A 72,089-nucleotide genomic window follows, 5' to 3' on the forward strand; every position below is an offset into this window, starting at 1 on the left:
TGAGCAGTGATTATGTGGCTAGAGGTACATTATGCGGTCAATGCATAAAAATTTTACTGTAGCCCACTAGAGCACAGGCCCCAAACCATAGGCATTCACAGTACAGAAAAGATCAAGTGATTATGTGGCTGAAGGTATATTAGACGGTCATTGGATATCAATTTCACTGCAGGCCAGTGGAGTACAGGCCCCAAACATTAGGCATTCACCTTACAGAAAATAACAAGTGATTATATTGCTGGAGGTACATTAGGCGGCCACCGTATAACAATTTTACTGCAGGTCAGTGGAGTACAGGCCCCAAACATTAGGCATTTACCGGACAGAAAAGATCAAGTGATTATGTGGCTGGAGGAATATTAGATGGTCATTGGATAACGATTTTACTGTAGTCCAGTACTACTAAAAATATAAAATTGGATTAAAAACAAGGCTAACAAAATTCCCCCTCTTGAATAAACCCCAAATGATAATAGGTGAAATTCGATAACACGTGTTCATCACAGGTGTTGAATTCCTCAGAGGCCCCAATAATTAGGCATTCATCGTACAGAAAAGATCAAGTGATTATGTGGCTGGAGGTATATTAGACGGTCATTGGATAATAATTTTACTGTAGGCCAGTGGAGTACAGGCCCAAAACATTAGGCATTCACCAGGCAGAAAAGGCCTTTTATGCCTCTGTAGTTACATAAGACAAGGACCATTCTTTGTTCTGGCTGGTGGCAGATATGGGTGGGCTGGCATGAGGAAATTCATTTAAACGTGGTAGTCACAGGTGTTGAATTCCTCCGAGATCCATGCCTCATTCATTTTTAGAAATGTGAGGTAGCCCACACTGTCGTGAGCTAGGCGAGTGCACATATCGGTCATGATCCCCCCTACTGCGCTGAACGTCACTCGACGAGGGGCAAGCCAAGAGTTCCATGGCAAATTGTGCCAGCTCTGGCCACAGGTAAAGCCTGCACACCCAGTAGTTTAGGGGTTCCTCGCTTCTCAGAGCGTCCACATCGGCCATTAACCCAATGTAGTTGGACACCTGTCAGTCTAGGCATTCCCTGAGGCTGGATCCAGAGGGCGGCTCTCGATGGGTTGGCTGCAAGAATGATCTTATATCCAAAGTGACCAACACCTCTTCAAACCGCCCTCTTCTTGCAGGCGCGGTAGGATTGGTACCCGCACCTGTTTCGCTGTGGGTGGAAATTCTTCTGCCAGTGCCGCAACAGCAGAATGCAGCATCTTGCAACAAGGCCTGAAAATGCTGCATTCTGACAGCCCTCTGTGATGCTGGTAACATGTCTGCCATTTTGTGTTTGTACCGGAGGTCTAAGTATGTTACCACCCAGTACTGGTACTTGCCCTTTATGCTTTTTATACGGGGGTCCCTCTTCAAACACTGGAACATGAAGGCCCCCATTTGCAGTAAATTGGAAGCAGTGGAGCGCCCTGGCTCCTGCTTATCGCCCAGGAGAATATCGGTCTCCTCCCCCCAGCAACGGACAACACCAGGGATCCCCAAAAAGTTTAGAGTCCTCCTCAAAGCCTTCTCTTCTTGCTCCTCCTCCTCCTCCTCCCCCCAGCCACCATCCTCCTCTGACTCCTCTTCAGACTCCTGCTGACTTGTCTCAGATTAAGTAGCCCCCCCCCCCCCTGTGAATTCATTCAGCATTGCGACTTCCTCAACTTCCAGCTCCTGCTCCTCGACGGCTTGATCAATGACGCAATGCAATGCACGCTCCAGAAAGAAGGCGTAAGGTACGATGTCACTGATGGTGCTCTGGCTGCGACTGACCAGTTTGGTTATCTCATCAAATGCCCGCAGAAGTCTGCATGCGTCGCGCATGAGCAGCCACTGGCGCGGTGAACAGAAACCAAGCTCGCCAGAACCTGTCCTGCTGCAGAGTTCGTACATGTAGTTGTTAACGGCAACTTGCTGCTGGAGCAGCCTATCAAGCATATACAAGGTGGAGTTCCAGTGCGTCGGGCTGTTACAAATCAGACTTCTGACGGGCAGGTGGTGTCGCCGCTGAACATCAGCAAGGCGAGCCATGGTGTGTAAGATCTTCTAAAATGGCCAGAGATTTTCCTGGCCTGCCACAAGATGTCCTGGCCCCCTGGGTATTTGGCAACAAATCGCTGCATGATTAAGTTCAGGAGGTGCGCCATGGACGGCACGTGTGTCATTTTACCCTGTTTCAGCGTGCTCAGCAGATTGGCACCGTTGTCGCACACCACTTTACCAACTGTCAAATTTAGCGGGGTTAGCCACTGATCAGCCTGTGACCGCAGAGCTGAAAGCAGTGCAGGACCGGTGTGGCTCTTGGCTTCCAGGCACAGCAGTACAACATGGCAATGTCTCATCTGGCACGTCAAATAGGTTCTGGGGAGACAAAGGAGCGAGTAGGAGGAGGAGAAGAAGAGGCAGGCCTGCATGCAATTCGTGGTGGTAACACCAAATCTACACAGGTGCCACGGGTTGCATGCTTGACAGCCGTCAGAAGGTTCAGAAGGTATCTTGGCAACGACACTGTGTGCCAGAGATACATTCATTTGCCACTGAACATGGCCATATAGCTTTGGGATGTTCTTCTGAGTGAAATATTTCCTTCCGGGGACCTTCCATTGCGGTGTGCCAATGGACACAAATTTTCTAAAGGCCTCTGAGTCCACCAGTTTATATGGCAGTAGTTGGCGGGCTAGCAGTTTCGACAAGCCAGCGGTCAGCCATTGGGAAAGAGGGTTATCCAGCGTCATCAACTTTTTACGCTTAAACATTTGGGCTACGGAAGCCTGCCTTCTGCCAGATGAACGCGACGACAGCACGGTGGAAGGTGGAGTGGAGGACAAATTTGGAGGAGAGAGGAGAAGAAGAGGCAGGACGTGGAGCACCGGGAGTGTGGCTTTGTGGGTTCTGACGCTGTTGCTCCCACTGGGAGGCCAGGTGCCCTCTTAAGGTGATGAGTTGCTCCCTAGATGAGTGTTGGGCTTACAGCGTTGACAGCACAGACTACAGATGGCAACAATATTGTCAGCAGCTGGCATGTTAAAAAAAGCCCACACTGCGGAGCCATGTGCCGGCGTCCTGGGAGCACCAGAAGTGACTATGCATGGTGGATAGCTCGCTCCAGATACATTTACAGTCTGTTTTTTGCCTCCCTGTGCCTTGTGAGCTCTGCCTGCTTCTCCTCCTTGTCCTCCCTCACTGCTGCTCCCTCCGAACTTCGCTCCTCTTCCTCTCTTGTGGGCACCCGAGTGACGTCCATCGACACGTTATCATCGTCACCTTCACCACCACTGACATTTGAGATCTTGGCAGCAACAGCGGGGATCTCCCACCCCCTTGGGCTGATCTGGGTACTGTTGTCAGACCGCTGTGTGGCGGCCGTTGCTACCTCCTCTTCCTCATCCGATGTCAAGAATGGCTGAGCATCGGTAAGGTCTGGGAATGGATGGGAAAATAATTCTTCTTGAGTGGAGGCGCTATGGTGGTGGTGGTGTCTTTGGGGGGTGCACACAGCAGAGAGTGAGGAGGGTGCAGATACAGAGCATGAGGAGGGTGCACAAGCTGAAGGCTGAATGAGCCACTCAACCAACTCTGGTGCATTCTTTGAAGTAATCACACGCACTTTCTCCAACTTCCCACTTAGTCTCTGGCCTGGTGCACCTGCCCGACCCCTACCACCCCTGCGGAACGGCCTGCCTCTTCCCCGCCTGTCATTTTCAAAATGACCGTGTGCCTAAGTCCCTAGAGAAGAGCAGTATTTGTGGAAGCCGGTATATAGTATATATATATTTAGTGGACATAGGTATATCAAACCCCTTAATCAGTATTTTGTGGAAGATGGTATATAGTAGCTCTCAATCAATATTTAGTGGAAGCAGGTGTATCAAACCCCTTAATCAGTATTTTGTGGAAGCAGTTATATCGCAGGCCTCAATCAATATTTAGTGGACATAGGTATATCGAACCCCTTAATCAGTATTTTGTGGAAGCAGGTATATCGCAGGCCTCAATCAGTATTTTGTTGAAGCAGGTATATCAAACCCCTTAATCAGTATTTTGTGGAAGCAGTTATATAAAACCCCTTAATCAGTATTTTGTGGAAGCAGGTATATCACACCCCTCAATTATTTTTTTTCTCACAACAGTTATATCATACCACTCTGTTTATTTGGGGCAACAGGTATATCGCAGCCATCAATCAGTCTTTTGTGGAAGCAGGTATATCACACCACTCAATCAGTTTTTTTGGGGACAACAGGTATATCACTCCCGTTGCAAATAGTTGTTCCAATAGCGCTTGTCCCTCTATATAGCTGCCGTATCGCAGCAGAACCGCACATAACTGCTGCACAATGCAAATGTACTATAATATACTTTCTATGTTATAAAGTATATTATATGTATAAAATAGAAAAGGAAGGGTCCCGGAGACAAATAATATCCTCTTTCAGCTCTTCTTTATTAGTTATGGACATCAACAGACATGACCATCAGTTGCACGGCACAATTGACGCGTTTCGGTTGAGTACCCTTAATCGTAACAGTTACGACTAAGGGTACTCACCCGAAACGCGTCAATTCTGCCGTGCAACTGATGGTCATGTCTGTTGATGTCCATAACTAATAAAGAAGAGCTGAAAGAGGATATTACTTGTCTCCGGGACCCTTCCTTTTCTATTTTTTGCCTGCCACGGGAACACTTCCCTAGGGCTTCTGGAGCCGGGATTACATGCAGACCAGTTAGGTGAGCTGGAATATTTTTTCCTATATTATATGTATATCACACCCCTCAGCATGTCACACCTATCGATAGCACACCTATGCCAGTCCTTAAAAGGGCTTTTGTGCCCCTATTACCTAGCGTTTGGTGTCCCTAACAGCCTGTCCCTGTCCACAAAGCGACCTCTCCCTACCCTGGCAAAACATAGAATGTAAAATGACTACCAGATCGGGTTCTGTTATTGGGTGGGGGGGGGGGGGTCCATGTGCTGAAATGTCTCAATTGGCTGTCCTGTCCCACCTGATGGATGTGTCATGGGTCAAAGTTTGGCGCAATAAAAAAGAATATGGCGCCGGCGGACATCGCCATATGTTTGCATGTTTGGCGAATAAGGAACGCGCAAAGTTTGCCGCGAAATGACCGCAGGGCGAACCGCAAGGCCATCTCTAACCCCATGTACAACTGAAGTCAGAACAAACATTTGAATATATAAATTAATAGTTTTACTGAATCTTTATTCCCCTAAACTATATATCAATCTGCTCAGCTCCTTCTGCTCTATAACATGCTGCCTGAAAATTGCACTGCATTTTATGGTGACAGTGACAGGTTCTCTTTAACGGTTAAACATTAGATCAAGTACTCAATTTAAAGTAATGAGACTAACTGTGCTTTCTATTTTATCGTTTTGTTGGGTACATTTATTTACCTTTGTTTGACAACTTTTCATTCTATTCTACAATCCTAGCTGTCAATCTTAATGCTTGTGAGTAGACTATTCCACAGGCAACAGAATGCTCAGCCAAGCCTCCAATGACAGATAATTAGCAAAACCATTACAAAGCAGTAATTAGCATAACTGGCACATTTCATTAAATCTCCTGTGATATTTAATAATTAACATTCTTTTAACAAACCAATTGTTTCCTAATAGCTTTTCAGTTTATACATGAGGCTGCCAAATTGTTTCCATGGAAATACGTAGCACTGAATATGTTTTTCTTATTAGTAATTTCATTTCTTTCATGTACATTTTCACTTCTAAAAAGACTGTTCACAGTTCTGGGATATCAGGTTTGTGTTTATCTGGGCTCATTAAGACAGTGTCAATTAAAGAAGAAAAAAATCAAGAAATGCTGTTGAAATTACATTCTTAAACAATGTTAAATTACAAGTTATTAGTTGTAATTAAAAGTTCCATTTTGGAGATAAATCTATTGTAAACATTTTCCTTTGTGGCCTTTAGAATTAACTCATTGCCTGATGTATTGTGTACAAATGTAGCAGCCATTAACTTGACAGAAGGCATACTAAGCTATTAACATAGCATGCCAGGCACACTACGCTATTAAAGCAGAGCAATGGTTCAATATGCTATCATAGTGTCCTGTTATAATGAACTTACTATTAAAACACCACCACGTTCATAGTGTAGAGAGCCTTGGTGTGGTACCTTAGGTTTCTTTCACACTTGTGGCAGGGTGATCCGGCGCCGAATCAGCCTGCCGGATCCGGCAAAACGTATACCAACTGATCTAAGGATCCTGATTAGTCTTAAAAATGCCTGATCAGTCAGAAAAATGCATTGAAATGCCAGATCCGTCTTTCCGGTGTCATCAGGCAAAACGGTTCCTGCATTTATCTTTTTCACCTTTTTTTTTCGGTCTGCGCATGCGCAGACTGGAAGGACGAATCCGGCATTCTGGTATTTTGAATGCCGGATCCGGCACTAATACATTCCTATGGAAAAAAATGCCGGGGACGGCATTCAGGCAAGTCTTCAGTTTTTTGGGCCAGAGATAAAACCGTAGCATGCTGCGGTTTTATCTTTTACCTGATCAGTAGAGTTGAGCAGACACCTGGATGTTCGGGTTCGGCCAAACTTCGGAAAAAAGTTCGAGTTCGGGACCCGAACTTGACCCCAAACCCGAACACCATTGAAGTCAATGGGGACCCGAACCTTTGAGCACTAAAATGGCTGTAAAAATGTCATGGAAAGGGCTAGAGGACTGCAAATGGAGTCAAAATGTGGTTAAGAGCATGGCAAGTGCTCTGCAAACAAATGTGGATAGGGAAATGACTTTAAATAACATAAAATATGCAAAAATAAAAAATAATAATCTTGATCTAGGAGGACCAGGTCCATATGGAGTAGGAGGTTGAGGAGGCGGTGGATGTGGCAGTGTAGGTGGAAGCGGCGGTGGAGGAGGAGGAGGTAGCCTACACTGGTTTTTGGTTTTAAATTTTATTTTTAAAATTAGGGTACACCCCAAAACATTGGGAAATATAACCTGTAGAACCCCCTTCATTCATGCTAAACACACGTTCAGACAATACACTGGCTGCAAAGCAGGCCAGCACCCCCAAGGGGTAAAGGGCAAGCTCAGGCCATGTGCCCAATTTGGTGACCCAGAAGTTGCAGGGGCAGACTTACTGCCCCACCATGTCACACGTCCCCGTGATGTTCACGATGCAATTTGATATCTGCTCTATCAACTTTCGATGTTCTTTTATGCGCCTACCATGGTGATTACGGCTGGCGGGGAATCAGGGTTCCAGGCCGGAGAGGGAGCGTGAGAAAAAGAGACCAAATTTAAGGGAGGATCCATTTTTTCAAATTTAAAATTAGAGTTGAAATATGGGAGAAATTATTAAAGCATAAAAGTGTGACAACTTTTCAAAGTTTAAGCATTGAATGTAAGGATGTGGTGCGCAACTGAGTAATTTATAAAATTTTATTCCCTGTCACCTATGCATAGCAGGTGTTTATACACGTCTAAAATTGTATAATGTCAACCCAAGAATGTAACAGAAAAATTATTGAAATTTATTAACCGCCTCCGGACCACCTAACGCAGGATTGCATTCCGGAGGCGGTTGATTCATTCCTTCTAGATGCATATACGCGTCATCTCGCGAGACGCGAGATTTCCTGTAAACGCGCGCACACAGGAGCATGCGTTCACAGGAACTGCAGGTAAACGAGCTGATCTACAGCCTGCCAGCGGCGATCATTCGCTGGCAGGCTGTAGATCCGATTTTTTTTTTAACCCCTGAAAGGTATATTAGACGCTGTTTTGATAACAGCGTCTAATATACCTGCTACCTGGTCCTCTGGTGGTCCCTTTTGCTTGGATCGACCACCAGAGGACACAGGCAGCTCTGTAAAGTAGCACCAAACACCACTACACTACCCCCCTGTCACTTATTAACCCCTGATCACCCCATATAGACCCCCTGATCACCCCCCCTGTCATTGATCACCCCCCCTGTAAGGCTCCATTCAGACACCCGTATGTGTTTTGCGGATCCGCAAAACACGGACACTGCGGATCCGCAAAACACGGACACCGGCAATGTGCTTTCCGCATTTTGCAGATCCGCACATTGCCAGAACTATATAGAAAATGCCTTTTCTTGTCCGCAATTGCGGACAAGAATAGGACATGTTCTATATGCTCTACAAAAAACGCAGTGTTCGCCCGATCAGGCCTGATCTTGTGCGCACACTTGCGTTCAGTCCGCCCCACCGCAGTGACAGAATTTTTTTTTTCTTATCACTGCAAAAACACCGTAAAATCGCTGCGGTGCTATAAAAAAGATCACTTTTGAGGGGCATGGCGAGTTCATAGAAGATTTTTTCTTTATTTTTTTGTCACAAGTTAGGAGAAATTGATTTTTTTTTAATTGTTTTTTTGTTTTTTCCTACAAACTCTCATATTCCACTAACTTGTGACAAAAAATAAAATCTCACATAAACTCCCCTCACGGAAACCAAATGCGTAAAATTTTTTAGACATTTATATTCCAGACTTCTTCTCACGCTTTAGGGCTCCTAAAATGCCAGGGCAGTATTAATACCCCACATGTGACCCCATTTTGGAAAGAAGACACCCCAAGGTATTTCGTAAGGAGCACGGCGAGTTCATTTAAAATTTTATTTTTTGTCACAACTTAGTGGAATATGAGACTTTGTAAGAGAAAAAATAAATAAATAAATAAAATAAAATCATTTTCCGCTAACTTGTGCCAAAAAAAAAATATTCTAGGAACTCGCCATGCCCCTCACGGAATACCTTGGGGTGTCTTCTTTCCAAAATGGGGTCACTTGTGGGGTATTTATACTGCCCTAGCACTTTAGGGGACCTAAAGCGTGAGAAGTAGTTTGGAATCCATATGCGTAAAAAATGCCCTGTGAAATCGTAAAGATTCTCATTGGAATTTGGGCCCCTTTGTGCACCTAGGCTGCAAAAAAGTGTCACACGTGGTATCGCCGTACTCAGGAGAAGTAGGGCAATGTGTTTTGGGGTGTATTTTTACATATACCCATGCTGGGTGAGAGAAATATCTCTGGAAATGACAACTTTTAAAAAATAAATTATACAAAGTTGTCAATTTACAGAGATATTCCTCTCACCCAGCATGGGTATATGTAAAAATATACCACAAAACACATTGCCCTACTTCTCCTGAGTACGGCGATACCACATGTGTGACACTTTTTTGCAGCCTAGGTGCGTAAAGGAGCCGAAAGTCCAACAAGTACCTTTAGACTTTACAGGGTTGCTCACAATTTTGCACCACCCAAAATGCCAGAACAGTAAACACACCCCACAAATGACGCTATTTTGGAAAGTAGACACCCCAAGGTATTCGCTGAGGGGCATATTGAGTCCATGAAAGATTGAACTTTTTGTCACAAGTTAGCGGAAAGGGAGACTTTGTGAGAAAAAAACAAAAAAATCAATTTGCGCTAACTTGTGCAAAAAAAAAAAAAACTTCTATGAACTCGCCATGCCCCTCACGGAATACCTTGGGGTGTCTTCTTTCCAAAATGGGTCACTTGTGGGGTATTTATACTGCCCTGGCATTTTAGGGGCCCTAAAGCGTGAGAAGAAGTCTGGAATCCAAATGCCTAAAAATGCCCTCCTAAAAGGTACTCATTGGAATTTGGGCCCCTTTGCGCACCTAGGCTGCAAAAAAGTGTCACACATGTGGTATCGCCGTACTCAGGAAAAGTTGGGCAATGTGTTTTGGGGTGTCTTTTTACATATACCCATGCTGGGTGAGAGAAATATCTCTGGAAATTGACAACTTTGTATATGAAAATGGGAAAAGTTTACTTTTACAGAGATATTTCTCTCACCCAGCATGGGTATATGTAAAAATACACCCCAAAGCACATTGCCCTACTTCTCCTGAGTACGGCGATACCACATATGTGACACTTTTCTGCAGCCTAGGTGCGCAAAGGGGCCTAAATTCCAAAGAGTATCTTTACGATTTCACAAAGCATTTTTTAGGCATTTGGATTCCAGACTTCTTCTCACGCTTTAGGTCCCCTAAAATGCCAGGGCAGTATAAATACCCCACAAGTGACCCCATTTTGGAAAGAAGACATGGTGAATTGGTGAGTTCATGTAAAAAAAAAAATTTTGTCACAAGTTAGTGGAAAATGAGACTTTGTAAGAAAAAAAAAAAAAAAGAAAAAAAATCTGCATTTTCCGCTAACTTGTGACAAAAAATAAAAACTTCTATGAACTCACTATGCCCATCATCGAATACCTTAGGGTGTCTACTTTTCGAAATGGGGTCATTTGTGGGGTGTTTTTACTGTCTGGGCATTGTAGAACCTCAGGAAACATGACAGGTGCTCAGAAAGTCAGAGCTGCTTCAAAATTTTGTACCATAGTTTGTAAACGCTATAACTTTTGCGCAAACCAATAAATATACACTTATTGCATTTTTTGTTATCAAAGACATGTAGTTTTTTAAAAAAAATATTACAACTGAAAGTGAAAAATTGCATTTTTTGCAAAAAATTCGGTCAATTTCGATTAATAACAAAAAAAAGAAAAATGTCAGCAGCAATGAAATACCACCAAATGAAAGCTCTATTAGTGAGAAGAAAAGGAGGTAAAATTCATTTGGGTGGTAAGTTGTATGACCGAGCAATAAACCGTGAAAGTAGTGTAGTGCAGAATTGTAAAAAGTGGTCTGGTCATTAAGGGGGTTTAAGCAAGGGGAGCTGAGGTGGTTTAGCTGTCAACTAGGTAAAGGAGGGTATATTACACCCAAAAATTGGTGAATTTAACCAAAAAATTTAACTGACAATTATTATATTTTTTTTTCGGTCTACTAGGTATAGGAGTGGTACATCACACCCTAAAATTGGTGAATTTCACCAGAATATATAACTGACAATTATTTTTTTTTAACCTGTCTACTAGGTATAGCAGTGGTACTATACACCCAAAAATTTGTTTATTTCGCCAGAAAATGTAACTGACTATTTATTTATTAACCGGCCTACTAGGTATAGCAGTAGTACTATACACCCAAAAATTTGTTAATTTCACCCTAAAATGTAAATGACAAAGTAGTGAAATGATATAAAATAATAACACGTACAAAAAAAATAATAAATGGATTCATGAGGTAGAGTTCCATATGGAGTAGGAGTTTGAGGAGGCGGTGGACGCAGCGGAGTAGGTGGAAGCGGCGGTGGAGGAGGACGACGAGATAGCCAACACAGGCTTTTGGTTTTAATTTAATTTAGTAAAATTAAGGTACACTCCAAAAGAGTGTGAAATATCCAAAATACAAACATGAGCAATTGTGCTGCAGTATAACAATGGCTGCTTAGTGTCGGTATACATGTCTATTTTGCACAAGGTAAGGACAAGTCCTGAGGGATCCATGCCTGGTTCATTTTAATGAACGTGAGCTTGTCCACAGGGAAGGTCAGCACCTCCGAGGCGTAAAGGGCAAGCTCAGGCCATGTGCCCAATTTGGAGACCCAGAAGTTGAAGGGGGCAGAGCCGTCATTCAGTACGTGTAGGCGTGTGCACACATACTGCTCCACCATGTTGGTGAAATGCTGCCTCCTGCTAAGACGTTCCATATCAGCTGGTGGTGCTAGTTGTTGTGGCATGCTGACAAAGCTTTTCCACATTTCGGCCATGCTAACCCTGCCTTCTGAGGTGCTGGCGGTGCCCCAGCTGCGTTGGCGACCTCTTCCTTGTCCTTTGCCTTCGCCTTGTGCTTCAACTGTGCCCCCGCTGTCAGGTGGGAATGCCACCAGCAGCACGTCTACCAGCGTGCGCTTGTACTCGCGCATCTTACGATCACGCTCCAGTGACGGAATTAAGGACGGTACGTTGTCCTTGTAACGGGGATCCAGCAGCGTGGCCACCCAGTAATCAGCACAAGTTAGAATGTGGGCAACTCAGTGGTCGTTGCGGAGACACTGCAGCATGTAATCGCTCATGTGTGCCAGGCTGCCCAGAGGCAACAAAAAGCTGTCCTCTGTGGGAGGTGTATCGTCTGTGTCCTCTGTATCCCCTCATCCACGCACCAGTGATGGCCATAAGCTGGTCTGGGTGCCACCCTGCAGTGAACATGGTTCCTCCTCCTCCATCTCCTCCTCCTTATCCTCCATCTCGTCATCCTCCAGCACTGTGCCCTGGCTGGACAATTGTGTATCTTGGGTTTGTGGGTGCAGGAACTTATCCTCAGAGCTACTTGGGAATGACTGGCTGGAAACCCTACGAAATGATCCCTCTTCCTCCTCCTCCTCCTCCTGTGCCACATCCTCTTCCATCATCGCCAGGAGTGTTTTTTCAAGGAGGCATAGAAGTGGTATAGTAACGCTAAGAACGGCGTTATCGGCACTGGCCATGTTGGTGGAGTACTCGAAACAGCACAACAAGGAACACAGATCTCGCATGGAGGCCCAGTCATTGGTGGTGATCACCCGTGATTTCGGCAGCTGAAACTCCTCTATGGCCTGCTGCTTCTCGCACAGTCTGGCCAGCATGTGCAAGGTGCAGTTCCACCTTGTGGGCACGTCGCATATGAGGCGGTGAGCGGGAAGGCCGAAGTTACGCCGCAGCGCTGACAGGCTAGCAGCTGCAGGGTGAGAACGCCGAAAGCGCGCACAGACGGCCCGCACTTTATGCAGCAGCTCTGACATGTCGGGGAAAGTTTTAAGAAATCTCTGCACCACCAAATTCAGCACATGCGCCAGGCAATGGATGTGCATCAAACCGGCTAGTCCCAGAGCTGCTATGATATTTTGCCCATGATCGCACACCACCAGGCCGGGCTTGAGGCTGACTGGCACAAACCACTCATCGGTCTGTTGTTCAAGGCCCGTCCACAGCTCCTGCGCAGTGTGGGGTTTGTCCCCCAAACAGATATGTTTTAAAACTGCCTGCTGTCATTTACCCCTGGCTGTGCTGAAGTTGGTGGTGAAGGTGTTACGCTGACCGGATAAGGAGCTGGTAGAGGATGAGGAAGCAGAGTAGGAGGAGGAAGCAACAGGAGGCAAACTGAAGCGTCCTGCAATCCTCTGTGGTGGAAGGACATGCCCCAAACTGCTATCCGCCTCAGGCCCAGCAGCCACTGCATTTACCCAGTGTGCTGTTATGGAGATATAACATCCCTGACCGTGCTTACTGGTCCACGTATCCGTAGTCAGGTACACCTTGCCACAGATGGTGTTGCGCAGTGCACACCTGATTTTGTCCCCTACTTGGTTGTGAAGGGAAGGGATGGCTCGCCTTGAAAAGTAGGTGTGGCTGGGCACGACGTACTGTGGGACAGCCACCGCCATAAGGCCTTTAAAACCATCCGTCTCCACCAGATGGAATGACATAATTTTAAAGGCAAGAAATTTAGAAATGCTGGCATTCAGGGCTAGTGATCGCGGGTGGGTAGGGGGGTACTTCCTCTTCCTCTCCAGCGTTTGGGATATGGAGAGGTGAACGCTTCCGTGGGACATTGCTTGGTGACCCAGGTGTTGGTGTTGCTGGCAGATCCTTCTGTTTGTGGGGTGCCAGGTGGCACTGTCACTCCAGAGGTGGATGAAGAGGCCGCGACTGCAGCAGAAGAGGAAGCAGGAGGAGCCAGAAACCTTTCTTGGTTTTTGAGGTGTCTACTCCACTGCACCTCATGCTTTGCACTTAAATGCCTGGTCATGCAGGTTGTGCTCAGGTTGAGAACATTTATACCTCGCTTCACGCTCTGATTGCACAGCGTGTAAACCACTTGTGTCTTATCGTCAGCACATTGTCTGAAGAACTTCCACGCCAGGGAACTCCTTGGAGCTTGCTTTGTTCTGCTCAGTCCCTTGCTGCGGGGGGCAGTAGGAGGCGTACTGTCTAAAGGACGGCCGCTCCGCTTTTGCACCCTGCTTCCTCTTCTGCTGTGCTGGTGGCTCTGTGAGACCACCGCCTCTTCCTCCGAACTACATAGGTCACTCGCATGACCTTGATTCCATGTGGGGTCGAGAATCTCATCGTCATCCACATCCTCTTCCACCCAGTCTTCACCCCTGCCTTCCGTGTCGGTCTGCACACTTTAGAAAGCCCCTTCAGTTGGCACCTGTGTTTCGTCATCGTCCGAGACGTGCTGTGATGGTCCTCCCATGTACTCATCTTGAAAAATAAGTGGTTGGGCATTGGTGAACTCAATCTCTTCCACTTCTGGGGCTGGGCTAGGTGGATGGCCCTGGGAAACCCTGCTAACAGAGTCATCAAAAAGCAGAAGAGACGGGGGGCGGAGCTAGCGCCGGACTGAGATGGACGCTTAGTTCACTGCTCCGTTAAGACGACCGTCCCTAACACCAGCTATAATCAGCCCCAACGAGTGAGGATGGTGAAAATCGGGAACCCCAAGCTCGGAGATCACCCCGCGACCCCAAAGGCCAGATCCCAGGCGGCGATATGGATAAATTCCTTAAAACAACGGCCGCAACGATCGCGCCACGAGAGACTAAGATGGCGCCGGCCCTGCAGCCTAAGGCCTTGAAGCGCATCCCTGCACACTCTGAGGGCGACAGTGAATCTGAAGAACGCCTACCTAACTCTGATTTAGCGCTCACCAGAAGATACCTGGATCGGGCGCTCAGTAGAGTTATGGAGCCCATTCTCACTGAACTTTCTGCCTTTAGACAAGAGGTGAGACACATTGGGGAACGGGTGGAAACACTTGAAACTCACCAGGCCCTATCCCTGAACCACCAGACGGCTGTCTCTGCCTCACTCCGTCGTTGCACGGCGCACCTTAATGAGCTTTACAACGCCCTGGAGGGCCAGGAGAACAGAGGGCGCCGCAACAACCTAAGATTTAGAGGGATCCCCGAATCGGTACCGCCGGGAGAGATTACTACCACCATTATCTCCATCTGCGGCTCTCTATTAGGCCAAGATTATTCGCAAGAAATTACCGTTGAACGCGCACATAGGGCGCTTCGCCCTAAGCCTAAACCGACTGAGCCACCGCGTGACATCATTTGTAAGTTCCTAAATTTTCCAGTTAAGACGGCCATCCTGGAAGCTGCATGCAACCATGCTGACCTCTCCTACGAAGATGCCAGGCTGGAAATATATCAGGATCTAGCCCCCTCTACTCTCAAGAAGCGGAGAGCCCTAAAGCCTCTGACCGACTGGCTTCGGTCCAACAAAGTCCTATACCGCTGGTCCTACCCATTTGGACTCTCATTCTCCATAGCAGGCAAGCGGTCCAACATTTCATCCTTTGCTGACATTGCACCTATTCTTGAAGACCTGGACATATCCACTTAACAGAAAATTGGGAACTATACCGTGACCTTGGAGACCTGCCAGATCTCCCCAAAGTGTCGCCGTTTGAGGTTCAGCGAACCCCCAAATCGTCTAGATCCAAGAAAAGAGGTCACCAGCTTACACCCAGGAGCCTCTCTCAGGAACCTTAAAAAGTCTCAAGCTTCAATTCACCTGTTCCGCTCACCATCTCCTGGAAGAGCTCCAACACAGCTATCCGCTGTCACTACCGGATCCAAAATGCTTTAAGTATTATCCTGTTTCCCTCTCCCCTTTCTATAGATCGTGAATTGCTAGACCCAGCCTCACCCGCTACCTTATGGCCCCAACTAAGGTGTTATACGGTCTGTTATCTGGTCACCTGACCTACTATCCCCCCATGCCCAAAGTATACTCTTGTATGCTCGACACATATTGTTATGTTGTTTTGACCTGTTTTGTATTTGTTATCCTTTTTTTCCTGCCCCCAAGGTACTTTTCAATCCCACCAACACGTCGTGAGATCCTCATCACTCCTTCCTGCAGCCTGAACCAGATGATGCCACCCCTTTACGTCACCGCACTCTCCTGGAGGACACACCATTCGCTACAAGGTACCACACCACACATAGCTCGCAATGGCTGACCTCCATGTAGCCTCTTACAATGTAAAAGGCTTCCAATCCCCCTCAAAGCGAAGTCAAATTTTTACTATTCTCAGGAAAGCCGGAGCTGATGTTGTGTTCCTCCAGGAGACGCACTTCCATTTTAACCATTATCCAAACATGCAATTTTCCCACTACTCCCAATGGTTTCACTGCGGGGGAGGTACCTCAGCTTCAAGTGGAGTTAGCATTGGATTCCAGAGGAAAATCCCCTTTACATATATTAGCCACACACAAGACCCTGATGGGAGATATATACTAGTAAAGGGCTCCAAACCGCTAACATACACCTTTGTAAATCTTTATGCTCCCAACTCTAACCAATCTTGATGGTTTTCAAATATCTGCCCACTCATTGATTCTTTTAAAGAGGGGATAGTAGTCTTACATCCTCCAAAAAGTCACACCACTCCCTTAAATCCCTTAAAAGTTGTCGAGATAATCTTTGGAATCTCCAGCTGATTGATGTTTGGCGATCCCACCACCCTAACACATTAGACTACACATTCTTCTCCCCAATGCATGGTACCTATCATCGCCTAGATTACCTTTTGATTTCCAAAGAACACCTACATCTTTGTAAAGAGGCCTCAATAGGTTCCATGCACCTCTCCAACCATTCCCCAATCTTCCTCTCTGTAAGCGCACCAAATATTATCCCCACGTGCTATAACTGGAGACTAAACAAATCTTTATTGGGACACCAACCCACGATTGATTCAATCTCCAAATACATCAAAGAATACTTCTCATTAAATGAGTGCCCTGACCTCTCAGCTAACACCCTATGGGATGCACACAAACCCTTTATTAGGGGCCAATTTATCAATATTGGTTCCTACCAGAAAAAATTGAGGGAAAAAGCAATAGACGAAGCCCTCAAAAACATCCAAAGGCTTGAATCCCACCATAAAAAAAGTCTTACTGATCTCCACCTACAGGAACTATCAAATCTCAGGGCAGAACTTAAAGTCCTCCTTCAAGCTAAAACGGCCAAATATTATATGAACTTCCAGCACAAATACTTCGCCCATGGCGACAAGGCCACCAAATTTCGAATGAGTAGAATAAAAAGTAGAAGAGCCGCAAACTATATCCATCAGCTCACTTCACCCGCGGGTAAACCGGTCTTTTCTGCCCCCCAGATAGCTGCTCAGTTCCGTTCCTTCTTTGAGAACCTTTACAACCTCCCCTCCAGTATAACCCCAGAATATCGGGCTTCCATCATATCAACTTTCTTAGACTCATCCAATATCCCTTCCATATCTCCGGATCAAAAGCTACAACTAGAATCCCCCTTCACAATATCCAAACTCTATAAAGCTTTGAGTCAAATGCCGAAAGGGAAGAGCCCAGGCCCTGACGGTCTTCCAGTTTCATACTACAAAACCTTCCACGGAATACTCCTCCCCTACCTCCTTGAGGTCTTCAACCTAACACTTAAGGGTGTTCCTCTATCCAGAGATATGACTGCGGCCCATATCGCTCTTATCCCTAAAGAAGGGAAAGATTCCAAACAGTGCTCCAATTATAGGCCCATATCCAGGGGCGGACTGACCGGTCGGGCACTTCGGACATGGTCCGAGGGCCCGGCCGGATGGGGGCCCTCCCCAGAATAACATAACACCGGGCCCCGCTCACTGTAATAGTAATATTCCTATGTGAACAACTTGAAATCTCCTGCGATCCTCTCCCTCTCCCTCTCTGTACTCACAACCTCAGTAGCATAGAGGCAGCAGCAGGCAGTGTAATAGGAGCCGACAGTGGAAGCTAGCCCCGCCCCTCTCCGCCCTCCAACCAATCAGAGGCAGCCAGCACACTGACTCACAGCACAGGGGGAGTCGCAGGGACTCAGAGAATCGTCTGAGTTTATTAGTTAAAAGAATCGAATGAGTCAGAGACGTGTCACAGAGTCCCTGCCGCCAGACTTCCTGCTCTGCGGCTCCCTGTCTCCTGACAAGTCCGTCGGGGGGGGGGGGGGGGGGGGGGGCGGGGGGTGGTATAGTATTGCATGTAGCAGAGCTGTGTGTGTACAGGGTGCTTGCAGCAATGTAGCAGAGCTGTGTGTGTACAGGGTGCTTGCAGCAATGTAGCAGAGCTGTGTTTGTACAGGGTGCTTGCAGCAATGTAGCAGAGCTGTGTGTGTACAGGGTGCTTGCAGCAATGTAGCAGAGCTGTGTGTGTACAGGGTGCTTGCAGCAATGTAGCAGAGCTGTGTGTGTACAGGGTGCTTGCAGAAATGTAGCAGAGCTGTGTGTGTACAGGGTGCTTGCAGAAATGTAGCAGAGCTGTGTGTGTACAGGGTGCTTGCAGCAATGTAGCAGAGCTGTGTGTGTACAGGGTGCTTGCAGCAATGTAGCAGGCTGTGTGTGTACAGGGTGCTTGCAGCAATGTAGCAGAGCAGGAAGCCTCGGTGACAGGATTATTTTAACTCAAAGAATCAAATGAGTCTCTGACTCATTTGATTCTTTTAACTAATAAACACTTAGACCATTATCTAAATTCCTGCAATAACTATACAGTGTAATTACATCAGTCTGCTCCCCTGCAGCAGAGCTGTGTTTGCCAGGAGCGAGTCCCTCCAGACCTTCGGTTCACTTGAGAGCCGACTCGGCAAGTGAACCGAAGATTCGATGAGCTGAGCATGCGCATTAATCTTCAGTTCACTTGCTTCTGCCGGCTCAGGAAGTGAACGATTCATGAAAAAGATCCGAACTTCCCATCTCTAAAACTCAGTAGCAGGCCGGGCAGCAGCGCAACTCACTGACGTCACGCGCCTGCTCCTCCTACTTCATTCATAAAGTCGGAGGAGCAGGCGTGTGACGTCAGTAAGTTGCGCTGCCGCCCGGCCTGCTACTGAGGTTATGAGTACAGAGAGCTCAGAGGGAGAGGATCGCAGAGGATTTCAAGTTGTTCACATCGGAATATTAGTATTACAGTGAGCGAGGCCCACTGCAATAGAATACAGTGACTGCACCGGGCCCCGCTGCCATTACAACACCAGATGCCGGTGTTCCGTTTACTTGACAGTATTATGTCTATATTGTGGGAGATAGTTTTACATTACGTCTAGCTTGAACTGCTGACTAATATAAAATTTTAAATATTTATTTCATTTCCTTAAAACAATTTTCCACGATATAGACATAATACTGTAATTAAACGTCACCGAGGTGCTGAAGAGGTCTAGATATTTGCATTTTGTTAACCTTTATTTTTGTTTGCATTTTGTTAACCTCTACTGCGCCTGCGCCAAGTCGTCTTTTTCGCGCATGTGCACTGTATTGGGGATCATTCACTCACAGGGACACTGTTATGGGGGATCTGTGGATGACACTGTATATGCTGCTATATATGTGTCATCCACAGATCCCCCCCCCCCCACAACAGTGTGTCCTCCACAGAGCCCCCCCCACAACAGTGTGTCCTCCACAGAGCCCCCCCTCAACAGTGTGTCATCCACAGAGCCCCCCCCCCACAACAGTGTGTCATCCACAGAGCCCCCCCCACAACAGTGTGTCATCCACAGAGCCCCCCCCCACAACAGTGTGTCATCCACAGAGCCCCCCCCCCACAACAGTGTGTCATCCACAGAGCCCCCCCCCCACAACAGTGTGTCATCCACAGAGCCCCCCCCCACAACAGTGTGTCATCCACAGAGCCCCCCCCCACAACAGTGTGTCATCCACAGAGCCCCCCCCACAACAGTGTGTCATCCACAGAGCCCCCCCCCCCAACAGTGTGTCATCCACAGAGCCCCCCCCCACAACAGTGTGTCATCCACAGAGCCCCCCCCCACAACAGTGTGTCATCCACAGAGCCCCCCCCCCACAACAGTGTGTCATCCACAGAGCCCCCCCCCACAACAGTGTGTCATCCACAGAGCCCCCCCCCACAACAGTGTGTCATCCACAGAGCCCCCCCCCACAACAGTGTGTCATCCACAGAGCCCCCATAACAGAGCCATGCACAGATCCCCCCACAACATTGCCATCCACAGATCTCCCATAACACCTTTTGGTTCAAAATATTTTTTTATTTGGCTATTCCCCACCCCTCTTGTAATTGTTCCGCTACTTGTGGGCTGCGCGGGAATGAGTTGAGTCACTTCGGTGGCCAATCCCGTCCTGCAGCGCGTGATCCCGCAAGACCTGCCGCTGTAGGTCACGGGTCTCGCGGGATCACGCGCCGCAGGATGGGATTGCGCACCGAAGTGACTGAACTCATGCCCATGGAGCCCACAAGTAGCGGATCAGTGGAACAAGTACAAGGTGGGTGGGGGGATGATCTATGGGGTTGCCCAGAGGGCTAGGCCCTTCACAGTAGTTATTAACCCCTTTCAGCAGTCCCCCATTCACTGAAGGGGAGACTGCTGAAAGGGATTTATAACTAATGTGAAGGGCCTCCCCCCCTTTCACAGTAGTTATGCCCAGATATGTGCCCCCTTCACAGTAGTTATGCCCAGATATGTGCCCCCTTCACAGTAGTTATGCCCACACTGCTTCTAACAGAGGCTCACTAATGGACGTTGAGATTAGATCACCCCATACGAAAGCATTGAATCAATTTGACCCTGGAGGTCATCATGCAGAGTGTGAGGACGTCCAGCGTCAGATACCGGACCAAAGGTCTGTTTTACTCCAGGAAGCCCTCAGGTGGCTGCCAGCCACTAGAGGCCGACTTATTGCTGGAACGTAAACAATGCAGTTTCTCTAGAACATTGCAGCTCAATTTGCAAAAGGGACACTGTACCCAGACCACTTCCATGAGCTGAAGTGGTCTGGGTGCCTTTTGTGTCACTTTAAATTTGAAATCTTATTAAAGATTGTGTAGGGTGTGGCTGGAGGCGGGGCATGGAGGCGGGACAAGGGTGCATCTTGCAGCAGAACATGGGTGGGGCCTGTAAGGGGGCCCTTGATTTATTTTGCCCGGGGGCCCTGAGGGTTCTCAGTCCGCCCCTGCCCATATCCCTCCTGAATATAGACCTCAAACTCCTGGCCAAAATGCTGGCCAACAGACTGGCTACCCTTCTTCCTCACCTTGTTCATGGGGATCAGGTCAGCTTTATCTGTATAATACATCTAGAGTTATCAATGCACTCTGTCATGCCAACCATATCTTTTCCCCCCTGCTCCTTCTCAGTACTGATGCTGAGAAAGCATTCGATAGGGTTAACTGGACGTACCTGAAGCAGGTTCTGCTTAGATTTGGCCTTCCTGATGCCTTTGTTCAAGCTACTTTTGCCATGTACGATCAAGCAACAGCTCTGGTTATGGTCAATGGAAATCTGTCCTCCCCATTTGCTATAAAAAATGGGACGCAACAGGGTTGTCCTCTGTCCCCACTTTTATTCATTCTAGCATTGGAGCCGCTCCTATCTATCATAAGGTCAGACAGGAAAATTGAGGGTCTATATTTAGGAGGCAAGGAGCAGAAAATCGCAGCTTTTGCAGATGACGTTCTCATGATGACAGTAAATCCGGTAGTCTCCCTACCCTGCATTCAGTCTCATCTCAACCTTTACAGCGAGGTTTCAGATTTCAAGATAAATGCCAACAAATCCCTAGTTCTATGCTCAGGTATCTCCCCCACCACCAAACAACGCTTAATGGAAAACTCACCCTTCAACTGGTCCTCTCCCACCATCACTTACCTGGGCGTTACAATTAGCCCTAAAATAAAAGACCTATTCTCTCTTAATTATGTCCCACTACAGTCCTCAATTTTCAAAGCCATAGATAAACTTACCCAATCCAACCTTACATTGTCCTGGTTTGGCCGCAAAAATCTGCTTTCTTCCCTAATCCTCCCCCGCCTCACTTGCCTACAACAGGTTCTCCCGATTCCAATACCCAAGCATTATTATGCCACAATGCAAAAAAAATTCAGATCCTTTATTTGGAATGGGAAAAAAGCTAGATTGGCATTCTACATCCTCACCAAACCTAGACAAGCTGGGGGTATAGGCCTACCAAACTCAGAACTCTATGGCAAGGCTATACTACTCTCCCGAGCAGTGGCCTGGCTACGTCCCTCTACGCAATCAGCCGCAGTTGAAATGGAACTCGAGATACTAAATATACCAGTCAGAGCACTCCTGCTAGGACGTCAAAACGTTCTGTCTGGATCATTATCCCATTACCCAATTGTCAAAGCTACCCTTGAAGCTTGGAAGTGGCTATCCACATCCCACTGTTCCATTCCTTTTCCCTCTCCACTTCTAACAATAAAAGACGCAATAGACACAGCCCCCATAGCCCTGAGAATGGCTACCTCGCAAGGGCTAATCTCCTCACCATTAACGATATTCTCGCTGATGAACCACGTTGGTAAATTATTAGACCTGGAAGCCATGAAAGCTCTTCTTAAACCCCGCCCGTGTGATTTCTTCTCAGTCCTATACCTTAGAGCCTACATAAGTCAACACATTCAATTAGGCGACCTCCTGCGTCCCCTAGTGTGGTTTGAATCAATGGTCTCCCTTCCCTCTACCCCTAAAAAACCGATCTCACAAATCTATAACAGATTACGCTCCCCACCCATGCTGACTAAGCCTGCTTTCATAAAACAATGGGAACTGGACCTGAACATCACCATCCCCTTTGTATCTCTCCATAAGCTCCTTGAATCTCCCCATAGGGCCTCCCGCTGTGTCCGAATCCAGGAGAATGGATACAAAATTCTCACCAGGTTGTACAACACGCCAGATAAGACCGCTCTCTTCTCTCAATCTGCTTCGGACACATGCTGGAGGTGCCTACAAGAAAAAAGGGACCTTCCTCCACATATGGTGGAATTGCCCTCTCATAAACAAATGGTGGTCTGACATATTTTCTCTGGCAAACAAAATCTGTCGCACCTCTTTCCAACCCTCGCCTCAACTGGCTCTATTGTCCCTCAGTCAGGAAAAGGATCATCCACAATTTCCGTTCATCTTTTCTCAAATGCTGATAGCCGCTCGCCTCTTACTCCCTACATACTGGTTGCACTTGCAAACCCAAACTTCCTCTTTGGAACAATGGCTACAGAAGGTTGACCAACTGCATAGGTTTGAGGAAAATGTCCTCATGGGAGGCCCGCACACATACTGTGTTCCTCAAAAAATGGCTCCCCTGGTCATCCTATAGAGCTCCCAAAAACAAATAGACCCTTGGCCCTAAGGCCACATGAGTTTGACTCAAGACGACAACGAACCAGTCAAATCGCGACTCCAACCCTTTACCCACTGATCTCCCACTGGCTACCATTCAGTCATAGTTTAAAGGCTCTCAATTTGCCTGTACGTCTGAGGTGGCGCTATAAATCAACCCACAGCCGATTCAGTTGTAATAAGACCACTTATTACCACTTCACCCCACTCAACCATAACCATCATCCCTGGATGGTTCATTCACATACCTATTTATTCGTCTAATCAATTGCACCATGTTTATCTGATAATGTTATGCATCTGTCTTGTACCTGTAACATACTTCTTGCTCATTGACATGGCCTGCATGCCAGTACCTTGATACCTTGTTACTCTATGTTCTTTATTGAAAAATCAATACAAATATAAATAAATAAAAAACAAAACAATTTTTTTCACTGTAAAAAAAAAATAAAAAGCAGAAGAGACTGCTGCATGACTTGGGGCTCAGACTGCTTGGCTGATTTGCAAGGGGGTGAGGTGAAATACTGATGGATATCGGCTACAGGTGCCAACTGTGGTCTTTCAGCAGGAGACTGGGTGGGAGACAATGTGAAGGAACTGGATCCACTGTCAGCAACCCAATTTACTATCTTCTGTACTTGTTCAGGCCTCACCATTCGTAGAGCAGCATTAGGCCTGACCAAATACCGCTGCAGGTTTTGTCGCCTACTCGCAGCTGAGGAAGGGGTTTCACTTGTGCGTGTAGCTGGCAAAGATCGACCACGTCCTCTCCCTGCAACAGGAGCTCCACCAGCAGCACCATGACCTGGGCCATGTCCCTTATTTGACACTCTCCTCATATTTTTTTTAATTTGGGATCTTGCCCTAAATGGGTGTTTAATAGTAGAAAAGAACAACAGTATGTAAAGGATGTATCTCACACGGTCTGAACCAGACTAGGCCTCAATTAAAGATTTCTTTGCACAAAATGGCTGTATTTTAATTGGCTGTATTTTAATTGGCTGTATTTCAAATGCCTGATTCAAACCCCTGTATGTAGGTGGGTATCTCACAGGGCCTGAACCACTGTAGGCCTGAAGTAAATACACTGCTCAAAAAAATAAAGGGAACACTTAAACAACACAATGTAACTCCAAGTCAATCACACTTCTGTGAAATCAAACTGTTCACTTAGGAAGCAACACCGAGTGACAATCAATTTCACATGCTGTTGAGCAAATGGGATAGACAACAGGTGGAAATTATAGGCAATTAGCAAGACACCCCCAATAAAGAAGTGGTTCTGCAGGTGGTAACCACAGACCACTTCTCAGTTCCTATGCTTCCTGGCTGATGTTTTGGTCACTTTTGAATGCTGGCGGTGCTTTCACTCTAGTGGTAGCATGAGACGGAGTCTACAACCCACACAAGTGGCTCAGGTAGTGCAGCTTATCCAGGATGGCACATCAATGCGAGCTGTGGCAAGAAGGTTTCCTGTGTCTGTCAGCGTAGTGTCCAGAGCATGGAGGCGCTACCAGGAGACAGGCCAGTACATCAGGAGACGTGGAGGAGGCCATAGGAGGGCAACAACCCAGCAGCAGGACCGCTACCTCCGCCTTTGTGCAAGGAGGAACAGGAGGAGCACTGCCAGAGCCCTGCAAAATGACCTCCAGCAGGCCACAAATGTGCATGTGTCTGCTCAAACGGTCAGAAACAGACTCCATGAGGGTGATATGAGGGCCCGACATCCACAGGTGGGGGTTGTGCTTACAGCCCAACACCGTGCAGGACCAGTGGCGTCGCTAGGGCTGGTGTCACCCGGTGCGGTAGAAAATGGTGTCACCCCTTCCCCCCCCACCCCCTCCCCGAAGCAATTTTTTTTGCCATATATGGGGGCTATGGTGGTGCTACTGCCATAGGGGGCATCCGTTAGCTCAGCAGACCCCCCTAGCAGTCAGAGCCTGGTCTCGGGAGGGGCACTTCCAGATTATTTTCTGTCCGCCGCCACAAAACAATGGTGCTTATAGAACAGACTACACAGTGTAGCGGTATACTGTATATTGTGTGGCACAGTGTAGAGGTATACTGTATATTGTGGGGCACAGTGTAAAGGTATACTGTATATTGTGTGGCACAGTGGAGAGGTATACTGTATATTGTGGGGCACAGTGTAGCGGTATACTGTATATTGTGGGGCACAGTGTAGCGGTATACTGTACATTGTGGGGCACAGTGTAGCGGCATACTGTATATTGTGTGGCACAGTGTAGAGGTATACTGTATATTTTGTGGCACAGTGTAGAGTTATATTGTGGGGCACAGTGTAGCGGTATACTGTATAATGTGTGGCACAGTGTAGCGGTATACTGTATATTGTGTGGCACAGTGTAGCGGTATACTGTATATTGTGTGGCACAGTGTAGGCTATATGTGTATAACAAACATATTTCACATAAAAACTTAGTTACTTGGCTCGGCCCTTGGGGATCTCGTACGCCACTTCAACACTTTGGCCGGGGGCTCGGCGGAGCTGATGTGCTTTATCCTAATGAGAAAGATTTCATAATAAGGATTTGGAGAAGGGGCAGAGGGGTCACAGAGCAGGGAGAGGCTGGTGCTGCTACTAGGGGGTCATACCATGTGGGAGTAATAAAGCCCACCATAATGCCCCCTCCCCCCCTAGTAGAAATAATTCTCCTTTTAATGTGACAGTGCAAAAAATACCCCCTTGTAATGCCCCCAGTTGAGCTAATGTCCCCATAGTGCCCCCATAATGTCCCAGTATAAAATACCCCTATATAGTGCCCCCAGTGAATTCCCCCATAGTGCTCCTTTCCCCCTTCTTCCTGCTAGTGCCCCCCATAATGTACCAGTATAAAATGCCCCATATATAGTGCCCCTGTAGATGCCCCTCAGTGTCCGGCCTCTGATAGGCTGCCGGCCTAGTGTCCCCCATAATGCCCCCCAATAATGTGCCAGTAAGTGTCCCCATAGATGCCCCCCCATCATGTGCCAGTATCAAATGCCTCTCTCCTCCCCCCCACATGTCCCAGTATCATAGTGCCATCTACCCCCCAATGTGCCAGTATGAAGTGCCTCTCTCCTCCCCCCACATGTCCCAGTATCATAGTGCCATGCCATCTCCCCCCCCAAAAGTGCCAGTATCAAGTGCCTCCCCCCCATGTCCCAGTATCATAGTGCCATTCCACCCCCCCCCCCCAAAAAAAAGTGCCAGTATAAAGTGCCTCTCTCCCCCCCATGTCCCAGTATCATAGTGCCATGCCATCTCCCCCCCCCCTATGTGCCAGTATCAGGTGCCAATCCCCCTCCCCCCATGTCCCAGTATCAAGTGCCTCCTGCTCCCCCCATGGCAGTAACAGTCGGGTATTAAAAAAAATTAAATAAACACTTCTCAGCGATGCAATGCAGCCTCTTCCTGTGTCCCGCCCTGTATGTCCATATATGGAGTTAGTGCTTGTGTATTTCAGAAAAGCTTCTGCTGGGATTTGAACCCACGACCTTCTGTATCAGAGGCAAAGCATCTAACCACAAGACCATAAGAACAGCCTTGCTACTGACTGAAAATATATGAGACTTCTACTGTTATAGCTGTACATCTATACACATGACAGCTGCCCTAACACACCCAGCACTGCTATATCTCTATATGACAGCTGTCCCAGCACACTCAGCTCTGCTATATCTCTATAAATGATAGCTGCCCCAGCACACCCAGCTCTGCTACATATGATACACATGACAGCTGCACCAGCACACTCAGCTCTACTATATCTCTATATATGACAGCTGCTCCAGCAAACCCAGCTCTGCTACATCTATACACATGACAGCTGCCCTAACACACCCAGCACTGCTATATCTCTATATCACAGCTGTCCCAGCACACTCAGCTCTGCTATATCTCTATAAATGATAGTAGAGCTGAGTGTGCTGGTGCAGCTGTCATGTGTATCATATGTAGCAGAGCTAGGTGTGCTGGGGCAGCTATCATTTATAGAGATATAGCAGAGCTGAGTGTGCTGGGACAGCTGTCATATAGAGATATAGCAATGCTGGGTGTGTTAGGGCAGCTGTCATGTGTATAGATGTACAGCTATAACAGTAGAAGTCTCATATATTTTCAGTCAGTAGCAAGGCTGTTCTTATGGCCGTGTGGTTAGATGCTTTGCCTCTGATACAGAAAGTCGTGGGTTTGAATCCAAGCAGAAGCTTTTCTGAAATACACAAGCACTAACTCCATATATGGACATACAGGGCGGGACACAGGAACAGGCTGCATTGCATCGCAGTGCTTTGCCTCTGATACAGAAGGTTGTGGGTTCGAATCCCAGACACATCTTTCCCTCTCCTGAGGACGGCAATACAAATGGTTCGTAAATGCCGGCCCTGCTGGTGTCACCCCCATCAATGGTGTCACCCTGTGCGGTCCACACCCCCCACGGCCCCCGCACCCCCCTTGCAACGCCACTGTGCAGGACATTTGGCATTTGCCAGAGAACACCAAGATTGGCAAATTCGCCACTGGCATCCTGTGCTCTTCACAGATGAAAGCAGGTTCACACTGAGCACATGTGACAGACGTGACAGAGTCTTGAGACGCTGTGGAGAACATTCTGCTGCCTGCAACATCCTCCAGCATGACCGGTTTGGCATTGGGTCAGTAATGGTGTGGGGTGGCATTTCTTTGGAGGGCCGCACAGCCCTCCATGTGCTCGCCAGAGGTAGCCTGACTGCCATTAGGTACCGAGATGAGATCCTCAGACCCCTTGTGAGACCATATGCTGGTGCGGTTGGCCCTGGGTTCCTCCTAATGCAAGACCATGCTAGACCTCATGTGGCTGGAGTGTGTGTCAGCAGTTCCTGCAAGACGAAGGCATTGATGCTATGGACTGGCCCGCCCGTTCCCCAGACCTGAATCCAATTGAGCACATCTGGGACATCATCTCTCGCTCTATCCACCAACGTCACGTTGTACCAGGAGTTGGCAGATGCTTTAGTCCAGGTCTGGGAGGAGATCCCTCAGGAGACCGTCCGCCACCTCATCAGGAGCATGCACAGGCGTTGTAGGGAGGTCATACAGGCACGTGGAGGCCACACACACTACTGAGCCTCATTTTGACTTGTTTTAAGGACATTACATCAAAGTTGGATCAGCCTGTAGTGTGTTTTTCCACTTTAATTTTGAGGGTGACTCCAAATCCAGACCTCCATGGGTTGAAAAATTTGATTTCCATTTTTTAATTTTTGTGTGATTTTGTTGTCAGCACATTCAACTATGTAAAGAACAAAGTATTTCAGAAGAATATTTAATCAATTCAGATCTAGGATGTGTTATTTTTGTGTTCCCTTTATTTTTTTGAGCAGTGTATATCTTTGCACAAAATTGCTGGATTTCAAATGGCTGTATTTCTAATGCCTGATTCAAACCCCTGTATGTAGGGGGGTATCTCACAAGGTCTGAACCAGTGTAGGCCTGAAGAAAATATATCTTTGCACAAAATGGCTGTATTTCAAATGGCTGTATTTCTAATGCCTGATTCAAACCCCTGTATGTAGAGGTAGTATCTCACACGGTCTGATCCACTGTAGGCCTGAAGTAAATATTTATTTGCCCAAAATGGCTGTATTTCAAATGGCTGTATTTCAAATGCCTGATTCAAACCCCTGTATGTAGAGGGGGTATCTCACACGGTCTGAACCACTGTAGGCCTGAAGTAAATATTTATTTGCCCAAAATGGCTGTATTTCAAATGCCTGATTCAAACCCCTGTATGTAGGGGGGTATCTCACACGATCTGGACCAGTGTAGGCCTGAAGTAAATATATCTTTGCACAAAATGGCTGTATTTCAAATGGCTGTATTTCAAATGCCTGATTCAAACCCCCTGTATGTAGAGGGTGCATCTCACAGGGCCTGAATCAGTGTAGGCCTGAATTCAATATTGGTGCACCAAATGGCGGTATTTAAAATCTCTGAATGTAACCCAAATGTTTTAAGGGTGTATCTTACAATAACATCTGCATCAAAGGCTGCCAACTAATTTTTTTGTGCCCAAACGAGTGTTTGTTTAACAACTGAATTTGACAGCAGTATATAATCCTGTAATTTCACATGTTCTGATGCTGCAAGGCCTGAAAATAGTGTATTTTGTAAAAAAAAAGTGTGGTTTTTTTAAACCCCAGAAAATGATTGGTGTATTTCTAGCTTAAATTGCACACTGCCTAATCCAGATGTTGTAGATTGCCAAAAAAGTATTTTTTTGGTAACAGAATATGAAAGCTGTATATATTAAACTTGAATTTAACATTTGCAGATCTGGAAAATACAGTTTTTTGAAGAAAAAAAGGTTGTTTTTCAAACCCCAGAAAATGATGGGTGTATTTCTACCTTATATTCCACACTGACTAATACAGATGTTGTAGTTTGCCAAAAAATTCTTTTTTTTCTAACAGAATATGAAAGCTGCATATATTAAACTTGAATTTAACACTTGCAGATCTGGAAAATACAGTTGTTCTTTTTTTAAAAGTGTGTTTTTTCAAACCCCAGAAAATGATGGATTTACCTTAACCACTTACCGCTAAGCTAACGCCGAAAGGCGTCATCTCTGCGGCGCTCCCAGGCTACGCTAACGCCGATTGGCGTCATCTCGCGTAAGCCGAGATTTCCTGTGAACGCACGCACACAGGCACGCGCGCTCATAGGAACGGAAGGTAAGCGAGTGGATCTCCAGCCTGCCAGCGGCGATCGTTCGCTGGCAGGCTGGAGATGTGATTTTTTTAACCCCTAACAGGTATATTAGACGCTGTTTTGATAACAGCGTCTAATATACCTGCTACCTGGTCCTCTGGTGGTCCCCTTTGTTTGGATCGACCACCAGAGGACACAGGTAGCTCAGTAATATGTTGCACCAAGCACCACTACACTACACCCCCCCCCCGTCACTTATTAACCGCTTATTCACCCTTGATCACCCTTGATCACCCCTGATCACCCCATATAGACTCCCTGATCACCCCCCTGTCATTGATTACCCCCCTGTCATTGATCACCCCCCTGTAAAGCTCCATTCAGATATCCGCATGATTTTTACGGATCCTCTGATAGATGGATCGGATCCGCAAAACGCATACGGACGTTTGAATGGAGCCTTACAGGGGCGTGATCAATGACTGTGGTGATCACCCCATATAGACTCCCTGATCACCCCCCTGTCATTGATTACCCCCCTGTCATTGATCACCCCCCTGTAAAGCTCCATTCAGACTTCCGCATGATTTTTACGGATCCACTGATAGATGGATCGGATCCGCAAAACACATACAGGCGTCTCCCTGGAGCCTTCCAGGGGGGGTGATCACCCCATATAGACTCCATAATCACCCCCCCTGTCATTGATCACCCCCCCGTCAGGCTGCATTCAGATGTCCGTATGATTTTTACGGATCCACGGATACATGGATCGGATCCGCAAAACACATACGGACATCTGAATGGAGCCTTATAGGGGGGTGATCAATGACAGGGGGGTGATCACCCCATATAGACTCCCTGATCACCCCCCTGTCATTGATCACCCCCCTTTCATTGATCACCCCTCTGTAAGGCTCCATTCAGACATTTTTTTGGCCCAAGTTAGCGGAATTTATTTATTTTTTCTTACAAAGTCTCATATTCCACTAACTTGTGTCAAAAAATTAAATCTCACATGAACTCACCATACCCCTCATGGAATCCAAATGTTTAAACATTTATATTCCAGACTTCTTCTCACGCTTTAGGGCCCCTAGAATGCCAGGGCAGTATAAATACCCCACATGTGACCCCATTTCGGAAAGAAGACACCCCCAGGTATTCCGTGAGGGGCATATTGAGTCCATGAAAGATTTAAATTTTTGTCCCAAGTTAGCGGAAAGGGAGACTATGTGAGAAAAAATAAATAAAATCAATTTCCGCTAACTTGTGCCAAAAAAAAAAATTCAATGAACTCGCCATGCCCCTCATTGAATACCTTTGGGTGTCTTCTTTCCAAAATGGGGTCACATGTGGGGTATTTATACTGCCCTGGCATTTTAGGGGCCCTAAAGCGTGAGAAGAAGTCTGGGATCCAAATGTCTTAAAATGCCCTCATAAAAGGAATGTGGGCCCCTTTGCGCATCTAGGCTGCAAAAAAGTGTCACACATCTGGTATTGCCGTACTCAGGAGAAGTTGGGCAAAGTGTTTTGGGGTGTCATTTTACATATACCCATGCTGGGTGAGATAAATATCTTGGTCAAATGCCAACTTTGTATAAAAAAATGGGAAAAGTTGTCTTTTGCCGAGATATTTCTCTCACCCAGCATGAGTATATGTAAAAATACACCCCAAAACACATTGCCCAACTTCTCCTGAATACAGCGATACCACATGTGTGACACTTTTTTGCAGCCTAGGTGGGCAAAGGGGCCCACATTCCAAAGAGCACCTTTAGGATTTCACAGGTCATTTACCTACTTACCACACATTAGGGCCCCTGGAAAATGCCAGGGCAGTATAACTACCCCACAAGTGACCCCATTTTGGAAAGAAGACACCCCAAGGTATTCCGTGAGGGGCATGGCGAGTTCCTAGAATTTTATATTTTTTGTCACAAGTTAGCGGAAAATGATGATTTATTTTTTATTTATTTTTTTCCTTACAAAGTCTCATATTCCACTAACTTGTGACAAAAAATAAAAACTTCCATGAACTCACTATGCCCATCACAAAATACCTTGAGGTGTCTTCTTTCCAAAATGGGGTCACTTGTGGGGTAGTTATACTGCCCTGGCATTTTAGGGGCCGAATGCGTGAGAAGTGGTTTGAAATCAAAATCTCTAAAAAATGGCCGGTGAAATCCGAAAGGTGCTCTTTGGAATGTGGGCCCCTTTGCGCACCTAGGCTGCAAAAAAGTGTCACACATGTGGTATCTCCGTACTTAGAAGAAGTTGGGGAATGTGTTTTGGGGTGTTATTTTACATATACCCATGCTGGGTGAGAGAAATATCTTGGCAAAAGACAACTTTTCCCATTTTTTTATACAAAGTTGGCATTTGACCAAGATATTTATCTCACCCAGCATGGGTATATGTAAAATGACACCCCAAAACACATTCCTCAACTTCTCCTGAGTACGGCGATACCACATGTGTGGCACTTTTTTGCAGCCTAGGTGGGCAAAGGGGCCCACATTCCAAAGAGCACCTTTCGGATTTCACCGGTCATTTTTTACACATTTTGATTTGAAACTACTTACCACACATTTGGGCCCCTAGAATGCCAGGGCAGGATAACTACCCCACAAGTGACCCCATTTTGGAAAGAAGACACCCCAAGGTATTCGCTGATGGGCATAGTGAGTACATAGAAGTTTTTATTTTTTGTCACAAGTTAGTGGAATATGAGACTTTGTAAGAAAAAAAAAAAATCATCATTTTCCACTAACTTGTGACAAAAAATAAAAAGTTCTATGAACTCACTATGCCCATCAGCGAATACCTTAGGGTGTCTACTTTCCGAAATGGGGTCATTTGTGGGGTGCTTGTACTGTCTGGGCATTGTAGAACCTCAGGAAACATGACAGGTGCTCAGAAAGTCAGAGCTGCTTCAAAAAGCGGAAATTCACATTTTTGTACCATAGTTTGTAAACGCTATAACTTTTACCCAAACCATTTTTTTTTTACCCAAACATTTTTTTTATATCAAAGACATGTAGAACAATAAATTTAGAGCAAAATTTATATATGGATGTCGTTTTTTTTGCAAAATGTTACAACTGAAAGTGAAAAATGTCATTTTTTTTGCAAAAAAATCTTTAAATTTCGATTAATAACAAAAAAAGTAAAAATGTCAGCAGCAATGAAATACCACCAAATGAAAGCTCTATTAGTGAGAAGAAAAGGAGGTAAAATTCATTTGGGTGGTAAGTTGCATGACCGAGCAATAAACCGCTAAAGTTGTGGAGTGCCGATTTGTAAAAAAGGGCCTGGTCTTTAGGGGGGTATAAATCTGTGGTCCTTAAGTGGTTAAATTGCACACTGACTAATACAGATGTTGTAGATTGCCAAAAAAGTGTTTTTTTTTTGGTAACAGAATATGAAAGCTGTATATATTAAACTTGAATTTAACACTTTGCGATCTGGAAAATACTGTTTTGTTTTTTTTTCAAACCCCAGAAAATGATGGGTGTATTTCTACCTTAAATTGCACACTGACTAATCCAGATGTTGTAGTTTGCCCCCAAAAAATTGTGGTTTTCAATGTCCCAAAAGCTCAGATGCAGTGCTGGTGCACTGAGCATGCATAAAATGGCCGACGCCGCCACCCACCTAACTACCAGTATTATAAAAGTAATTTTTTTTTGGTCAATGGCCTCAGGGCAGGGTAAAACGATTGTCTCCTGCACCCACACAACTATTTCTGAGTAGATCGCTGAGTTAGATTGTCTCCTATTCTCTCCCTGAAATCACAAGTTCAGCAGCATCCTCTCCCTACACTTGTAACAGCAGAGTGACGTGCAGCGCTACGTGACTCAAGCTTATATAGAGCCTGGGTCACATGCTGCTCTGGCTAATCACCGTCATGCCATTAGTAGGCATGGCTGTGATGGCCTCTTGGGGCTTTCAAAAAGCGCCACGAAAGCACCGAACACCAAACAGAGTCCAAACTTTTACGGAAATGTTTGGGTCCGGGGTCCAAAAATCCTAAAGTTCGGTACGAACCCGAACTTTACAGCTTAACCCTACTGAAGACATCCCTGTACTGTGCCCTCTTATACCCTTTTATCCGGTCATGGTATGGAGGTGTTATCCAGTCACTGTACAGAGGTGTTATCCGGTCAATGTATGGCGGTGGTATCCAATAACTGGATGGCCATAACTATATCCCTTTCCCTGCCCACACCATCCTTTTTTAGACCTGGCATGAGCAGGAAAAATATGCAGATTGCGGTGCTAAGGACCTTTGCGCCACAATCTGTGTCAGAAATATGCCTAACATAGATGTATTTCTATATAATAAATGACCACCTAATTGTATTATTATTCGGGGTAGGGCTAATATCTTTATATTATATAGATTCTAGTGCATTATACTGTGCCCTGTAATTCCCAGTAGAAAATGATCCTTGTGAAACACAGTCCTTATCCCTGACCACCAGATCAAGGTAGAGCTCTGTCAGTACATGGCGGCCTCTCATCTCCGCCACTCTGCTCCACTGTGTACTGGTGCTTATTCTGACACTAAGGCTGGGTTCACATCCTATTTTTGCAATCCATTTAATGCATACCAAAAATGTATGTGTTAACAGGTGCCTCAAACGGATGCAGTACAGTGGCATCCATTCACCATACAGTTTCATGGTAGAAATTTTTTTTACGTTAACGTATGCATTTTTTTAATGGATACAAAAACGTGGAGTGCTGCACATTTATATACATCAAACCGATAGAAATTTTTTCTAGGATCCAACAGGGCACATTTTTGAGAGTTTCCATTTAAGATGCATAAAAATGGCCCCTGATTAAAATACATATTTTTTTACCTCTGATATATCACTGACTATGTTGTGGGACTGTTTGTGTACTTGTAGTAAGTGTTTGTTGGCTGAAAATATGACCTGAAGGTTTTTTAGGTTCGCCTGCCATTAAAGTGAATGTGGCCCAAACATTTGATTGCGAACTCGCGAATCATCTCTCCTGATGTTCGTCAATCACTACTGACAGCCTCTCCTTTTAAACAGACTCAGGAGGCCAGGGAGTTTGTCAGCAAGAACAGGGATGTGTTCTCAGGTCTCCCCGGACGCACTTCAATAATCCAGCATGACATTGTCACTGAGCCTCAGGCCAAAATCCGGTTGAAACCATACCGGGTACCCGAGGCTCGGCAACAGGCCATCTCTGAGGAAGTACAACTAATTCTGCAACTAGACATCATCGAGCAGTATAGAAGTGAGTGGGCCAGCCCTATAGTACTGATACACAAACTGGACGGGATGTTGCGGTTTTGTAACAATTTTCAAAAATTAAACGAGGTATCTAAGTTCAACGCATATCCAATGCACCATGTAGATGAGCTGATTGAGAATGTAACGGATCTCCTAGCACCCCGACCGGGTACCTCCGTTGATAAATGCTCCCAGTGCCTCCCAAGGACTCCGCTCGACACCAATACCACCACAGGAACCAGGAAAAGGAACAGCTCTTACAAGAGCTAGGAGTAATAGCCAGGGGAGTATACAAGTATAGCAATCCCCACACACATGAGACGAGGCTCTATGTTGAGTGTAAAACAGGAACACTTTATTGAGGGCTACCCGCCCGTATTAATGCAGGTCCCCATCTGGTGTACACGCCCCTAGGGGACCAGAAGGAAGACTGTGACACAGGACAGATACGTAGCACTCAGGATACACAGACACAACACATCCCCACAATGCATCATGGTTTCCTCCTCTCTGCCCTGGAGACACCCGAGGAGCAATTCAATTATCTCTCAGGACAAAGGGAAATTACCAATACACATGTGGGAACAACAGGACAGGAATCACCACCCAAACACACAATGTCACACCCTCACAGCAAACACAGACATTTAACATATTCCCAGATAGCTCAAGTCTGAGTGCATATCATTAGGTGAATAGCACTCAGAATACACAAATACAATAAAATTAGCTATCTGGGTATCATCACATAACATACAATACAATTACACAGACAGATGGTTCTGTCACACACCTCAAAACCCCACATGTCCCCATATGGCTTGGATCTGAGCGCTCAGATGCCACAACCACAGTCAAACACCATGGGGTTTAAGTTTTGCATGGGCTGATGAGAGGGCCCATAATCCTGGGGCAAGAGGCTGGCAACCAGGCCCCTCCAAAACCCAGTGGCGCGGTTATTTTTGCCACACATCTCCCCCTCCCAGGGAAGACTAACCAGATACCCGACCTCACGCCGGTCGGTACCTGAGTTAGTCTGGCAGCCCACCCACAACTAAATACTGGACCTGTTGAATTTGGTAGCCTGTCTCTGTCCAGTGAGTCCACCAAGGTTATGTTGGTAGCTGGTACTCCCGGTCTCTGTGTTGCTACCTGGCTTGGAGTGGAGGTTGCTTTGTGGGCAGGGATCAGCGGTACTCTGCCCTGTTGCCAGCGTTACCATGGAAGAAGCCTGGTTGGAGCCTGGTTGTTGGAGGGGGAGACCGACTGTCTCCCCTTTGGATACCCAGCTCTGCTGCTGGAGGGGGAGACCGACTGTCCCTACCCCCTGTGCTGTAAGTGCAGAGACCACGGTCCCATCTGCACTGTTGTGGGGCCTACTGTCCCCCCCTGGTGCATTAAGCTTCCGCTGGGGAGAGGGGGTAACAAGCTCCTCTCCCATACATACTTCCAGCCGCTGGGGAGGGCGACCAACCGTCTCCGCTCCCAATACAGTGTCCTGCTGCTGGGGAAAGGAGACTGGGCCCTCTATTCCCTGATGGACACTCTGCCGATGGGGACAGGACCGGGAACACACATGTGGGAACAACAGGACAGGAATCACCACCCAAACACACAATGTCACACCCTCACAGCAAACACAGACATTTAACATATTCCCAGATAGCTCAAGTCTGAGTGCATATCATTGGGTGAATAGCACTCAGAATACACAAATGCAATAAAATTAGCTATCTGGGTATCATCACATAACATACAATACAATTACACAGACAGATGGTTCTGTCACACACCTCAAAACCCCACATGTCCCCATATGGCTTGGATCTGAGCGCTCAGATGCCACAACCACAGTCAAATCACCATGGGGTTTAAGTTTTGCATGGGCTGATGAGAGGGCCCATAATCCTGGGGCAAGAGGCTGGCAACCAGGCCCCTCCAAAACCCAGTGGCGAGGTTATTTTTGCCACAGAGAGTTTAGGACAAGCCCGGTATTTTTATTTTTTGGACCTTACCATAGGTTACTGGCAGGTACCCTTAACGGAGGCTGCCAAAGAGAAAACGGCCTTCATCACACTGGAGGGGCTGTACCCGTATAAGCTGTTACCCTTTGGTCTGCATGGCACCCCTGCCCCTTTCCAAAGGATAATGGTCAGTGTGCTGTGACCACATCGTCGGTACACTTTAGCTTACCTGGACGATATTGTCTTCCACAGTACCGACTGCGAAAGTCACCTGCCCAAAGTGCAGGCTGTAGTAGACTCCCTTCGAAAAGCTGGACTAACCACTAACCCAAAAAAATGCGCGATAGGGTTAGAGGAGACAAAATACCTGGGGTATGTCATTCGGCACGGAGTGATCAAACCCCAAGTAAACAAAAGTTACTAAACAAGTAAAGTCGTTCCTAGGAATAATAAGCTATTAGTAGTGTTTGGCGAGCACGGTCGGTTTGGTTCAAGCATCGCTATGCTCAGCCGAATATCGTGCGTGCTCGAGCGTGATGCTCTTGTAAGTGTATTTAAATCAAATTAAGCCTCTATTTCTGAAAAGTTTCTGGCGGGATTTGAACTCAAAACGTTCTACATTACAGACCAGAATGTTAACATTACACTATAGAGCTGCAAGGCCAGCTATTTAAATAAAAAAAATGATATAAGATTTCTGCTGTATAGGAATACTTACGACAAGTAAGTATTCCTATACAGCAGAAGTCTCATATTTTTTTTGTTTTTTGTAATTGGCCATGCAGCTCTATAGTGTAGTGGTTAACATTCTGGGCTGTAATGTAGAAGGTTGTGAGTTCTAATTAGAGTTGAGCGGATACCTGGATGTTCGGGTTCGACGAGTTCTGGACCCGAACTTGACCCGAACTTGACCCCGAACCCGAATCCCATTGAAGTCAATGGGGACCCGAACTTATGAGCACTAAAATGGCTGTAAAAATGGGCTAGAGGGCTGCAAATGGCATCAAAATGTGGTTAAGAGCATGGCAAGTGCTCTGCAAACAAATGTGGATAGGTAAATGACTTTAAATAACATTAAATACATAAAAATAAAAAATAATAATCTTGATCTAGGAGGACGAGGTCCATATGGAGTAGGAGGTTGAAGAGGCGGTGAATGTGGCAGTGTAGGTGGAAGCGGTGGTGGAGGAGGAGGTAGCCTACACAGGTTTTTGGTTTTAAATTCAATTTTTTTAACACCCCAAAACATTGGGAAATATAACCTGTGATAACCCCCTCCAGTCATGCTAAACACACGTTCAGACAATACACTGGCTGCAGAGCAGGCCAGCACCTCCAAGGCGTAAAGGGCAAGCTCAGGCCATGTGCCCAATTTGGACACGCAGAAGTTGTCAGTCAGTTCATGTAGGCGTGTGGAAACTTACTGCCCCGCCATGTCGCACGTCCCCGTGATGTTCACGATCCAATTGAAAATCTGCTCTTTTGATAACTTTCGATGTTATTTTCTGCACCTACCATGGTGATCACGGGTGGCGGGGAATCAGGGTTCCACGCCGGAGAGGGAGCTTGAGAAAGAGAGACCACATCCAAGGGAGGATTCATTTTTTCAAATTTAAGATTATAGTGTTGAAATATGGGAGAAATTATTAAAGCATAAAAGTGTGACAACTTTTTCAAGTTTAAGCATTGAATGAAAGGATGTGGCGCGCATTAATTACTGAAGAATTTATTAAATTTTATTCCCTGTCACCTATTCAGAGCAGGGGTTTATTCACGTCTAAAATTGTATAATGTCAACCCAAGAATTTAACAGAAAAATTAGTGAAATTTATTAACCTGTCTACTTGGTAGATCAGGGGTCTATAACAGAAAAAAAAATAGTTTATTGTCACCCGAAAATGTTAAAGAAAAATTATTGAAATTTATTAAGCTACTAGGTAGAGGAGGGGTATATTACACCGAAAAATTTGTGAATTTCATCAAAAAATGTAAGACTAATTATTATTTTTTTTTTTAACAATCTACTCGGTATAGCAGTGGTACATCACACCCAAAAATCAGTGAATTTTGCCAGAAAATGTAACTGACAATTTTTTTTTTACCTGTCTACTGGGTATAGCAGTGGTACATCACACCCAAAAATTGGTGAATTTCACCAGAATATCTAACTAACAATTATTTATTTTTTTACCGGTCTACTAGGTATGGCAGTGGTACTATACAGTCGTGGCCAAAAGTTTTGAGAATTACATAAATATTGGAAATTGGAAAAGTTGCTGCTTAAGTTTTTATAATAGCAATTTACATATACTCCAGAATGTTATGAAGAGTGATCAGATGAATTGCATAGTCCTTCTTTGCCATGAAAATTAACTTAATCCCAAAAAAACCTTTTCACTGCATTTCATTGCTGTCATTAAAGGACCTGCTGAGATAATTTCAGTAATCGTCTTGTTAACTCAGGTGAGAATGTTGACGAGCACAAGGTTGGAGATCATTATGTCAGGCTGATTGGGTTAAAATGGCAGACTTGACATGTTAAAAGGAGGGTGATGCTTGAAATCATTGTTCTTCCATTGTTAACCATGGTGACCTGCAAAGAAACGCGTGCAGCCATCATTGCGTTGCATAAAAATGGCTTCACAGGCAAGGATATTGTGGCTACTAAGATTGCACCTCAATCAACAATTTATAGAATCATCAAGAACTTCAAGGAAAGAGGTTCAATTCTTGTTAAGAAGGCTTCAGGGCATCCAAGAAAGTCCAGCAAGCGCCAGGATCGTCTCCTAAAGAGGATTCAGCTGCGGGATTGGAGTGCCACCAGTGCAGAGCTTGCTCAGGAATGGCAGCAGGCAGGTGTGAGCGTATCTGCACGCATAGTGAGGCGAAGACTTTTGGAAGATGGCCTGGTGTCAAGAAGGGCAGCAAAGAAGCCACTTCTCAAAAAAAAAAAAAACATCAGGGACAGATTGATCTTCTGCAGAAAGTTTGGTGAATGGACTGCTGAGGACTGGGGAAACGTCATATTCTCTGATGAAGCCTCTTTCCGATTGTTTGGGGCATTTGGAAAAAGGCTTGTCCAGAGAAGAAAAGTTGAGCGCTACCATCAGTCCTGTGTCATGCCAACAGTAAAGCATCCTGAGACCATTCATGTGTGGGGTTGCTTCTCATCCAAGGGAGTGGGCTCACTCTCACAATTTTGCCCAAAAACACATCCATGAATAAAGAATGGTACCAAAACACCCTCCAACAGCAACTTCTTCCAACAATCCAGCAACAGTTTGGTGAAGAACAATGCATTTTCCAGCACGATGGAGCACCGTGCCATAAGGCAAAAGTGATAACTAAGTGGCTCGGGGACCAAAATGTTGACATTTTGAGTCCATGGCCTGGAAACTCCCCAGATCTTAATCCCATTGAGAACTTGTGGTCAATCCTCAAGAGGAGGGTGGACAAACAAAAACCCACTAATTCTGACAAACTCCAAGAAGTGATTATGAAAGAATGGGTTGCTATCAGTCAGGAATTGGGCCAGAAGTTGATTGAGAGCATGCCCAGTCGAATTGCAGAGGTCCTGAAAAAGAAGGGCCAACACTGTAAATACTGACTCTTTGCATAAATGTCATGTAATTGTCGATAAAAGCCTTTGAAACGTATGAAGTGTGTGTAATTATGTTTCACTACATCACAGAAACAACTGAAACAAAGATCTAAAAGCAGTTTAGCAGCAAACTTTGTGAAAACGAATATTTGTGTCATTCTCAAAACTTTTGGCCACGACTGTACACAGAGTGACAAACACTATTTGAACCAATAATTTCTACTAGTGTGATTTACCAGTTGCTCCCCAAAAAAAACTGATTGAAGCAGGGGTGTTTTATACCAATTATATCCTTTCTATATAGTGCATTTGGGTAGTGCAGCATTCGTTTGCGGTTTAGCTACGTTACCTCAGCTACACAGAGTGACAAACTCAATTGGAACAAATCCATTTTACTAGTGTGATATACCAGTTGCCCCCCAATTTTTTTTTTTATTGAAGCAGGGGTGTTATTTACGCAAAAATCATTTGCAGTCATTTCTTGTGATGGAGCATAGGGCGGTATTTCAGTAATACACAAAACTTTTAAACGCATTGCACGGTTGCATTCATTTCTGGTGAAAGAGTATAGGGGCTTTTTTCATAAAAAAAATAAAAATGCATAACCACTGCTGGTGAATCCAGAGGAAACAAATTAGGCTTGTTTTTGAGAGCTCCATTTAATATTAGCAGGAATATAACGTGAGTTTACGCGTTGCGTGTTTTATTTAAGTGTGTGTTTGTATAAGTGTGCGACTTTAGATTAAGTGACTTTAGATTCTGGGACTTCAGTGGGGGACTGCAGTAAATTAGTTTCTTATTACTGCATTATATTTCATTTTTTGCTTTCATTGTGTAATCCCTATTAGTATGTGTTCCGTAAATGACAGCGCAGTCCAGTGCACATCTTGTCTGATGCATGCAGTCCTGGAACAGCCGTTCAAGGGTGTATATCATTGTTCAAAATGTGAGCAAATTACCCGTTTGGAATCACAAATTGAGTATTTAAACGGGCGAGTTTCAACACTGAGAGGCATTGACAATTTGGAAAAGAGTTTGCTGCTCACTGAGGGGTAGTTGAGGGGGAGGGTGAAAGCGAGGAGGCTGAGGAAAGTAAGGTAGCTAGCTGGATAACAGTTAGAAAGCAGGGAAGAGTGCCAGGGTGGCTAGCCCTGATCTGACACACCCCAACAAGTTTGCACTGTTGGCAGATGAGGGGGATGTCGTTCAGGGACAGCACTGCTGCAGCCAGACACTTCCTCTGCCAGTCAGGGGAATTGTCAGCTCCAGTAAGCAGGGGACCAGGAGAGCAGGGCAGGCCAGACAGGTGCTGGTAGTGGGAGACTCTATTATTAGGGGTACAGAAAGGGCAATCTGTCACAAAGACCGAACAGTGTGTTGTCTTCCTGGCGCTAGAGTTCGAAACTTTGCGGATCGGGTTGACAGATTACTGGGAGGTGGTGAAGACCCAGTGGTCATGGTCCATATCAGAAGCAATGACAAAGTCAGAGGTGGAGAGTCCTTAAAAATTATTTTAGGGATTTAGGTCGAAAGCTTAGGGCAAGGACCTCAAAGGTTGTATTTTCCGAAATACTGCTTGTACCACGAGCCACACAAGAAAGGCAGTGGGAAATTAGGAAGGTTAACAAGTGGCTCAAGAACTGGTGTAGGATGGAGGAGTTTGGGTTTCTGGAGAACTGGGCTGACTTCTCTGTCAGCTACAGGCTCTATCGTAGGGGTGGGCTGCACCTCAATGGGGAAGGGACAGATGTGTTGGGGGGGAAGATGGCTAGAAGGTTGGAGGAATGTTTAAACTAGGGACTGCGGGAGGGTAATTACTAGAGGTCGGACGACAAATCCGTTGAATCCACAAATCCCTCAAATCTTGTTGGATTCGAGGAATTCGCGGACTCGAATCCCGACCTCATTTACTAAATTCAAATCCAACTAATCCATGACAGCGAGGACTGGTGCAGTCCCTGTATTCTAATGCACCGGCCCCGCTCACTGTAGTATAATCTTATGATCTAACCTGCATTGTTAAGATATAATAATCCATCGGTATTACTTACATTACAACAACAACAAGTTCCGTAGCAGAGAGCAGGGAGGAGGCAGGCCAGCAGGACGGGCGGGCGGCGCGTCACTCACTACGTCACGTGCCTGCACCACCCACTTTATGAATGAAGCAGGTGGCACGGGCGCGTGACGTATTGAGTGACGCACGCCCGCTCGTCCTCCCGGCCTGCCTCCTCCCTCCTCTCTGCTACGGAACTTAAAGGCCTCTTTCACACGAGCTGTAACAGAGTTTTGGGGGCGCCCCCTAGTGTCTATGGGGTCCCTAACCCTAGTTAACTCACTATGCCTGACAGGCGGATCCTGAGCCTCCGCTATCTGGGAGTTGGGGTACATGTCTGCGGCAGTGCCTCCACCCAGTGGAACATCCGGGGTAGGGATGTGAGGCTCCACTGGGAACATACTTGGTGCAAATGAGACTGACACAGCCTAACTGGAATTAACTTTATATAGTGCGTAACAAAATGAACCAACATACATAGGAAAATACAATAGCGTAAAACAAATAACAGGGTAATGTGGATTCTTCCTCACCCACCCACTAGCACACCTGCGTCCCACCCCCCTATCTTCGCCCTAGTGGCCGTTGGTGCACATAGGAGAGTTGGGGCCCTTATAAGTGCTGCTCCGCAGGATCACTGAAGCAGCCTGAGCTGTGTAATGTCCGTCACGGGACCTCAGAGTCTTTATTGTGGTGAGGAGACAGGTGCCCTGTGGTGATACAGGGAGAGGTTTGACTTACCCTCACAACACCATTTACCAGGCCAGTCCGCAGCAATCTCCTCTCACTGGATTCACCAGACGTCTGGACTCAGTGCTTGTCTTTGCCAGCGGTCCCTCTCTCAGCAGGTGTGATCTTGGGTGAAGCAAGTTCTCTCCGCCAGGTTCTATCTCTGTGCTGCAGTCTCTCAATGCCAGACCCATGTCCTCTCTCTGGCTGAGAAAATCGTAGCTTCTAGAAACTTTTCCAGGACCTTCCTCTTTAGAGCTGTGCAGCCAGCGTCGTTTTAGGACCTGCGATGATGTCACTAACCATGTGACTCCTTTCAGCCAGTCATGTGATCAATGCTCAATGTCTTATTAACAGCATACTGAGTCCATCTACTGGGCATTTCAGATAACGCAGCCGGTGTAACTTCACAGGGTTACATGCTCCCCCTTGAAAAATACTTGCCTTCCACTGGCAAGTCTGGGCCAGGGGCTTAACAAAAATTCAACAGAAAAATGTTTAGCATACATACAGTACAGTTGGCACAGTAATATCCTAGCTAGCTATTTATTTAGGGTAAAGAGTCACTAACATTTACCACTTCAGCTAGTGCATGTAGGAAAGTGGCCATTTTAGATGCTGCTTGTGTCAGCGGGGCATAACTGGGCTCTCCTATATTATCATAAACTAAGGCCCTAGGGGGTTGCCGCACTCTGGTACTGTGTCTCAGTTCTCGCTGTGGGAGAGGATCTTGGGACATCAACTGTGGGACTTCGACTCCTGCCTTCGAAGTAGAGTCTCTAAGGGAAGTTCCAGGCACAAAACATGGACTTTCTGGATTCAACCTTGGAGAACTTTGTGACCCAGGAGAGGTTCCGGGACTTTGTGGAACCACCGGAGTTAAAGGAGGCAATTGCTGTGTTTCTTCTGCGGGTGATGACCACCACTGATCCTCTGCACTGGGAGTTCCCGGGGTCTCCTCTGCCCCATTTCCAGGACTCTCTGCTGGGTTTTCCTCCAGTTCTTCACTACTCTCTTCCTCTTCATCAGCATACACAACTGGAAGCAGATGGTTTCTATGCCAAGCCTTTATTCGGGCCTCCGGGCCCCTAATGTTGTACACTGGCAGTCCTTCCAGTTTGGACACAACCTCAAACAGGGTATCTTTCCATCTGTCAGCCAGTTTGTGTTTTCCAGGCACACCTAGATTCCGGAGAAGAACTTTATCCCCTGCTTGAATCTCCCGATATCTCACCTTAGAATCATACCTTCTTTTGTTCCGTTCTTCCATTTTTGCTGCAGCTTGGGTGGCCAACTCATAGGCCCGATGAAGGTTTTGTTTGAGGTTCCTCACATATTGAAAGTGTGAAGTTGAATCTGTTCCATCAGGAGACACTCCCAAACGGACATCTATCGGTAATCGAGCTTCTCTTCCGAACATTAGAAAATAGGGTGAGAACTCTGTAGATTCATGCCTTGTACAGTTGTATGCGTGGACCATGGCTTCCACATGTTTACTCCAAGACCGCTTCTCGACTTGCTTGAGAGTCCCTAGCATATCTAGGAGGGTCCTATTGAACCGTTCTGGCTGTGAATCACCCTCCGGATGATAAGGTGTGGTTCTGGACTTCTGCACCTGCAACATGTCCAACAGCTCCTTGATCAACTTACTCTCAAAGTCTCTACCTTGATCAGAGTGTATCCGATTGGGTAGTCCATAGTGAATAAAATACTTCTGCCAAAGGACTTTGGCTACAGTCACAGCTTTTTGATCTTTAGTGGGGAAGGCTTGAGCATATCTGGTGAAATGGTCCGTTACCACCAGCACATTTCCAATTCCCGCTGTATCGCTCTCAATGCCGAGATAGTCCATGCACACAAGATCCATGGGTCCCGTACTTTTCAGATGACCCATAGGGGCAGCTCTCACAGGCAGGGTCTTCCTCTGGATACACCTCCTGCATGTCTTTACATGTTGCTCGACATGTTCCCTCATGCGAGGCCAATAGAACCGATCTTGTACTAGGCCATAGGTCTTGTCCACCCCGAGATGCCCATGTTGATCGTGGAGAGCTCTCAGGACCATGCCACGGTATCTGTGGGGTAGTACCAATTGTTTTCTGTCAGGGTGATCATGATACTTCACGACCCTATAGAGTACTCCATTTTCAAGATGTAGTCGGCTCCATTCTCTTCGGTATAATTCTCTTTGACTCACAGGTAGAGAAGTCAGCAATTTAGGATTCTTAGTCTTTATTGCTCTGATAACTATCCCAATATACCAGTCCTGCGCTTGAGCCTTCTTCTTGTCTTCTGTGGTTATACTGGACCACTGTTGAAGCATGACTGGAGCATGGAACACCTCAGGCACGGCTTCTGGAGAGTGGCTAATGGAGTCTATCCCCCTTAGCTCGGCAAACTCTTCTTGACTCTCTGCCACCACATACATCTGACAAAAGGCTCCTACCCCCGGCCCAGGGATCTTTTCCCACTCCTCTTCTTCTTGGTGATGAGGGAGTCTAGGTCTGCGGGACAGGGCATCTGCGCTGACATTCTTGGGCCCAGGCTTGTACTTCAGGCTGAAACTGTAGCTTGATAAGGCAGCCAACCACCTATATCCTGTGGCATCCAGCTTAGCTGTAGTCTGAATGTAGGTAAGTGGATTGTTGTCAGTCCTTACTTCGAATGTTGCTCCATACAAATAGTCATGTAGCTTATCCACGATGGCCCACTTGAGTGCCAGAAATTCCAATTTATGGACTGGATAGTTCTTCTCTGCACCTGTAAGACTTCTACTTATGTAAGCCACCGGCCTCAATCCTTCTGGATAACTTTGGTGCAGTACACCCCCTAGACCTTCCATACTGGCATCCACATGGAGGATATATGGTTTCTCAGGGTCTGCATAGGCTAAAACAGGAGCTTCTGTAAGTCTCTTCTTCAATGTCAGAAAGGCATCTTCACATCCTGAAGTCCATTTCTCTCCAAAGGGGTCTTTAGGAGATGGTGCCTTAGCACCCGTTACGTCAGAGGTAATCTTCAGTAGGTCATGTAACTCTCGAGCAATCTTTGAGTAGTCTTTCACAAACCTTCGGTAGTAACCACAGAATCCGAGAAAGGACCGCAACTCACTGATGTTATCTGGTCTTGGCCAATTCAACACTGCTTCAATTTTAGCAGGATCTGTGGCTACTCCTTCAGCGGAGACTATATGCCCCACATAAGTGACAGAGTTCTGGGCAAATCGGCATTTGTCCACTGATAGCTTCAGGCCTTCAGCTTGAAGTCGATCCAACACCTTTAGCAATCTTTGTTCATGCTCCTCTGGTGTCTTCCCGAAAACAATTAGGTCATCTAGATACACTAGACACTCTTTGGGATTCATATCCCCCACAGTTTTCTCCATCAGCCTCTGAAAAGTAGCAGGAGCTCCTGTGACTCCCTGTGGCATTCTGGTAAACTGGAAAAACCCCAAAGGGCAGATGAAAGCTGTCTTTTCCTGATCCTCCTTCTTCATGGGTACCTGATAATATCCAGACCTCAAGTCAAGCACACTGAACCACTGGCTGCCAGATAGGGCGTTCAGAAGATCCTCTATCCGGGGCAAGGTGTACTGATCTGGCACAGTCCTCTTGTTCAGAGTACGGTAGTCCACACATAGCCGAACTGAACCATTCTTTTTTCTCACTACCACAATAGGTGAGGCATAGGGGCTCCGAGACTCTGTGATGATGCCTGCTCCTTCCATCTGCTGGAGTATGTCCCGGACATCTTCCACATCTCGAGGGGGTATTCTTCTTGACCTTTCTCTGAAAGGAGTAGAATCAGCAAGTCGTATAGTATGGGTGGCACTCTTAGAACACCCCACGTCCATCTCTGCTCTGGAAAACACTCCCTCTCGGGTGACCAGTTTTGAACGAAGGCTGTCTTTCCACTCCTGTGGTAGAGGAGAATCTTCTAGATCAAAATCTAAAGGTGCTTTCACATGATCCTTCTGTTCTGCACTCACAGACATGATGGACGAAACTTGATCCAAAAGGTGTATCACACCAATCTTCTGATGACGATCAATCCGGATTTCCGTGGGGGTTAAATTCTGTACCATCACAGGAAAGCTCCGACACCACCTTTTCCGCCAATCTTTTACCTCAGGTATGAGAGTCCACCCTTTCTTCTGATCCTCTTCAGGCAGAGACTCAATAAGGTATTGTCCAGTTCCTCCCAACATTTCATGGTGCATTGAGGCTATGGCTCGTAAGGTTTTGGTCTCACCAGGTTTCACAAATGCAGGTTCTGTTCCTGAATAGTGGCACGACCCTGGTTTTGTTTCAAGGGCTAGTCGTCTACACTCTTTCCCTAGGACAGGGCTGACCTCCATCAGTCGGTCTAAGGAGACATCTCCCACTTCTGTCAGATAGGCCTTGAATACATCCTGTACCATCTTTGCATTAGTGCCCAATATTATTGGGGCACACACTTTCCTGGCTGCAGGGCATATTAAAGCTTCCAGCTCCATAGGACATATTATCCCAGTGTTTAACTGGGGAATAGTTATGGTCACTTTTATGCATCCTTCCACAGGTTGAGCTTGAGAACCAACGCCCCATAGCTGAAACTCTCCTGCAGGTTCCATAGGAATGTGTTTCAAATGACGTTCATAGAAGTCTCGGTAGATAATGGTGACTTGAGAACCTGTATCTAGCAATGCTGAAGCCTGAATTCCTTCTACTTGCACGTGTATCAAAGATTTAGGCCCAATCTTAGCTCCTACAGATAACCCATATGTAGGCCGGGTCTTCCTTCGCTTGTAAGACCTGGTCATTTGAGTCTCCTCAAGCTCGGTTGTCAGCACCTTCACATCCACCTCCATGGAGTTCGCAGGGCACTCCCGCTGAAAATGCCCTGACTTTCCACATTTAAAGCAATCCCCTCGGCGGGGTGAATCCTCAGGAAACAGTTTTTTCTGAGTCTTCCTGTGTTGCCCCCCACTTCCAGGGGGAGGATCTGCTCTCTCTGGTGGTGACTTGCATAAGAACTCCAATTCAGCCACCTTCTTCCTAAGAGCTGACAGTTCTGTATCCTCTTTCTTCTTCTGTAGGGGTGGACACATCTGGTCTTCCAATCTCCTGGCTGTATTTATTAAGGTGGAATAAGGCAGGACTTTATCATCCAACTTGGCTCTCAGCAGAATCATAATTGGATTATTGATTAAGCCACCTCTCTGAATTTGCTTAGATAGCCGAGCATCCAACTCAGAGGCAGTGACTGCTCCTTTATGGAATAACTTTCCAAGCGATAGCTGTAACCGGTTGATATAGTCAGTGGCTTTTTCATGCTCCTTCTGCTTAGTGGCTAAGAACTTAACCAGCATATCATCCAAATCTTCTGATTTCCCATAAGCATCCTGCAAAACTTGTAGATAGTCGTGCACAGTAGCTTGCCCATTTACTCCCTTGTACAGTCTTATCATGTCTGTAGCGGGAAAACGAAGACTCTCCACCAACCGCTGTTTCTTTATGGTATCCGTACAAGACCATTCCTCCAACAACTGCATAGCATTATCCTTCCAGACCTCAAAAGGCTCTTCTCCTGAAGGAACAGGCTGATTCCCAGAAAACACCTTTAGTTTGCGGTAACTATGGGTGTGGTTTGCCGTCACTATGGCTTCTGAGAGTTTCTGGAGTATGTCCGATACATCACTACCTCCTGTAGGTAGGGTGCGGACTTCAGGGTTGTCTGGTTTCAGTAATGCTGTAGATGGATGAAATTCTGCTTTAGGAGTAATCATCCCCCGTTCTCTAGGAGGATGGGCAGCTTGTTTAGGAATGGCTCCGGCCTTTCTGGAGATGGGAGTCAGGAGCTTAGAATAATTTTCTGTGACATAATCTCTCTGTTCTAATTTAAAGGGTTGTTGCAGCGAGACCCTTTTTTTCTTCTTAAGTAGAGCGTACACTAAAGAGCATCCTTCATCCGGGGCTCCATATAAATGAATGTTGGTAGGCATCTCATGGTCTCCCAAGTCCGTATGACAATATATTAACATGTAAGTTTGGCCTTCAGAATCCTGCAGGATATCCCTGACGGTCGCCATTTCTATTCCCAATCGAAGTTCTATACACAAGATGACGTGATTCATCTCACAGCAGGATGGGACTCTGCATAACATCACAGCTTGCTGCAATGGTACATTTCTTTGCTGGGCCCACTCTTTTGCAAAGGAGGGAGTGGCCTGAGGATTTAATCTATTCTCACTGGTTGTACCCCAATTCATCTCAGCAGTGCCTCCATATGTAACAGGGTTTTGGGGGCGCCCCCTAGTGTCTATGGGGTCCCTAACCCTAGTTAACTCACTATGCCTGACAGGCGGATCCTCAGCCTCCGCTATCTGGGAGTTGGGGTACATGTCTGCGGCAGTGCCTCCACCCAGTGGAACATCCGGGGTAGGGATGTGAGGCTCCACTGGGAACATACTTGGTGCAAATGAGACTGACACAGCCTAACTGGAATTAACTTTATATAGTGCGTAACAAAATGAACCAACATACATAGGAAAATACAATAGCGTAAAACAAATAACAGGGTAATGTGGATTCTTCCTCACCCACCCACTAGCACACCTGCGTCCCACCCCCCTATCTTCGCCCTAATGGCCGTTGGTGCACATAGGAGAGTTGGGGCCCTTATAAGCTCTTGCTCCGCAGGATCACTGAAGCAGCCTGAGCTGTGTAATGTCCGTCACGGGACCTCAGAGTCTTTATTGTGGTGAGGAGACAGGTGCCCTGTGGTGATACAGGGAGAGGTTTGACTTACCCTGACAACACCATTTACCAGGCCAGTCCGCAGCAATCTCCTTTCACTGGATTCACCAGACGTCTGGACTCAGTGCTTGTCTTTGCCAGCGGTCCCTCTCTCAGCAGGTGTGATCTTGGGTGAAGTAAGTTCTCTCCGCCAGGTTCTATCTCTGTGCTGCAGTCTCTCAATGCCAGACACATGTCCTCTCTCTGGCTGAGCAAATCGTAGCTTCTAGAAACTTTTCCAGGACCTTCCTCTTTAGAGCTGTGCAGCCAGCGTCGTTTTAGGACCTGCAATGATGTCACTAACCATGTGACTCCTTTCAGCCAGTCATGTGATCAATGCTCAATGTCTTATTAACAGCATACTGAGTCCATCTACTGGGCATTTCAGATAACGCAGCCGGTGTAACTTCACAGGGTTACACGAGCGTTGCGGGAAAATGTGCGGGTGCGTTACGGGAACACCCGCGATTTTTCCGCACAAGTGAAAAACATTGTAATGCGTTTTGCACTCACATGAGAAAAATCGCGCGTGTTTGGTACCCAAACCCGAACTTCTTCACAGAAGTTCGGGCTTGGGATCGGTGTTCTGTAGATAGTATTATTTTCCCTTGTAACATGGTTATAAGGGAAAATAATAGCATTCTGAATACAGAATGCATAGTAAAACATCGCTGGAGGGGTTAAAAAAATATATATTTTTTTTAACTCACCTTAATCCACTTGTTCGCGGCCCGGCAGCTTCATCTGATCTCTGTGCAGCAACAGGACCTTTGGTGACGTCATTACGGTCATCACATGAACCATCACCATGGTAAAAGATCATGTGACGTACCATGTGATGACCGGAGTGACGTCATCAAAGGTCCTGTAACTGTATTTAATGCTCACCACAGGTCCTATTCAACAAAGGAGACAGAAGGAGATTCCGGCTACGCAATCAAGTGGACTAAGGTGAGTTAAATTATTATATATTTTTTTTAACCCCTCCAGCCCTATTTTACTATGCATTCTGTATTCAGAATGCTATTATTTTCCCTTATAACCATGTTATAAGGGAAACTAATAATGATCGGGTCTACATCCCGATCGTCTCCTAGCAACCGTGCGTGACAATCGCACCGCATCCGCACTTGCTTGCGGATGCTTGCGATTTTCACACAACCCCATTCACTTCTATGGGGCCTGCGTTGCGTGAAAATCGCAGAATATAGAGCATGCTGCGATTTTCACGCAACGCATAAGTGATGTGTGAAAATCACTGCTCATCTGAACAGCCCCATAGAAATGAATGGGTCAGTATTCAGTGCGGGTGCAATGCGTTCACCTCACGCATCGCATCCGCGCGGAATACTCGCCTGTGTGAAAGGGGCCAAAGAGGTTCTGCACTTTCATTTAACTGATGATCTATCCTCTGGATAGATCATCAGCTTCTGATCGGCGGGGGTCCGACACCCGGGACCCTCGCCGATCAGCTGTTTGAGAAGGCAGTGGCGCTCCACCAGCGCCGCGGCCTTCTCACTGTTTACCGCCGGGCCGCCAGCCCACTGACATCACGACTAGTATCAACTAGCGTGGGCGCGGCTAAGCTCCATTCAAGTGAACAGAGCTTAGCCGCGCCCACGCTAGTTGATACTAGTCATGACGTCAGTGGGCCGGCGGCCCAGCGGTAAACAGTGAGAAGGCTGCGGTGCTGCTGGAGCGCTGCTGCCTTCTCAAACAGCTGATCGGCGGGGGTCCCAGGTGTCGAACCCCCGCCGATCAGAAGCTGATGATCTATCCAGAGGATAGATCATCAGTTAAATGAAAGTGCAGAACCCCTTTAATGTTGTAATGTAAGTAATACAGATGGATTATTATATCTTAACAATGCAGGTTAGATCATAAGATTATACTACAGTGAGTGGGGCCGATGCATTTGAATACAGTGACTGCACCAGTCCCTGCTGTCATTTCTAATCCAGATGCTGGCCCCCACCCCCTGTATTGGGGATCATTCACACTGCAGGGACACTGTTATGGGGGGGATCTGTGGATGGCATATAGCATAAGATGCTATATACATCCACAGATCCCCCCCATCACAGTGCCATCCAGAGATACTCCATAACATAACCTTTTCGGATTCGAATTAGAAAAAAATTGGATTTGTCCCACCTCTAGTAATTATGTTATAGGATGGGAAGATAGTGTAGATAGAGACCAGGGGCAAGGTAGTGGGACTTGGGGAGGAATTGAAGGAGGGACTAGAACAGTTCAGAAGGAAAGTGTCACCCCACGATGCTTGCGTCCTCCTTTCTTTCCCCAGAAATCTTGTGCAGCCACAGTATCGCCGACTGCCTGCGCCTGTACAATGCTACGGCTCCTGAGGACAACAGCCTCAATAGTGTCACTGGGCATGCGCCGAGGCCAGTGAGGTAATAAGACCGCTGTTGCCTCAGGAGCCTCAGTATCGTACAGGCGCAGGCAGTTCGCAATACTGCGGCTGCGCAAGATTTCTGGGGAAAGAAAGGAGGACACAAGGATCGTGGGGTGAATAAATTACATGACGTAGCGGAGGCGGCGGCGCCGTTCGGCTCCGATGTGGGAGTAAATTAATTTATGAGGAGGCGTGCTGGGCTTAAAATAAAGGCCGGCTGGGCACTGCAGGGGGGCATTACTGGGCACTAAAGAAGAGGAATAACGCCCCTCTGGGCACCATGAAGCTTAATTACCATATTTGAAAAATCGCTTTTTGATCAAAATGAAAACTTGAATAAAAGAAAGAAGACACATGCTGGAATGAAGGTACTTTATTGAACATTGCTATGTTAACAGTTTAATAGGCTCAAACTAGGTGATAGAGTCCCTTTAAGTGGGGAAAATTGGCTTGTACCTCACAGTTTTTTTTTTTGTCTTCCTCTGGATCAACTTGCAGGATAACAGGCCGAACTGGATGGACAAATGTCTTTTTTCGGCCTTATATTATATGTTACTATGTGGTGAAAGCGTATAGTAGCCTATTTTAGTCCAAGAAGAAATATATATATTTAGTTTACTTTTGCAGTTATTTCTGTTGAAAGCGTATAGGGACGTCTTTCAGTAAACAAAGAAAAATATATTCTCAGTTCTGCAATTATTTCTGTTTAAAGTGTATAGTGGCTTATTTCAGTCCAACAAGATAAATACATTTTCAGTTCACTTCTGGAGTTATTTCTGTTGAAAGCGTATAGTGGCCTATTTGAGTCCAAAAATAAATATACAGTATTTTTTGCCCTATAGGACGCACTCCCCCCCCCCCCCCCAAAAGTGGGAGGAAAATGGCAGTGCGTCTTATGGGGTGAAGGCTGCCATTTTTACACTGTGTGAGAAAGTGACAGGTCTCACTCAGGTTAGAGGCAAGGAAGGGGTGGATATTTCGGTCCACACCCCTATTCCACCACAGGCGAGACCAGCTGGAAGTAATCAGGCTGGCATAAGGCACCTCCCAGAGTGTCAGAAAGGGGGGAGTGTGTTACCTGTGGACAGAGGCCTGGAGGCTCTGTCTGTGTGGTCCAAGTCAGGAGGGCTGAGAGACCACTATTTCCCATGTGTGCTGAGACACTGGACTGGAGGCAGTGTGCGTACTGTGCTCTGTACAGCCAGGAGGCTGTGGGACTTTGGCTGAGAAAGCCGCTTGTGCTCACAGGGTGTGAACAAGGACTTAGGTGAGTCAGGAAACTCTGTTAGTTAGAGCCTAGCCGGGCAAGTGTTTATTATTTTATGTGGATGTCACATGTGTTAGGTGAAGCTGTGACTTCATGATAACCTGTATTGGTTGGAGTGTGCACAATAAATGAACGATTTGGACCTGAAACCTGGTGTCTGGCAAAGATATTTGTGTGAATGACCCCCGGAGAAGAGCTAACCCCTACAATTGGTGTCGGATGCGGGCAGGTGTCCCTGCTGATAAGTAAAGGGCCGGAAGCCTGCTAGTTTGCAGGAGCAGAGACTGCTGGTGTTAATCTAGACATTTTTTTTTTTCTGTGGTGCACACTGTGCAGGATTTAAAGGGCCAGAAGCCAATGAGAGAGACTGACCTGTTTGGAAGGACTGTCAGTTGATATGGGGTGGATGGAGGATTTCACCAAGCAGCTTATGCGGGCCAATCTGAAGGTTAGCCAAAGGAAAATGTTGTGGCAACTGGAGCAGGAAAAGCTCATGTGCGGGTTGGACAAACCAAGAGACGTCCTAACTCAAGGCGTTTCCCATGGTAACCGCTGTGCGGAGGAACTGGGCAGTGACCTCATGACTAGGAGCCAAGAACTGCAGGTTCTCGGGATGCTGTTGGATGCAGAGGTGGTGTATGCCGTTGCCAAGGGCAACCGACGGGAAAAGAGTGAGATAGAGAGCAGTGCGGCTCTCAAGAGTTCAAGTGTTTTCTGCCAAGGTGTACAGAGTCCTAGAGAGGATGTGCGAAGATGCCGTAATGCTGTTGCTAAGAGCAACCAACCTCGACAGCATGCAGCTGTCCGGCAACAGAGAGAGTGCTGCTGGAGATGTCGCCAAGTGGGAAGGTGTGCACCTGGTTGTCCTATGACCAGGAACCAAGGGCTGGAGGTTCCCAACATCCCGGACAAGGAATTTGACTGCTGTGGAGACATGCGTACAACACTGGGGAGCGCCAAACCCATGACGGCTGTGGGTAAGAGCATTCCAGTTGTTTCTTATACAGCAGTTAAAGTGACAGGGAGCAGGGCTCTGGAGGTTGGGCATGTTGCTGACCAGTGCCCTAATGCCTCAGAAGCCCTGTGCTGTGGTATGAGCCGGCAGCAGTTGCTATCTGCCGAGCCAGTCGGTGTAAAAACACCCGGACTAGAGACTGCTTCACTAATGTGTGACCTTGTGGAGAAGGGCAGTCCAGTCCAGGCGTTGCTGGACGCAGAGAGCCAGGTGACCCTGGTACCTGCCAGCCGGGTGGCTGAGAACTATGTGCAGGACTTTCATGGAGTTAGCATGGACTGTCCGGTGGCTCTCCCTGAGTGTGAGACTCCAGTGCAATCTGGGACTTGTGAACTTAGTGATGCAGTTTCACATATACATAATGTGTTATTGGGCCGTGAAATCGTTTTGTTGCTGTGGGGTAAGGTAGACACTTCTGCAGATAGTGAGGAAACTCCTGCAGAACCTGTACCTGTCCCTTTAAGTGAAGATCTAAGGGAGCTGCACATTGACCTCCATGGGGAAAGAATGTTGACCATTGGAAACAGTGGTGCTGGTCAAGTGCAAAGTGATGGTGACAAAAGTGAGGAAATGGATAAGGAAAATGTCAGCCTAGGGTCTGAAGCCCATATCCAGACAGTTGTAGGTGACCTGACACGACAGTACAGCTGCAAACAGGAGGATGATCTCTCTCTCTCTCCTCACGCTCCCTAGAAACGTTAGAGACGGAACTAGCTGTCTTCACAGAGCAACTGAAGAAAGTTTCAGAAAGGGCAAAGAAGGAGAGCCAGAAAGAGAATGGTGATACTCCTACATCTGCTGCAGCAGAGCCGAGCAAGGAGCAGCTGGAACCGGAGGCCCAAAAGCGGGGCACTTCCCACCAGGTTGTGCAAAAAGCTGAAAAGAAACTGCTTAAAAACATGGAGTTGGTGGTTCAGCGCCTGGGGAAACACCAGAAGTATGACTGGTTCCTAGCTGAAGAGAAATACATCTTGGCTCGATATGGTGAAAAACGTGACCAAACAGAGACTGATGCTTGGGAAAAGGAGACCAAGGCCCTCTCCTTGGCTAGAGCCCTCGAAGAAGCGCTTGAGGAGCATGCTGAATTGGAGAGGATGAACAAGCAACTCAGAGCAGAGACTGAAAATCTCATGAGCTTAAAAGATGAGTTGAAGAAGTCTAAGTTAGACCCTATTAAGAATGGGTCTGGAGATGGTGGCACTGCGGTGCTGGCTGGTGGCAGAGAAGATGGAAGATGCTTCTGCTAAACCAGTTGATGGGGCTGATGTGGATGCCGAGGACCACAGACCCGTGGTAGCGTGTAACCTAGGCCTGGAAGACGTCGCCTCTGCATACAGGAAAGACACGGACAAACAGGAGTCTCACTGGCCAAGCTGCAAGGAAGGGGAAACATATACAGACATATGGATATGGCAGGTGAACTACACCAGTTCCAAACCTACCTGCCACAGCCTCGCTAACTGGAACCCATGCACCAGTACTGCTGTCCACACAAACACTAAGGACACAGCACACCACAAAACACACAGGTAACCAGGACATCCATAGCAGCAATAAACATAGAAAGGATAACAACATCAACTTAACATCATGCATAACTTTTATGACCACAAGGGTGGCCCTCACTGGACAGATGGTAAATGAACCAGGAGGATGACTCCAGAATAAACATGGCAGGAGTACCCCTCAGACTTCTGGCATCCAGCATGAGCTAAATAGCCCAAGCAGCCACACCCACACACACACACCAGGAAAGGAGATAACCCTTTCATCACCAGAGAAGGTAAGTGTCACTTAAAGGAGAAGTGTACAAAGAACAATCTCCCTAACACCAAAAATAGAAAGTGAACACTTAAACTCACACGTTGCCAGAGGCAACCGCATGCCATGACAGCGAGCCGCCTAGCCACTAGCTCCAGCTGCTACACTGCCAACAACCATATGTTGCCATCGGCAACCACACGTGAGGGAACAAACCCAGAGCCCTCACCTGTGGTTGACAAGAACAAACCGCTGACAAATGCATGCGACCAAAGAGTCACGACCATAACCATGGTCGTGACAGTTGCTCATACTCGACCTGCTGGTTCACTTCTTCCTTTGTCTATTCCGTCTCGTCTTTGGACGCACTTGTCTATGGACTTTATTACGGATCTGCCGAGTTCCTTCCGGGAAAACAGTAATTTTGGTGGTTGTTGACCGTTTTAGTAAAATGGCTCAATTTGTATCGTTAGCCAGTCTGCCCAATGCCAAGACTCTTGCTCAGATTTTTGTTGATAATATCGTGGAATTGCATGGCATTCCCTCGGATGTGGTTTCTGATAGGGGCACGCAGTTTGTCTCCAGGTTTTGGAGGGCGTTCTGCTCTCGGCTTGGCATTCAACTTTCTTTCTCTTCGGCTTTTCATCCGCAGTCGAATGGACAGACAGAGCATACTAATCAAAACCTGGAGACCTACTTCAGGTGCTTTGTGGCTGAGAATCAGGTCCTCATTCTTGTCCCTAGCAGAGTTTGCTTTGAATAACCGTAGGCAGGAGTCCACGGGTAAGTCGCCAAAATATCTGTGGTGATCAATCCAGTAGCGTTTCGTCTGGATCTTCCGCAGACTTGGAGGATACATGATGTGTTCCACAAGTCTTTACTGAAGAGATATGTGAAACCGGTGGAACCATCGCCATTGCCTCCTCCCCCTGTTCTGGTTGATGGAAATTTAGAGTTCGAGATCTCCAGGGTTCTCGATGCCATATCCATATCCAGTATCTGGTACACTGGAGGGGATACGACCCTGAGGAGAGGATGTGGGTTCCGGCTGTGGATGTTAGTGCCAGCCGACTGGTGAGGGCTTTTCACAGATCCCACCCGGATAAAGTTGGGCCGGGGTGTCCGGAGGTCACCCGTAGAAGGGGGGGGGGGGGTACTGTCATGCCCTACTAAGGCTACGTGCGGAGGTCTGCCAGGTTAGCAGCACGGGTGTAGCCTTTTTGTTTTGGAGTTGAGCTATATCCGCCTTCCTTCAGGTGCACTCGGTGTGGTCGTTGGTTAGAGTTTAAATTACGCCCACTCCCAGTGTCCTGTGCGGGTTATAGCTTCTGTCTGGCTCAGAGGAAGGAAGGAAGGATTTGCTGTTTCTGCTCAGTAAAGATAAGTTGGTTTTTGTTTTCTTGTGGTTGTCTGTCTAGGCTGTTAGAGAGACGCCTGCCCCCTCCAGGTTCTGAGGGAGCAGGCTGCCTCTTTCCCCCTTTCACCATCTTAGGGATATTAGGGTATCTTCATCCCAGACACAAGGACACGTTATTCCCACCTTCAGGGTCTGAACTTGGGCACAGAAGTCTAGGGAAAGCTGGTAGGGATTTGTCAGGAGGTGACCTTTATCCCCAGCTTCTTGCCTAGACACTTGTTTGTTTATTTTCTGTGTATCCTGTATCCTGTCTGCCATGACAATAAGGTTCTTTAATGATTTTAGGAGGTTAAATACTGTGTCTAAATTCGATGCATACCCTATGCCACTAGTGGACGAACTTATAGACCGACTTGGTACAGCCCGTTACATTACGACCTTAGACCTGACAAAGGGTTATTGGCAAATAAGTACAGGCAATGATTGATGATTTGAGGAGAGCAGGGTTGACTGCAAACCCCAAGAAATGTAGCATTGGCCTAGAAAAAGCCAAGTACTTGGGTTACATTATTGGGAGAGGGGTAGTCAAGCCCCAAGTTGACAAGATTGAAGCTATACAGAACTAGCCCCGGCCTGTAAATAAAAGACAGCTGAAGGCATTTCTGGGGATTACTGGCTATTATAGGCAGTTCATACCCAATTTTGCAACTATAGCAGTTCCCTTAACCGATCTCACCAAGGGAAACGGGTCGGTGATGGTAAAATGGAATTATGAGGCATAAGAAGCGTTTCAGACTCTAAAACAGGCTCTTTGTTCCCAACCAGTATTGATGACCCTTGACTTTAGAAAATAATTTGTGATGCAGACAGATGCTTCCAGCTCAGGAATAGGGGCAGTGTTGTCACAGACTGTTAATGGAGAGGAGCATCCCGTGCTTTACTTGAGTCACAAACTAAATAAGCATGAGAAGAACTATGCAGTTGTAGAGAAAGAGTGTTTGGCCATCAAATGGGCCTTAGAATCACTCAAATACTACTTGCTGGGTCAGAAGTTTTGCTTGGTCACTGATCATGCCCCTCTGAAGTGGATGAACCTGAACAGAGAGAAAAATAGCAGAGTGACAAGATGGTTCCTGGCCCTGCAGGCTTACAGTTTTACAGTGGAGCACAGGCCAGGAAAGTGGCAAGGAAATGTGGATGCGTTGTCACGTCACCCGTGTGCATTGTCTGCTGGTTTCAGTTGCTCAGACCCACTTGCCTGAGCAGAGGGGGGGGGGATATGTGATACCAATGCTGGATTGGTAGTGGAAGGGAGGTATATTTCCACAAGATTCCTCTCCTATGTAAGTAGCAGGTGAAAGACTCTCACCTGTGATGTAATTAATGAAGCAGCACTGAGGGTGGGGATATAACAGAGCCAGGAGGTCAGTCTCTCTCTCTACCTGGGGAAACAGAAAGCATGTCTGTGTGAGTGAGCAAACGGTGAGTACTAGGTTGCTAAAGCCTTGTTTTGTGAGCTGGCTGGGAGAAGCCCTCCAGCGGATAGATAGAAACCTTTAATGTTTAGTAAGTGCCGGACAGGCAAGACTTTTATTTTGTTATTTTATTTATGAAACCTGCTCAATAAACCTGGCTCCAGACCAGCTGAAAACTTATACCTTGGTGGCTGGTCAGAATTGTGTGAAACAGACAAGTGTCATTTGACCCCAGCAAAGGCGATCCCCCACAATATATAGATAAAATAAAAACTTCTGGGCAGCACCACCAGACCAAAGAACGAACGGAGTGCCAGCGGTTGGGGTGGTAATCCTACCACCCATGCAACAATAAAAATAAGAATACCGCGGCACGTCCATTAAAGTGACATGTGCTTTATTCACCAAAAATTTGACGCTTCGGTTCACTCATGGAACCTTTTTCAAGCAGTGATAACAAACAATGGTGCCAAACCAGTATATAAAGCTGTGTTAATTAATTAATCAATTAGTGCTAAAAACAATTAATAAATTGCAAAAGTGTGTATACATCCATAATCACATTACATATACATGATTCACATTTATAAATAACTGATCACCAAAGTGCAAAATTCATATGCAAATGTAAACATTATATACGTGCTAAAAATCCATAATTTTCCAAATTACATAGAAACATAGAAACATAGAATGTGTCGGCAGATAAGAACCATTTGGCCTATCTAGTCTGCCCAATATACTGAATACTATGGATAGCCCCCGGCCCTATCTTATATGAAGGATGGCCTTATGCCTATCCCATGCATGCTTAAACCCCTTCACTGTATTTGCAGCTACCACTTCTGCAGGAAGGCTATTCCATGCATCCACTACTCTCTCAGTAAAGTAATACTTCCTTATATTACTTTTAAACCTTTGCCCCTCTAATTTAAAACTGTGTCCTCTTGTGGTAGTTTTTCTTCTTTTAAATATGCTCTCCTCCTTTACCGAGTTGATTCCCTTTATGTATTTAAAAGTTTCTATCATATCCCCTCTGTCTCTTCTTTCTTCCAAGCTATACATATTAAGGTCCTTTAACCTTTCCTGGTAAGTTTCATCCTGCAATCCATGTACTAGTTTAGTAGCTCTTCTCTGAACTCTCTCTAGAGTATCTATATCCTTCTGGAGATATGGCCTCCAGTACTGCGCACAATACTCCAAGTGAGGTCTCACCAGTGTTCTGTACAGCGGCATAAGCACTTCACTCTTTCTACTGCTTATACCTCTCTCTATACATCCAAGCATTCTGCTGGCATTTCGTGCTGCTCTATTACATTGTCTTCCCACCTTTAAGTCTTCTGAAATAATTACTCCTAAATCCCTTTCCTCAGATACTGAGGTCAGGACTGTGTCAAATATTCTATATTCTGCCCTTGGGTTTTTACGCCCCAGGTGCATTATCTTGCACTTATCCACATTAAATTTCAGTTTCCAGAGTTCTGACCATTCTTCTAGTTTTCCTAAATCCTTTTCCATTTGGCGTTTCCCTCCAGGAACATCAACCCTGTTACATATCTTTGTGTCATCAGCAAAAAGACAAACCTTACCAGCGAGGCCTTTTGCAATATCACTTATGAAGATATTAAACAAAATCGGTCCCAGTACAGATCCCTGTGGAACCCCACTGGTAACATGACCTTGTTTTGAATGTTCTCCATTGACTACAACCCTCTGTTGTCTGTCAATCAGCCACTGCCTAATCCACTCAACAATATGGGAGTCCATGCTCAATGACTGCAGTTTATTGATAAGTCTTCTATGTGGGACAGTGTCAAAAGCCTTACTAAAATCTAGATATGCGATGTCTACTGCACCTCCACCGTCTATTATTTTATTCACCCAGTCAAAAAAATCGATAAGATTTGTTTGACATGATCTCCCTGAAGTAAACCCATGTTGTTTTTCATCTTGCAATCCATGGGATTTTAGATGTTCCACAATCCTATCCTTTAATAGGGTTTCCATTAATTTGCCTACTATTGATGTCAGACTCACTGGTCTATAGTTGCTCGATTCCTCCCTACTACCTTTCTTGTGAATGGGCACGACATTTGCCAATTTCCAATCTTCCGGGACGACTCCTGTTACTAATGATTGGTTAAATAAATCTGTTAACGGTTTTGCCAGCTCACCACTAAGCTCTTTTAATAATTTTGGGTGTATCTCATCAGGCCCCTGTGACTTATTTGTCTTCACCTTAGACAGCAATTGGTACCCATAAAATGCGACCGGTGTAAGATTAAAAACATAATGAAAAAGATGACAATCACGAACCAGCATGGGATTAGGAGCGGCGTCTCACTGACAAGAGTGCACATGTCCATGATGGAACCCGCTGTTGGCCGGCACCTACGGCGCATGACAAGACGCAGAACACTGACGTGAGAGCTGCAAGCCGAGGAAGGGAGGCAGATCACGTGACCAACCTGATCACATGATCGCAATGCGTTCGCGCTCACAAGCAAAGCTGCCCACCAACATCACAAATCCGGTGTAACATGTGATCCAACATACAGGTCAAAGGGCATTGCATCTCAAGCACTACAATAGTAATCATTATAACATAGTAATGATGTAATAATGCTTTGGTGCCGCATGTAACCCCACTATTAAGACTAAATCAGTATAAAGTATTACATAGGAGGACTAAGAACATGAGAGCTCATCATCACTGAAGAATACCATGAGGGACAACATGATCGTCATCACAATGTACCCCATAGTGACAGGGATACACATGCCCATCCACCTAGTCGGCGGTCGATAGGCATAACGGTACCCCCCATATCTAGATAACTCTTGTGAGTACGTAGATATGAAACCGACTCCACCATCTCACGCCCTTCGAGACATGCGACAGTTTAGTCAGCATTCATGCAACCGCACTAGTCCCCGTTCGCATAACCCACCTATAAAAATGATGAGCTTGCGGTTCCCTCATCCCCACAATTGGAAAGGTACCATGTCATCTGAAAAATTAAGATATTAGGGGAACATACAACACACTACAATAGTCACTTAAAAAATCTATAACTTGCAATTTGTAGCGCTGGATGATTTCCGAGAGTAAAAAAAGAAATAAAAATTAGTCACAAGAAAAGCACCAAACAACAAGACAAATGATGTTACACGCTATCTCCATGGTATTCTTATTTTTATACATATTGTAGAAAGGCACAAGGGACCATCATAGATGGAAGATATGTGTCACCGAGGTTCCTGGCCTCAGTGAAGTAGGAGCCAGTAGTGCATATGTCCGCAGCAGTTGCTGATGGACACTTTGATAGTTAGCATAGCTGTGAAAAGCTAATCTGGGCCGGCTCTTACTGGGAGCAGCCAAAGTGCAGGGTGGGTGGCTGTTCCCCATGATCCAGGCCGGGTTTTGACAGGCTTACAAAAAGTCAGCCAGCAGGGTCAGGGGTGATTACCTGGCTGATGGTGGAGCTTTGTGTTTTTCTTTAAGTGTCGGCTGAAGTAAGCTGATCACTACCGCCTGTTGAATTGTGGTGTGCCAACATTAAAATACATTTATTACTTTGATTTCCACCACTAAAAGGCTACTGTGTATTTATCTGAAGGCTACCATTTGGGAAATCCCTACTATATATAATTTGTGGTCAGAACCTATACGAGTAGGAGTTGCCCAACCACCACCCCCCTACCTAATTCGCATGAGGTGTGCCTTGGCCTCACTAGGTCGGTATGCCTGAAAAAAGGGGGCATACTCTGATTGTGATAATTGAATGACTGAATCAAGAGTGGGAATGGGTGGGAATGGGTGGGCAGGGGACGTCCGAAATGCCGACGTGCTGCCTGAGTGAGCTGGACCGCTTAAGACAGGTACCGGCCCCTCCCACAAATCCAGGCTAGCCTGCAGCTAGCCTTAACACTTGTGGTCAGAACCTATACGAGTAGGAGTTGCCCAACCACCACCCCCCTACATAATTGGCCTGAGGTGTGCCTTGGCCTCACTAGGTCGGTATGCCTGAAAAAAGGGGGCAAAAAACAACCAGTGAGGGAAGGATTGGCCTGACGTGTTACTCCGCCAATGTACTGAATGCTTGGACCAACTCCGCCTGTGGCTCCGGGATATACCGGACAAAGCACCCCGAACGCCAGCGCCCCAAGTGTTTGATGATGTGAACTGGGACCCCGTGCTTGGACGCTGCGGATGCTGCCCCGATGCGGAAAGAATGCCCCGAGAATTGCGCCGGATTTAACCCTACATTGGTCAACAGGATGCGGATATGCTTGATGAACTGGCTAGATGTCAGTGGACCAACAGGAAATGGGAGTAACGGGTCGGTGGGGCTGTGAAGGCTAAGGGCCAGCAAGAGGTTGTCCAAGACTGTCACTGGACACCATGCGTTAGTGGTCTGGAAGAACTTTACTAAGTGGCCGGGACCTACCTGCCTGGTTTTGTTGTGAGGCAACTGCAAATGAAAGTTACTGCCCACCCTGACTAAATCTCCCTTGCGCAGAGCCACCGCCCCTTGTCTAGCCTGTGTCTCTTCACCTGGTCTCAAAAACCCGTAAAATGCTAAGTACATTGCTGCTTTGATCACCAGGCTGGGAAGGACTCCGAATGGTGACAATGCGAGAACTTCCGACAGACTGCGAAATGTGTCCCCCGTAATAGGTCGACGGACCGACTTGACCGTGACCTGACTTTTCTAAATGCCTCTGAGGACGGCCTTGATTGGGTGAGCCGAAAATATAGAGGGTCTGTCTGGCTCTTGAAGTGCCAAAAAATGCTGCACCCCTGCCAAATATAGCCTAATCGTATTGTAGGATAGAGCCAATACCGAATGACAATACGACACAAAGGCCACCATATACTTGACCTGACCAGTGTCACCCCTAGGATATGCCAACGGAAAGTTTGAGAAAACCACCCACGCTCGGTGGTACGACCTCAACGTACTGGCAGACAAAGACTTGGTAATGAGTGAACTGGCGACCACCATCAGAGAGTCTAATCCAAGACCAGCAGCCGCCAGTCCAGTACCGGGGTGCCCACTGAGTCTGCTTCTGGGTTCTGTAAGAAAAAGAGTGAAAAATCAAAACGAGATAAAGCATCAGCTGCAACATTGCTGACCCTGTCCAAAAACAGGGCATGAAAATGAAACCCCTGTTCCAGAGCTATCCAGGTCAACCTACGCATGAAAGACATAATGAGTAAAGATTTAGATCTACCCTTGTTAATGATCTCTGCAGTCGCCATGTTGTCAGTGTGGAAAACCACTGTGTGACCCGACCACCTATGCCCCCAAACTATAGCAGCTGCTACAATAGGATAGATCTCAAACAATGCCGACGTCTGAGAAAACCCCAGCATCTGTAGTACGTGCGTGGGCCATGAGCCGGTGAACCAATGTGAGCCAAAAATGGCCGCAAAACCTACCGAGGCAGCCGCGTCTGAAAATACGTGTGGAGAATCAGAAGTGGCCCTTGGAATAAACATGGAAATGCCATTCCACCCGCTGAGAAATCTGTCCCACATGAACAGATCTGCCCGGGCGTTGGCATTAAGATGCACTGATGCGTCCAAATCACTGGTTTGTTGCAGTAAGACTAACAATCTTGAAATGAATGATCTACCCTGAGGAATGATCCTCATGGCAAAGTTTAACATGCCCAACAGAGACTGCAATTCTCTCTTGGTGCAAACCTGAGACATGAGCAAGGAACGGACACCTGACTTGATTCTGTTGAGTTTGTCTTGTGGCAGACTGGCCAACATGTCGCGTGAATCCAGGGAGATCCCCAAGAACGTGACAACCTGCGCAGGCCCTTCTGTTTTGTGGTCAGCCACCGGAATGTTTAACTCCTTGAAAACTTGCAAGAGATCTTGCAAGTCAACAGGCGCCTGTGAGGGTTCTTCGATCAACAGAAAATCATCCAGGTAGTGAATGACATTCTGGCAACCCCGTACTTCCAACAAAATCCATTCCAGTGCCTGCGCTAACTTGTGGTCAAGGCTTCGGGGGGAGTGTTGAAAGAGGGTGTAGAACTGGACACAGTAGGACCTAACTTGGCTAGTGGTGTGCCTTTAGCCACGTGACGCGGGTAGCCAAAAAAGGGGGCTAACCCAGGGAGTCTGAGCTGAAGTGAGGCTGGAAAAGAGGGAGGGTCGGGTGGGGCACTGCGCGATGCCGACACCAGTGGGAGGGCGTGCGCCGGCTAAATACCCTATGCCCCTCCCACAAATGCAGGCTGGGAATCCAGCCTGCTATACTTGTGGTCAAGGCTTCGGGGGGAGTGTTGAAAGAGGGTGTAGAACTGGACACAGTAGGACCTAACTTGGCTAGTGGTGTGCCTTTAGCCACGTGACGCGGGTAGCCAAAAAAGGGGGCAAAACATGAATTTTAGGTAGTTTATTATTTGGAGATTACAAAACCAAACTGGAAAAAGCTTTGGCAATCTCGACCCGTGGATGAGGGATGTAACGGGAAAAACAGGAAGATTGCCAACGTCCCATCTTCCGTATGACGTGAGCGGGGACGCCATGCTTGGAGGCTGCCGATGCGGCCCCGATTCGGAAGGAGTGTCCGGAAATGGAGGCAGCGTGGAACCCCAGATCCGAAACTATGGAACGAATGTGCCTGATGAACTGCGCGGATGTCAGTGAAAGCATGGGAAATGGCAGCAGGGGGCTATCGGGAGTTCTCTCATGGAGAGTGGAGAGCAGCTGATTGAACACTGACACTGGGCACCAAGGATTGAACGAATTAAAATACTCAATCTGTACCGGTGGACCGACTTGGGAGGTTTTGGAGGAAGGTAGAGAGAAGGTGAAGTGGTCTAAACTACGGTGGAGCTGACTGATTGCTGGCCCTGGATTCTGGGCTGAGGTGCAGCAGAATTCCCCCGGCCTGAGAAACCCATAGAAGCTGAGGTAGAGAGCGGCTTTGAGGATCAAACTTCTGAAAGGGCCAAAGGGACTACCATCTAGGGCGGCAGAAATTTTTTGCAATAATTCCTCTGTGACTGGTTGTCTGGTGGGAATGGAAGGAGAAGAGAGCTTCTGAATGCCTCTCAAAACCGCCTTGACCGCCTGGGAGGAAAAGAAAGAGGTATGACTGGGATGACTGATCATGTGGTGGTGCTGGATGCCCGCTAAATAAAGTCTGATGGGGTTGTGGGACAACTGGAGCTCCTTGTGGCAGTACGCCAGGAAGGCCAGGACGAAGGAGACTCTGTCCCTGTCCCCCCTGGGGTGAAGGTGGGCAAACCGCCTGAAGGTGTTCCACCCCGTTAAATAGTTCCGGGCAGAATTAGCCGAGAATTAGACCGTGGGCTGCGGAAATGTACTCCTCTAGTCCATGATCAGGGCTTCGAACCCCGGAGGGTTGATCCCGACTCTCCGTGCTCCCGTCATGACCTGAAAAAACAAATTAAAGTTTAAACGGGACAGAGCATCGGCTGCAGTATTTTTCTTGCCCTCTATGTGCCTGCAGATGACATGGAAGTTGTTTTGAAGAGACAGCCAGGTGAGCCTGCGAACCAGACGCATGACCTTGGGGGAGCTGGACCTACCCCTAGCGAGGATGTCAACAACAGCCTGGTTGTCAGTCATGAAGCACACTGGCCTGTTACTCCATGACTGCCCCCAGACAAGAGCGGCTGCGACGATGGGGTAAACCTCGAGCAGGGGGGAGGACCTGGCAGCCTCCTGGCCTGAGGAGACCTGCGCGGGCCAAGGACCCGCAAACCATTGGTCCCCGCAGATGGCCCCGAAACCGAGGGAAGCAGCAGCATCGGAGAACACCAAGGGGGAGGCCTCGTTCCACTGAGGAACGAAGAGGGAGATGCCATTCCAGCTGGACAAAAACAGTGACCACATGGCCAGATCCGCCAGTGCATCGCGTCCGAGGTGGATGAGGGCATGCTGATCTGAGGCTGCTGGGAGGAAACCAACCACCAGGGGCACGCCGCCTCCCCGCGTCCCCGTCTGCCGCTCCCCCAGGCACTGATAATGGTGAAGCAGTCAGCCGGGGGGGGGGGGAGACGCGAGGCACCCCCCGCGATGCGAGGGCTGGGAGAAGCGGCGTGCTGCGGAGGAGACTACACGTAGGGAACGTAATTCAAGCCATGTCTCGGGCCGCGCGTGCGGAAGTCGCGCACCAAAGCTGCCTGAAAAACCGCACCAAGCATCACCTCTCCTGCTGCACCGCTCCCCCCGCTGGCCACGCCAGGAATCCGCGCTCCCACAGACCGGGCGCTATGGCCGCGGCCGAACGGGAGTCAGGTGGCGCGGCCCAGTGCGCGCGGACAAGCGCAGCAGGGGAGACGCGCTGGTGGGGGAAGCGGAGCCGGCGGTGGGCGCCCGGAGATGTAGTGCGGCGATGAAGCAGCACAGGGTAGCTTACCACGAAGGACCACCGCACAGGTGAAGCGTACCGCCGCGGCCTCTGCTCGTCGATCTAGCCGGAACCGGAAGTCGCACTCGGATGACGTCGCCGTAATACGAGATGCACTGCGCGATGCCGACACCAGTGGGAGGGCATGCGCCGGCTAAATACCCTATGCCGCTCCCACAAATGCAGGCTGGGAATCCAGCCTGCTATACTTGTCAAACAGACTGGGGCTGCTCTTGGAACCAAACGTCAACTTGGTGGCAAAATAATATGCATCTCTCCATTTGATGCCATGCCACTGCCAGAGAGATGGGCTAATGGGCAGCAATTTGAATGCATCAGAGACATCTGCTTTGGACAGCCAAGCACCCTTGCCTGTCTGTAGAATGACCTGGTCCACGGAAGTATACTTCAAAGAAAATTCCTCCGACGGAATCAACGAGTTAATACTTGGAACGAGGGAAGAATGTGGAGCAGACAAATCATAAATCAAACAAAATTTACTAGAATATTTTCCCTGAACCACCCCCACCAGGCTCACCCTCCATGTGCAAAAAGGAGGGGACTGGAAAGGACCTATGACGAAGCCCTTGTCCAGCTCACTTGCCAACAGTAGATCCACCAGACCAGAATGTTTGGAAGCAGACTGTAGGTTGGGGCATTCATGAGTCTGCTGTGGCAAGGTGATGAGCCCAGTGTGGAACCCCCGTGAAAACCCTTCCACCAGGAATGTGCGGAACGGCTGAACCGGATGAAGCCGCAGCAGCTGGTCTATTAACTCCACATTCACCCGGCACAGTCATGCCGGCTTCAAAGTGCAGACCGTGACCGGATGTGCCCTAAAACATGTGGCACAGACATGCAGTAGCCTGCACTGGCTGAAATTGCAGATGGCATAGTTAAAGTTATTGCAGAGCTGGGCTTTCCCTAAATAGTGAATGGTCTCCCTAGCTTGTCAAACTGGGTTGACTGCTGACTAGGACCCGGGTTGATCCCACCTCTGGAGGTACTGGGAGCAGCTGTGAGGTCAGCCAATGGGCACCAAGCGGTAATATGAGCAGGAGACTGACATGTGGCGCACACCGGGGACTTCAAACTGGCAAAGTGCCTACAACATAGTTCCATGTCAATATTGCTCCAGTCTGTGACTACCTGGAACTGGGCCCAAATGGCTGCCGCTTTGGCCGAGAAGGACCTATGATAATCATAGAAAGCCGAACCCCCGTACTTGTGCGCCAAATCTACCACCCTGTAGAGGTAAAAGTCCAGCTCTTCTCTTCTGTTAGGGCTGGCAGAACACAACACGTCTCTGAACAGGCTGAAGGCCAGGACAAACTCTGCCAGTGTCAGTTTGCGACTGAGCCTGGGGTCCTTGGACTTAAGTACCACCGACAACTCGCTACAGCCGAAGGACTTATTTTCTGTTACGTCATGGGACGTTATTAACAAGGATGCCAGGTTGACATCCTTGCCCTCCAAGATGTCCTTTTTTATGCTAGGCCTGACAAAATATACTGGCGCCACTGAAGGTACTCCCCCGCCCTGTGACAGGTTAGCTGTCGATAGTAGAGTAGGCACAGTACCTGCCACCACAGCCTGAGGTGCCGCGCCACCGGCTGGCCCAACTGCTAGGGGGGGGGTCGCGACGCTGCTCCATCACCTCCATCCGGGCTTGTAAATCCTGGATGGAACTCGTGAGTGTGTTCAACACCGTGTGTATCTGCACCAACGAGTTGTTGATGGTGGTGTTGTCGCTGGTAGCAGCAGGCCTGGCCTGTGGTGTAGCGGGGAAAAGAAGTCTAAACAGTTCCGCCTTTCTGGCTGTAGCCGCGAACGGAATGCCTCTCCTGAGAAGTTCGGCCGTCAGTTTAGGCACTGTCCAAGACCTGAGAGATGGAGTGCTACCGTGTTCGGACCCTCTTGGAGACGGAGGCAAGGACACAAACTCCTCAATATCTGAAGGCTGAGACATGACCACTGAAAACAACACAAAAAAAAAAAAACGAAGAAAGAAAAAGAGAAGAGAGAAAAAAAAAAGAAAAACTGTTAACCCTACGACCTGCTGCCCGTAAGCCGGCAGACAAGATGACAGACTCTAACCCCCCCACACTTTTCCCCCCAGCAGCGTGAAACGAATGAACGAGAAGCCGGCGAGGCTGACAGGGAGTATGATAGTCGTTTCCACTGACGTATGAAGCGAGCCCGAGTTTATCTGAATCTGTGACGTGGCAGATTAATAAAAAATGAACACTGCAGGCTAACGAACCTACAGACGTGGTAGGTGATGTATGTAAGTATAGGATTTGTAGAAAACAGACCGTATGACACTAGTCTACGAGATGATACGGGGTGTATCTGTCTGTCGTGCGAGAGTGTGGCTGTACTAGCGAATGTACCTATGCTAGTGGTGTATGCATGAAGCTTAGAGGAAAAAGGTTTCCAATGGAGTTGAGCGAACACCTGGATGTTCGGTTTCGAGAAGTTCGGCCGAACTTCCCGGAAATGTTCGGGTTCGGGATACGAACTCGACCTGAACTTCGTCCCGAACCCCATTGAAGTCAATGGGGACCCAAACTTTTCGGCACTAAAAAGGCTGTAAAACAGCCCAGGAAAGGGCTAGAGGGCTGCAAAAGGCAGCAAAATGTAGTTAAATCCCCTGCAAACAAATGTGGATAGGGAAATGAATTAAAATTTAAATAAAATAAAAAAAAAATTAACCAATATCAATTGGAGAGAGGTCCCATAGCAGGGAATCAGGCTTCATGTCAGCAGAGAATCAGTCTTCATGTCATAGCAGAGAATCAGGCTTCACGTCACACAAAACTGGAACAGTCCATTGTCAGATATTTAGGCCCCGGCACCCAGAAAGAGGAGAGAGGTCCCATAGCAGAGATTCAGGCTTCATGTCATAGCAGAGAATCATGCTTCACGTCACCCAACACTGGAACAGGCCACTGTCAGATATTTATAGGCCCCGGCACCCAGACAGAGGAGAGGTTCATTCAACTTTGGGTTGCCCCGCAATATAATGGTAAAATGAAAATAAAAATAGGATTGAATGAGGAAGTGCCCTGGAGTACAATAATATATGGTTAAGGGGAGGTAATTAATGTCTAATCTGAACAAGGGATGGACAGGTCCTGTGGGATCCATGCCTGGTTCAATTTTATGAACGTCAGCTTGTCCACATTGGCTGTAGACAGGCGGCTGCGTTTGTCTGTAATGACGCCCCCTGCCGTGCTGAATACACGATCAGACAAAACGCTGGCCGCCGGGCAGGCCAGCACCTCCAAGGCATAAAAGGCTAGCTCTGGCCACGTGGACAATTTGGAGACTCAGAAGTTGAATGGGGCCGAACCATCAGTCAGTACGTGGAGGGGTGTGCACACGTACTGTTCCACCATGTTAGTGAAATGTTGCCTCCTGCTAACACATTCGGTATCAGGTGGTGGTGCAGTTAGCTGTGGAGTGGTGACAAAACTTTTCCACATCTCTGCCATGCTAACCTGCCCTCAGAGGAGCTGGCCGTGACACAGCTGCGTTGGCGACCTCTTGCTCCTCCTCTGCCTTCTCCATGGGCTTCCACTTGTTCCCCTGTGACATTTGGGAATGCTCTCAGTAGCGCGTCTACCAATGTGCGCTTGTACTCGCGCATCTTCCTATCACGCTCCAGTGCAGGAAGTAAGGTGGGCATATTGTCTTTGTACCGTGGATCCAGCAGGGTGGCAACCCAGTAGTCCGCACACGTTAAAATGTGGGCAACTCTGCTGTCGTTGCGCAGGCACTGCAGCATGTAGTCGCTCATGTGTGCCAGGCTGCCCAGAGGTAAGGACAAGCTGTCCTCTGTGGGAGGCGTATCGTCATCGTCCTGCGTTTCCCCCCAGCCACGCAACAGTGATGGGCCCGAGCTGCGTTGGGTGCCACCCCGCTGTGAACATGACTCATCCTCATCCTCATCCTTCTCCACCTCCTCCTCGTCCTCCAGTAGTGGGCCATGGCTGGCCACATTTGTACCTGGCCTCTGCTGTTGCAGAAAACCTCCCTCTGAGTCACTTCTAAGAGACTGGCCTGAAAGTGCTAAAAATGACCCCTCTTCCTCCTCCTCCTCCTGGGCCACCTCCTCTTCTATCATCGCCCTAAGTGTTTTCTCAAGGAGACATAGAAGTGGTATTGTAACGCTGATAACGGCGTCATCGCCA

Source organism: Bufo bufo, chromosome 9 (genome assembly GCF_905171765.1).
Source record: "Bufo bufo chromosome 9, aBufBuf1.1, whole genome shotgun sequence".
Classification (NCBI taxonomy): Eukaryota; Metazoa; Chordata; class Amphibia; order Anura; family Bufonidae; genus Bufo; species Bufo bufo.